Source organism: Pan troglodytes, chromosome 12 (genome assembly GCF_028858775.2).
Source record: "Pan troglodytes isolate AG18354 chromosome 12, NHGRI_mPanTro3-v2.0_pri, whole genome shotgun sequence".
Lineage (NCBI taxonomy): Eukaryota > Metazoa > Chordata > Mammalia > Primates > Hominidae > Pan > Pan troglodytes.
The window spans coordinates 66,633,678-66,705,766 of NC_072410.2; the positions used below are offsets into that span (position 1 = coordinate 66,633,678).

The 72,089-nt window shown below is 37.5% G+C and overlaps 1 long non-coding RNA gene and 3 other non-coding genes across 4 annotated transcripts; all 4 read left to right on the forward strand.

The window, feature by feature from the left end:
- The first annotated feature begins 3,825 nt into the window (after positions 1-3,825).
- Positions 3,826-57,207, forward strand: LOC129143127 (uncharacterized). The gene is made up of 3 exons (XR_008546243.1): positions 3,826-4,012; positions 4,356-4,458; positions 53,832-57,207. It is a non-coding gene; the product is annotated as an uncharacterized LOC129143127 (long non-coding RNA).
- Positions 16,799-16,879, forward strand: MIR216B (microRNA mir-216b). Its single transcript, NR_035715.1, has one exon. It is a non-coding gene; the product is annotated as a microRNA mir-216b (primary transcript).
- On the forward strand, positions 28,531-28,640 carry MIR216A (microRNA mir-216a). Its single transcript, NR_032045.2, is given in 1 exon segment — positions 28,531-28,640. It is a non-coding gene; the product is annotated as a microRNA mir-216a (primary transcript).
- MIR217 (microRNA mir-217) lies at positions 34,539-34,647 on the forward strand. The gene has a single exon (NR_035716.1). It is a non-coding gene; the product is annotated as a microRNA mir-217 (primary transcript).
- Positions 57,208-72,089: the final 14,882 nt, after the last annotated feature.

The window sequence follows — 72,089 nt, forward strand, 5'->3', positions numbered from 1 at the left end:
CTCTATTATTCCAGGTGGCTGCTTTCCACTTCCTCCCACATCTCAGGAAAAGGGACATTCCTAGGTTCAGAGGATCTCTAGCAACAAAGAGGAAACAGATCACATAATACTTCCTCCACAAACAGGTCACAATATTCGTATATTCCTGCATAATAGACACCACTTTGGGAGCATCTGGCTGACTACTATTAATCCCCATCCTTTATCCACTGATTAAAATTGCTCTGTGATTAAGGGTGCTCTGTACCATGGGGACAGTCATCCATGCAACTCAACAACCACTGATACTCAGGGTGGCTGCTTCTAAAAGCACGGTCCCTGGACCAGCATCATCATCAGGATTACTTGGGAGCTTTTTAAAAATGTAACATCTCAGGCCCACCCCAAACCTATTGAAACAGAATTTAAAGAGATCCAGAATGTAACAAGATCATGTCTAAGAAGCTCTATGCTACAGCTTCTTAGAGCAACTCAGTGCTCAGGATTCAGAGAGTGAGACAATGCCCTTCTCCAGTGCAGATTTACACTGTTTCAAGAGCACTTTGGTGCATTCTTTAAACCTCAGACTCTCCAGGAAATATGGGCAAGAATCAATGAATCTATGTTATAGTTCATTATTAGTGGTAGCAGGACTTGAACTCAGAACTCCCAACTCCCAACTCCTAGACTTCTGCAGTTTCTGCTCCCTCAGCAAAGGAATGCAGAGGAATGGGTGATTCCTCCACATCTTAACGTTGGGAAGTTTTTCCCGTTCGCATTATTATTATGGTGTAGTAAAAAGAGGGCTTCAAGTCTTGGGTCTGCCATTACTCATCCCTATGACTTTGAAAACAATTGCATCTTTAAAAAAACAGATTAGAAGCCCAAAGACATTAGGCCAGACACTGTAACTCATGCCTATAATCCCAACACTTTGGGAGGCTGAGGCGGGAGAATTGCCTGAGGCCAAGAGTTTGAGACCACCCTGGTCTATATAGCCAGATCCTGTAACTACAAAATAATAATAATTTTTTAAAGGACATTTATAAAATAAGGTTAATTAAACAAAAATAGAAAAGTGGGGCCATGATTTAGCAGTAAGTAGCAAATACTACAAAAATATACAAGTTCTAATCTAATTTGTAATCTAATGTCTGAAAATGTAACCTAAAAAAACACGCCCAAAGAAGAAAATGTTATATGTACTAAAATGGCCACCAGAATATTATTTATAACAGAAAAACTGAAAGCAACCAACAAACTCCGTCATCAGGATATGGCTAATTAAATTATGGAACATTTAATCATTTAAAATGATATTTACCAAGAATTGGTAGCCACATGAAAAATTCTGGTACGATGTCAAAAGGAAAAGCAGGGTATAAAATTGTAGTACATTATGATTCCAACTATGTAAACAAAGGTACATATCTAGAAAAAAAGAAAAATATTTGCAAAATGCATCATATTTTATCAAGATAAGTAGAATATAGGTAATTGTTTTATAAATTTTCAGTAGTTGTTAATTGTTTCTATTAGCTCCTTACAAGAAAAAATTTATGAACAGGAAATGAAAACAAATTAGTAACCATGAGACCTAATACAGTTACTATAAATTGTCACTAAATCTGGCTCTGAACTCCATGGATGATGATAACAAAAATGAACAATTATTGACCACTTGCTCTATGCTCAGGACTTGTACTAAAGGCTTCAACATTGCTCATTAAATCCTCTGCTGTCTGTAATATTATCACCTGTATTTTACAGACAAAAAGGCGGGGCTTAAAAAAAAATCAGGATTTAGATAAACCACGGAGTAGGCTTATCTGGGTCTGTCTCTTCATCTCTGTAAGGAAGGGTTAGACTAACTGACCCTTAACATTACCCCAACTCTGAGATTCTGAGATTCTGAAAATCAAAAGCATAACAATGACAATCAAGAAAGTCTACACAGGCATTATGTAAAGCAAGGCTATGCATGGACACTTCAAGCAGCCCTCCTTAGGTAGAACCTTAAGGAAGACCAACTTTGCCTCCCTGTCTTCGCCCCTTCTCCATCTGGAGGTGCCTCCCCTCCTGCTCTCCTTTGCTTCTCTTTGCTTTCAGAATAACTGTCAGCAAGATTAATTTAGATCCACGTGTTCCCTCTCCCTGGGGCATTTGCCTTTCTTTGAATCTTCTCTCAATGCAGTGAAAGTTGTGTCCTGCCCCCTTAAGAAAGGATTTCAGGCATAAGCACACTGGTGGAAGAAGTGTTTACCAATCAGGGACCCTGTCTGCCAGCAAAGGCAGCTTCCTTCCTCAGCCGCTCCTGGGCTGAAGGGCAGATGAGGAAAACTAGGAGAAGGAGCAAAGCCCCAACTCAAACAGTACCTACTGAGACCTCTTTCAGATGCATTCATGCATATATACAGCTGAAGTTGTCTTGCAAAACTGATGGACAAAATTCAACCTTGTGATATTAGAAACTGTTACTTATGAGTTAGCTAGTTTTCACATTGCAAATAAATCACCACCTGGTCACTTTAAATAGCAAAATCACCTTCTGGACGTGCGATTTATAAAAACTATTTCACATAAAGCATTTCAGGTGTTTATACACAAGGTCTCTCAAATCCCTGCAAAATCTGCACACATGGAACATTCAGCAAAATGTAAAAAAAAGTACACACTCGTATGAATACAGTAATTAATAATACTTCTTCACAGTGTCTTCTTGACAATGTAATTAACTACTAAACGATTAACAATTACTTGCTATAATATAGTATATCTAGTACATACATATAGTATTATTCTCATGAAGCAATATTTTATAACTATTTTCAGCATTTGGGAGAATTGGGAAAAAGAAACATTACTATTTCAAGTAGAATAACTAAACATTAAAATTAGGAATAATTCTGCTAAAAAGATCTCAGCTTTTTTCAGCATTTTAATTCTAAGCTACTTTTTAAAATTTGTGTTTATGGAAATGTTCTCTACATTTTTTAAGGAACTGTGTGCTAAAAATGGTATTCCAAATTAATGATTTTTAAATTGTATCTAAATTTTTTCATTAAATATATGTAACTTTTAAATGCAAGCAAAATAAATTTGTACTTTAAAAAATATGTAGCATTTTGGTAGTGGAAAGGAATGCCTTTGTGAGCTCCTTTGTGTTTCAATTGATATACTGTCTTCTACACAAGTGCCGCATGAGCTATACTACACTTGATTTAATTGACTTTATTATTATCAGGCCTGTTAATGTTTTAGAATTGCTTATGCCAGGGAGAAAGGGAAAGAGTGTTTGTTCTGAATGAGATTTATTTTATAAAGCACAAGTTCAACTCATCAAAATCTCTATTTTTTAGAAAGAAATTAATTTGTTGTTCTTGCACATGTTTAATTAAACTACCTTAAGAAAAAAAAAAAAGGCCTTAGAGTTGAGAACTTTCCAAACCATTTATTTTAGCTACAGAATTGGCAAAAACATACAAGATGATGTGCAATTTCCTTATTTTGGAGGATTAGTTGTTTGGAGTGTGGTTACGGAGTTTCTCAACCCACACTTTTTCAACGTTGGTAACCATTAAGAAAAGACATAGAATACTCAATTCTGTTCACTCAAATTTGGTAGATTCTGGGAGTGAGTTTCTTACCCCAACATTAGTGTTACAATGCACACGAGTTTAACTGTAGTTAGCTACTTTCATTCAGGGCTCTTGTTAGCATCTTATAGTAAAGGCGTGGATGAGGAGGGGGGAAAATAAAGCTTTGACAGATGGTACTCAGCGTTTGACTCCTGCTGAGCTCAGCAGGACCTGTGGTTTCCAAGGTTAGGGCTGTCAAAATGGCTCTGTCTATCAAGTGAATAACAAAGTGTAGACTGCCTGTCTGTTTCCTATACAAAACTTAGATTTCATTTGCCATTATTGTCGGCCTTTCTGCTGATTTAATAACTTCTAAGGAGAAGAACTAGGGGTTCTGATGCAGCCTCACTATTTAAGAAACTACTTGGAAAGGGAATTCTCAAGGGCTGAAAGAGGTAGGCCGCGATCTGATCTCTTTCTCTTTGGTTTCTCTCTAAGGCTTCAAGACTTAAAAAGGATTCAAAAGACACCAAAGGTTCACTTTTGGCTAAAAGCTAAATGTGAACCTTTCAAAATGAACTCATTGCTGTCTTCCTCTCAAAAGGGTAAAATTTTTTTTATTAAGAATCCTTGGGATAGTGGATAATTATTCAACTAGAAATATTGAGAATGAAAATGGAACTGTTTCTATTATGAAATACATGGATCTGTTTAGATGTGTTTGTCAGGGCCTGTTTTTCACCTTTCATAGCTCTTAATATTAAAAACTCTCCCATTTTTTTTTACCTATTTCTAAAGCCTTCAGATGGTCAGATAAAGTACCTGATGCTGAAAAACAGGAAATTGAATCATGTCTCCAAAATTTGCCTTTTGTCATGCACTGTTACAGCTATATTTCTTGGTAAGTCTGATGTTCTCCTTTATGCATATTTTGTGATTACAAGATTGTTATTGACCTCTTGGGATTTTAATAAAAAGCTTGTGGATTCATAAACCCAGGCTTTCTATTAAGATATGCTGAAATTAGGATTGGGGTTTTGCTTCTGAATAAACTAATTATACTTCAATATTTATATGAAATATTAATACACTTAAATTTAAAACACTTAAAGTGAAACACCTGATTGTTATTTCAAAAATGTGGCATTTAAAAAATGACAGACTTAGACTTTTGTCCTGTCCCAAAACTAAGAATTTTAGTTGTCATTTTTGAGAAGCTGATAAAGGGAAATCTCGTCTCTTTTCGATGCTGGCTTGAGCAAACATTTCCACTAGTGTAGTGATTATTCCCAACCAGCATATCTGAAAAGATGACATTCTCCCTACAATATAGATGAAGAAATTTCTTCCGCAAATATTTAGTTTATATAAATCCCATAATCATAAAGGGAATGTTATTTGGAAGAATGGCGATTTATTGTGATTTTTAGCACAGTTCAGTATTTTGAACATTAAACTTAAAAAAAAATTAGGCTTTAAAATATTTACCTTCTTTTAAAACTTATTTTAAAAACCCTAACCCAGTGTTTTTTCTGAGACACAGGGCCTATACTACATATTAGATATTCAGTAAATGTTATTGACTTGAAATAAAAAGGATAATGACTATTGAGTAAAAGATGAAAGGAATTCTTGAATTGAAATAAAAGGGAGACAACTTTTACGTCAGATTATTGTAAGAAATTATCAAATGCCAATTTAGCATAAATCCTTTTCCATTTGTGCTTGGGTTTTATCCTGGAAATGTTTGATGCTTTTAATCATCTCTGTAGATAATAATGATAATTAAACAGAAATTTCAAAAAAAATTCTAAACTAAAAAGCAGTTTTCTTCTCCCATTTTATCTCTCTGCCTTTAGCTTGCTTTGTTCAATAGGGCAGTTTCTAGGCTTCTTTCTAACAGCCTATACTATCACTACACCATCCCTGCCCCAAAGGAGGTTTTGTTAATGGTAAACTTGCTGAATCAAATTTGCTTTTTATGTGTTTGCATTTTTTGAAGAGTCTCTGAGGGGTTTCTTCATGTGTCTATGGGGAAAATGTGCTTCTGTATTTTCATCCAAGTTCATAAACTATAAGGCTCTGGAAATGAAGTCCATCTCTGGCAGGAAATCAGCAATCCTGGAGGAAGGAAACAGAACTAAAACAGATACAATGTTTGAGCACTATGATCACATACCATACTTAGTCTCCAACCAAATCCTTTCTGGTTCTAACCCACAGCACTGGCCCAGAGCTCTGGGACCAAGAAGTCAAAATATCCACTACTAACTAATATAAGTAATATGTTCTAAGTGCACTAAGCCCTTCAATCATTTTGTCGTTGTTTTTAACTGTAGTAAAATACACATAACATAAAATTTATCATCTTAATCATTTTTAAATGTACAGTTCAGTAGTGTTAAGTACATTCACATTATTGTGCAGCTAATCTCCAGAACTGTTTTGATCTTACAAAACGAAAACTCTGTACTCATAAACAACACTCCCCCATTCCCCTCTCTTCCAGGCCCTTGGGAAACACCATTCTACTTTCTGTCTTTATGAATTTGAGTAGTCTAGGTACCTTACATATAAATGGAATCATTACAGTAACTGTCTTTTTGTGCTGGCTTATTTCACTTAGCATAATGTTTTCAAAGTTCGTTAATGTAGCATGTGTCAGAATTTCCTTCCTTTTTAAGGCTGAGTAATATTCCATTGTATGTATATGCACCACATTCAGCTTATCCATTCATCTGTCATTTGACACTTGGATTGCGTCTACCTTTTGGCTGCTGTCAATAAGGCTGCTATGCACATGGGTGTACAACCTTCAGTCGTTTCAGAATGTGATTACTACATGCTGCAGAGTAAATTAAGACATACCGGAGAAAATACTTGAGAAAAGTAGGCAGAAAATTACAATAATAAAAATAATAGATAACACTTATTGAGAGCTTTCTATGTACCAGGCACTGTGCCACACACAGCACTGATCTTAACTTTCTGAGATATGCACTATTATTACCCTCATTTTGTAGAAGTGAAAACAAGCACAGAGAGGTTGGTTAACGAGTCCAAAGTCACTCACCAAGTAAGTCACTGGAATGCAAATCCGGGAAATGGGGCCAGAGTTTGTTCATTTGGAGGAGGAAAGAAATTACAGAATCCGTATTCATGGAGCCACAGCCAAGTACCCTTAGGGAAGATCTCCTTGACCACTGCACAGAGCATGACCTGAGCAAAAGGGCACTTTTGAATAAGAGCCAGAGAAAACAGCTTTGTCACCTGCTAGCTGCAGGACCCTGAACAAGACAACTGCCCTTCTGGGCTTAATGTTTCGTCTGTGAAAGGAGAGACTGAATTGAGTGTTCTATGGCCTGCGATGTTCAGCATCCCTCATTCCACGTGAATTGTTATCTAATACTTTATGACTTGGTTATTTTACCTATATGAAGATAAGAAAATAATTTAAAATTTTCAAATATATGCTTAAGTCTACAAATTTTGATAATGACTAATTTTCTGATTCTCATTTCATTGTATTCAAATTATTCCTTGATATAAAAAAATATCGTTTTTGCTCCTCTAATGAATCTAAAAAGAAAGAATACAATGACATGGTACCAACAGGAGTGTGTGAGGTAAAATGTTTCTCCTTCAGAGGGCCCTGAGCTATGCCTGCCTCAACAAAAGCGAAGTAGAGAGTTGCAAACAGTGCTCTTTAATATATATTCAAATAATTAGGGTTATGTGACCCCCTCCCCTTTCACCCTGCCCCTGAGAGAAACAAGAAGGGTGAGCCTGAATTAATGTTTTCCTCTTCACAGTAAAAATGCATCACTTCATTGTATCTCTAGAAGCATGGACTGTACATAAGTATCCTTATTATAAATAATTTTACTAGCTCTTTTGGTTCTATGGTTATGAGTTTAGGTTATGATTTTTTTGTGTTCACTTTCAGAGCATAACCCTAATTCTGGGTGTAGTGATTGAATTGGATCCAAGGAAACAAAGGAAAAATATTTTTTAAATAAATGTTTTAAATTTTTTTTTTAAATTCTGAGTTCCTGGAGAAGAGTATTTGAACGCCACTGATCTAATTTATAAGTAGGTGCATGTTTGCAAACCCATGAAGAATGCTTACCAGAAAGAACCTTGCAAATCAGGCTCAAGAGAAGACTTGAGTTGCACTTTTGTTGTAATGCTGTACAAATCAAGTGGCAAATGCTTATTTGACCAAAGTCCAAGTGTTTCAAGTAGAGTACAGTCAAGTGACTGATCAGGTCTGCATTTTTTCAGGGATGTCTGCAGATAAAGTTCAATATTAACTTAAGGGAATGTTTTCATTTTCTTTTAGCCAGCATTTATGGCAAGATAGACAATTTTATTTTAAACCAAATTATTACAATGGAAGCGCTTTCCATATTCCAATACATGAATTTGTTATTCTTCATATAGTAACTACATTCAGCCTCCAGCCAAGATAAAGAATTATGTGATACATACTTCATCTTCCATCACTGCTTTCAAAAGATGTGAATTCTGCAAACCAGACAGAAGAGGGAGCTATCCATCTGGAAATTAACCAATCCTTTCAAAAACATGTCAAATAAATATAGAAGAAAATTCTAATATAATCAAGTCTTATTTAGTCTTGTATTTTATAAAAATACTATAATTTTTCTGGTGCATTAAAAATGACAAAGAAAACGACCAGTAAAGGCAAAAACGTTGAGTTAATTAATGAAAAGGCAAAATATACAAACGATTAAAAGGCCAATTAAAAATACACTCACATTTTACGGTTTGATCTCACATTTTATGGCAAAATGTAAAACCAGAACACACCTCCAAAAAGGGCAAAATAATACTCTGCTGCTCTACATATTACTAATATCACCTTCCTATAGATCCTGTTCTTAAAATGGAATGCTGACTTTAAAATTGATAACATCTGGAAATAATGGCAAAAAGGAAAAACTGTTGGGCTGCATCTGTCTTGAAAATGCTATGTAATAAGATTTACTTAATATATTTGAAAAAGGAAAAATGTTTTGTTCCCCAATTTGTTGCAACATCTGAAAGTTCACGAGGTTATGACCCCTCTTTAAGAAAGCATCTCCCACCACCTGCAAATACCCCAGGAAAAGCAGTTGGAAACAATAAAACACGTGCTAGTTAACTGTTACCAGGGAAACGGTTCTGGTTCACCAATCAGAGCGCCTGTGCTTCCCAGTGGCTTTGTCCGGGGGAGACATGCGCCAGCTGTTAGTGAATAACCATTGTTATAGATCATCAGGAAATCACAGTCAGCAGGCAACCCAGCCCCACTGGAAGTTTATTTCTCATATTTGTTCATCACCAGGGCAATTCTCCACCTTTAAAACATCCTCTTAGGCTGGGTTAACTAAATAACACCCTACATGGGTAAGGTCATTTAAAAAAGGCAAGTTGCAAAATGGTCTTTTTGCCAGCAAACAGATTTCTAACTTTGATTCCAAATGCATCACCCTCCTGTCCCCTTCACTTTCCAGTGGCAATTTTAAGACTGATATCTAAAGTCTGTGCTCCTTTGAGTGCTGTTCCTCCTTCACCTAATTGGCACTCCAGGCACCAAGAGCTTTCACACCATACCCTCCAAGACCTGTCAGAGATCATTTGGCAGTTCCCATGCTGTTAAGACCAGTGTGATTTGCAAACGGAGAGTTCTGAAGAGGCTGTTTGGGCTGTCATGAGGAAAGGGGCTGAGAGGACAAAACTCTGGTTCCCTCCCTCGCTAACACACACAATTCAACCAGAATAGCCCCACTTTATCAATTTTATTATTTTTATAAATTTATAAATTCATATATTTTTTGAAATAAGATGGCATTACTTTTTAAAGTTTAAAAACCAGCTCTCAACCTATCCAATCATCAGACTCATCTTAAAAAGTAAAGTCATCAAGAGTTTTAGTTTCAGGTCCAGCATGTTAGGCTCTTAAGAAGTCACCACTCTAACAAGTAAAAAAGCCAAACAAACTGAAAAATCAACAACTCTTCTTAGATCTGTCAGAGAAGTGAGGTCACAGGACAAATCTCTGTCCCCCAAATTGGAGAGACAGACAGACAAATAGAATCACAACTTACTAGAGCAAAAGTCTATGAGCAGTCTCTTTCTCAGGAGTCAGTGCCAGGGTTAGAAAACCAGAACTGCAATTGCTAGAAGATCAGTGTGGACGAGTTTAAGAATTAAAACTCAGGAGGACCCAGACATAGTGGGTCCAACACACGTTACCAATAGAGAAGCAAAAATAAGAATTACACCTGACTGGTCCTCAGAACATGCAAGCAAGAAGAGAGTGGTGTAAAATATTTAAACTATTGAGATAGAAACTACCAGCCTAGAACTCTATAGGCTGTGAAATTATCCTTCAAAAGTAAAGAAGAAATAAAGGCTTTCTCAGGCAAAAATTGAAAGTATTTGTTGGCCAGTAGTCCTGCCTTGCAAGAAATTCTTCAAAGAAGTTCTTCAGAGCAAAAGAAAATTATATAGGTTAGAAACTCAGATCTACATAATGAAAGGAGCAATGGAGAATCAATCAGTGAAAGTGAAATAAAACTTTTATTTTTCTTATTCTTAAATGATTTAACACAAAACTGTTCAAAATAACAGCAATGATATATTCAATTATGTATACTTATATGTTTTATATATGTGCACACACATAAACATACATATGTATGCTAATGTATGCTTATATGTAAGTGAATGAATAATGGCAATGATACAAAAGAGAGAACAGAAGAGTTAGGAATATTTTGTTATTATAATGTACTTGCACTGCTCATAAAGCAGTATATTGTTAATTGGACTTGAATTCATTATAAATGTCTATTGCAAACTTTGGGGAAAAACTACTAAATTTTTTTTAATGTGACTTATGTCCTAAGAAAGAAGAGAAAATGAAATCATATAAAATGCTCAATTAAAACTACAAAAGCAGAACAAGTGTAGAAGACAAAATAGGAATGAAGAGCAAGAAGAACAAATAGAAAACAATAACAAATATGTTACATATTAATCCAGCTATAATAATAATCACTTTCACCTTTAATGGTCTATATATGCCTATTAACTGACAGAGATTGTCAGCCTGGATTAAAAAACAAGACCCAACTACATGTTGTATACAAGAAGCCCACTTTAAATATAAAGACACATAAAGATTAAAAGTAAGCCAGGCGCGGTGGCTCACACCTGTAATCCCAGCACTTTGGGAGGCTGAGGTGGGTGGATCGCCTGAGGTCAGGAGTTCGAGACCAGCCTGGCCAACGTGGTGAAACCCCATCTCTACTAAAAATACAAAAAATTAGCTGGGCATGGTGGTGGGCACCTGTAATCCCAGCTACTCGGGAGGCTAAGGCAGGAGAATTGCTTGAACGAGGGAGGGGGAGGTTGCAGTGAGCCGAGATCACGCCATTGCACTCCAGGCTGGGCAACAAGAGCAAAACTCCATCTCAAAAAAAAAAAAGTTTAAAAGTAAGGGTATGAAGAAAAAAATACCATGTAACATTAATCGAAAGAAAGCAGAAAATCTGTTTTTAAAAAAGCAGGAGTAGCTATATTAATTTCCGAGAGAGCCAACTTCAGAACAAGGAAAGTTAGGAGGGATAAAGAGAGCTATTCCATAATGATGGAGAGGTCAATCCTCTAAAACAACATAACAATTTTTAACGTGTATGCACCCAACAGAGCACCAAACTATGTGAAGCAAAAACTGATAGAAAGGCAAGGAGGAACAGATAAATCCACTATTATAATTGGAGACTTTACCACTATCAGAAATGGACAGATCCACTAGGCAGAAAATCAGTAAAGACATAGTTGAACTCAACAACACCATCAATCATTGGGATATAATTGACATCCACAGATTATTTCATCCAACAACATATTACACATCCATCTCAACCTCACATGCAGCATTTGCCAGGATAGAATACTTTCTGGGCCATAAAATACATCTTAAAATATTTAAAAGGATAGAAATCATACAATGTATGCTGTTAGAACGTAATGGAATTAAAGTAAATATCAATAACAGAATGACAACTGGAAAAGCTCAAAAAACTTAGAGACTAACAAACTTTTAAATAACATATGGGTCAAAGAATAAATCTCAAGAGAAATTGAAAATATACAGTTTATCAAAATTTGTGGAATGCAATGAAAGCAACATTTAGAGGGAAGCTTATAGCATTGAATGCATATATTATGAAATAAGAAAGATCTGAAATAAATAACCTAAGCTTCCACTTTAGGGAACTAGGGAAAAAAATTAAATCCAAGGAAAGCAGAAAAAAATAAAAATTAAAGCAGAAATCAATGAAATTGAAAACAGGAAATCAATAGAAACATGCAACAAAACCAAATGCTGGTTCTCTGAAAAGATAATAAAAGTGATAAATCTCTAGCCAGGTTAAATAAGAAAAAAAGATAAGACTAATATCTCAATGATAAGCACTAATATCAGAAATGAAGTAGAGGACATCATACATATACCATGGGCATTAAAATGATAATAAAGGAATATTACGGACAACTCTATGCCCACAGATTTGATAATCTGGATTAAATGGACCAATTCCTAGACACAGCTTGCCAAAAGTCACACAAACAGAAATGGACAATGTGAATGGCCTATATCTATTAGTTAAATTAGATCAATAATTAATAACCTTCCAACACAGAAAGCACAAGCCCAGATAAGCTTGCCCATGAATTCTACCAAACATTTAAAGAACAAATTATATTAGTTTTCTACAATCTCTTTTAGAAAATAAAAACAGAGGGAATACTTCCTCACTCATTCCATGAGGCCAGCATTACCCTAATACCAAAGTCAGACAAAGGCTTTACAAAAAAAGACTTCAGACCAATGCCTCTCATGAACAGAGATGCAGAAATCCTCTACAAAATATTAGCAAGTCAAATTCAACAATGTATAAAAAGAATTATACACCATGACTAAATGTGATTTATCCCAGGTATGCGAGGATGGTTCAACATTTGAAAATTAATTAATGTAATCTAGCATATCAGAAAACTAAAGAAGAAAAATCACATTATCATATCAATGGATGCAGAAAAAGTATTTGACAAAAGCAATGCCTATTTATGGTAAAAAAAAAAAATCTCAGCAAACTAGGAATAGAAAGGAACTTCCTCAACTTATAAAGAATATCTACCAAAAAAACTACAGCAAACATCATACTTAATGGTGAGAAACTCAAAGCTTTCCCACTAAGATCAAGAATAAGACAAGAATGTCTCTTCTCTCCACTGATTTTTAACACCATACTGGCAGTTACAGCTAATGCAATAGAACAAGAAAAGAAAATAGAAAATATACAGATTGGGAAAGAAGAAATAAAACTGTCTTTGTTCGCAAATGACATGACCATATATATAGAAAGCCCAAAATAATCAACAAAAAAACTCCTGGAAATAAGCAATTATAGCACGGTTGCAAGATATAAGGTTAATATATAAAAGTCAATCACTTTCCTATATACCAGCAATGAACAATGAAATTTGAAATTAACAACACATTGCCATTTATATTAACACCCCAAAAATGAAATACTTAACTATAAATCTAACAAAAGATGTACAAGATCTATATGAAAAACTACAAAACCCTGATGAAAGATATGGAGGAAGAACTAAATAAATAGAGAGATAGCCCATGTTCCTGAGTAAGAAAACTATATTGTCAAGATGTCAGTTCTTCTTAATTTGAACTATAGATTCAAAGAAGTCCCAATCAAAATCCCAGAAAGTGATTTTGTGTATATTGACAAACCAATTCTAATGTTTATGTGTAGAGGTAAAAGATCCAGAATACCAACTCATTATTCAAGGAGAATAAAATTGGAGGACTGACACAACCTGACTTCAAGACTTACTGTATCACTACGGCCGTCAAGCCAGTGTAGTATTGATGAAAGAATAGGTGAATAGATTAATGGAACATAATAGAAGGCCTAGATATAGACCCACACAAGCATGGTTAGCTGATCTTTGACAAAGGAGCAAAGGCAATACAATGGAGCAAAGAGTCTTTTCAAGAAATAGTGCTGGAGCAACTGGACATCCACATGCAAAAAATAATAATAATAATCTAGACACAAATCTTATATCCTTCACAAAAATTACTCATAGTGGTTCATAGGCCTAAATACAAAATGCAAAACTATAAAACTCCTAGAAGATAACACAAAAGAAAACTTAGATGACCTTCGGCATGACATTGACTTTTTAGATATAACCCCAAAGGCACGACCTATGAAAGAAATAATTGATAAGGTGGGCTTCATTAAAATGTAAAACTTCTGCTCTGCAAAAGATTATGTTAAGAGATAGTGAGTAGATAAGCCACAGACTGGGAGAAAATATTTGCAAAAAAAAATCCGATAAAGAATTGTTATCTAAAATACACAAAGAACACTTAAAACTGAACAATAATAAAATGAACCCAATTTAAAAATGGGCAATATACCTGAATAGACATATCACCAAAGAAGATATAATAAGTAGCATATGAAAGATTTTTGATATTGTATGTCATTAGGGAACTGAAAATTAAAATGAGGTACCACTAAACACCTAAGAGAGTGGCTAAAATCCAGAACACTGACAGCACCAAATGCTGATGAGGATGTGGAACAACAGGAACTCTCAGTCATTGCTGAAGGGAATGTAAAATGGTACAGCCACTTTGGAAGACCGTTCATCAGTTTCTTTAAAAACTAAACATACTTTTACCTTACAATCCAGCAATCACGCTCCCAGGTATTTACCCAAAGGAGCTGAAAACTTACGTCCTCACAAAAACCTGCACATGGATGTTTACAGCAGCTTAATTCATAATTGCCAACACTTGGAAGAAACCAAAATGTCTTTCAGTAGGTGAATGGATAAACTGTGATACATCCAGACAAAGGAATATTATTCAGCACTAAAAAGAAATAAGCCAGCAAGCCATGAAAAGACATGGAGGAAATGTAAATGTATATTACCAAGTTAAGAAGTCAATCTGGAAAGGCTAAATGCTGTATGATTCCAACAATATGATATTCAGGAGAAGGCAAAAACTATGGAAACAGTAAAAACCTCAGTGGGTGGCATGAGTTAGAGGGGAGGAAGAGATGAATAGGCAGAGGATTTTTAGGGCACTGAAGCTATTCTGCATGATACTACAGTGGTAGATACATATCGTTAGAAATAATCTTATAAATTCATCTGTACTAAAGTTGATGGCAGATAATGCTTAGATATTAAAAATTTGCACTTATAGAAGGGTCTTTTTCTACCTAAGTACTTAAACTAACAAGAGCCCTATATTATAGGCTGGCAGCCTCTAAACAGCCTACTCATAGAGGCAACTAAAATGAGGATTCTGTCTCAAAGCTCTGTTCCATCCATGCCTTCCCATGGAGCAAAGGAACAAACAAGATATCAACAATTGCAGAAATGGCAACTATAATTCCATCATTCACAACTTCAGTTTTCCTTCAAGAGAACAAGTGACACTGTTAATCAGGCCCTGCAAGCACAAATAAACAAAAATAATAATTTGAGAAAAGAAAATGAATGATGGCCTAAGAAGTCTAGTGTTTCTTCCACAACCAAGGTATAGTAGTCTCATCCTTTGGAGCTTTAGATGAACAGACTGAGGATCATAGAGTTTCTAACACAAGCCCCTTCTTTCTATGCAACCCAGAATGATGTAGTTCTCTATTTTTAAAAGCAGCAAAAAGGATGGAAGTGTTCTCCCTTGAAGCCCAGATGTTTTCTATCTTTCTAAGCTGCAATTATTTCAACACATTATTTTAGCTACACTTACATCAGATCAGAGCCACCTGTTATATCCTCTGCACACTTATGAGAGATTTACTGTTAAGTTTCTATTTATGGTTTATTTAGGAAAGTCAGAATGCAATTGAGAGGACGCTTTTAAAGTCATCTTGAGGTCCAAGGATGTGTGTATAGCAGATTAACAGATAATCAAGACACTGTGTTGTGTAGTGTAAACATAATCAACCCTAATTTTGTGATTCATTATTACATAAATTTGGACGTAACCCAGGACTAAAAAACTCATCATCTGAAATTCAACTACATGCCTGAAAAACATAACATTGTTATACTTTAAGGAAGTTATTAATCTACTCCTAAACCAAGTATTACAAAAAATTGTATTATAATGCATTTTATTGTAGGAGGATTCTTTATTACCAAGATTTACATATTTAAATATTCTCTCATTTTATCTTGTCTGAAATTAAATGTCACTGTAATATCAATAAAATATGTGAATATATATATATATTTCCTTTCTAATGGTAAACAAGCATTTGCAAAAAACATCCTAAGTAATAGCCAATCATTAATAAATGTTTACTGAGCACCTACTATAGGCCAGGAATTATTCCATGTGCTGGGATATAGAAGAGAACAAAATATATGAAGTCCCTGTTCTAGGAAAATGTTGGAAAAAATTTATAGTTGACATTGACCCAAAACCCGACATTGTAGTGTTAATAATATCACAATATTCACAAGTTAGATTTTTGAGCTCTAAAGTAAATATTGCATATCATGCATTATTCCAGCCCTTTAAAGATTAGCAGCAGGTGATGGTATTATCATAAGACCATTATTAGGCAGAAGAAAGATGGAGAGAATAAAAGTAAAAAGCACATCTCCTCATTCTACTCATCTAATCTTGTTATTACTTAGGCATAACTAAATTACAAAAGACTAAGAAACTCAACTGCAAAGTCTAACATTAGATAAAATTGCTTGAAATGCAAGGATATTTACCTGGATTGACCATAAGGCTTTTGGTGTGACTAACACACTGGTAAAATAAGCACATATGAAACAAACAGCATAATTTGAGAAAAAAAAATGAATGATGGCATAAGAAGCCTAGTCTTTCTTCCATGACCAAGGTATACTAGTCTCATCCACTGGCTGTGGCTTGGGAAACTTCACTTTTCATCTTTTCCTTCATTCTCTATGGAGATGTGTGGCAAAATTAGAGAGTATCCATTCTCATTTATGCACCTATCTGAATCCCAGCTATAACTCCTACTTCCCATCCAATTTTAATCTTGAATAAATATAGTTTTAAAATTTAGCAAGACCAGAAAGATCACTGTAGAATGACGACAACTTTTTTCTATCTTAAGTACAACTTCAAAGTGGCAGACTGGAAAATCTCTGCAGGCAAATGTGATGTCACTGAGGAAATCACACACTTACCCGTAGAGATTCTACAGTCTGACATCTTCAAGCATCGAACCATTTCATCAACTATGCTTTTGTTATAAGCAGTTCTTTGGCCTGGAATAAATCTAGCATGGCCAAAAAGCCAAGCTATAGCCCACTTACTGAACTTTAACTTCTTCTAAACCAAGGTGACTACATGCCTCGTGATGGTTGAATCCCACTAAATTAAATTTTAAAATAAGAAGGTTGTTTGTAACATGGCTTAAAGCAGTTGTCAAAGTTTGATTCCCAGACTAGCATCAGCAGCGTCACCTAGGAACCTGTTAGAAATGCAAATTCTTGCACCCTACTAGAGGCCTCCTGAATCAGAAACTCAGAATGGGCCCAGCAATCTGTGTTTCAACAAGCTTTCCAGGTAATTCCGATTCATGCTCAAGTTTGAGAACCACTGGCTTAGAGAAAGCAAAAGATTATAACTGGAACACTAAAATAATCAGACAAAATAATATGTATTCATAAAAATATTGTCTAGAATACATTTCTAAAGTAGTGGTCTTAATAAGTATAAGCATTAATAATAATGGAAAGAAACATTTTCATTTAACTCTTACTTTGCCAATAGAATTGCTCAGATGTACTTATTTCCTTAGAAATAAGGAGTTAAGAAATCTTATTTAAGAGGAGAAAACGTTTTCATGTTTGGGAGGATTAAAAGGGTACTGACATCATTCAAGTCATGAGCCATAATTCTTATTAGATTTTATTGCTACATTCTTCACACAGCTTTGGAAAGTTATTCCTAAGAGCACAAAATATGCACTTAGACTGCACACAGAGAAGGAAAATGCTCTCACAATGAAATTATTTTAGCCTGGCCCAGTAATATTTGAAAGACTCAAGACTTGTTCTCTCTGAAACATATCCTGTCAAAATAAGAGATGTTTGTTTAAATTTATATTTTTCAACATCCTTTATAATTTTCCCTCTTAACAGTTTAATTTGTCTGTAAGCAATCCAATTTCTATATACTAAAAAAATTATTTTCCCTTCTCCTCTAATATAATAAAAATGTCATGACTAAAAGGTAAAACAAAAAATAAAAAGTATTAAAAATTATTATTGAAATTGGCCTTCAATGACAATGAATAAAAGCCATAATTTGATTTTTATATATTCATAATAATGTTATGTATCTGTTAGTATCTGAAACATTGGTATGCCTGTTAATCAATAACTTCTGGTAGCATGTTAAAAATTCATCTTCAGTTTCATTCTTAGTGAATTCATTTGGATTATTTCTGGACCACACCAATTTCCCATGATGTGATGGAAAAAATTGTAACATTCAAAAATTGAATTAGATCACACACAAAATGTCAACTCACTCAGATTATAATAATAAGGTTTGGCTTGTTCATTGAAAAGTGGAGCCCAACTATGTCTAGAGTCTGTAAACTCAGTGCTGGAGATCAACAAGATGTTTTAGACACTTCACCACTTCAGGTGACCTGAAAGAAATACATTTCCTTAGATGAGGATAAGAAGGCTCTCCAAATATCAGGTTTCTTTGCTTTCATTGGATTTAATTCAACTCAATATTGATGCAATTGCTAATCAGAAGCTCCAACTAACAGTCTAAAATGCCTTTGATAGTAACAAAAGAAAAAAATTATTAACCATATATGCAATTTGTTACATAAAATATTTCAAAACATGAGGTTTCATTAAAGGAAACAATAAAAACATTGCTAGGAATTTAGCATCCTCCCAGGCAGTAGGAGTGTTTTCACTATTTGATAACAATGACCAATAGTCACTATTGCATGAAGCACTCTATACATATTATTTAACTTAGTTTTCTCACAAACCCAGTGAAGAAGGTATTATTGGCACTCCTATTTTATAGTCCTTTTTTTCTCCTAACAAAGAAATTGAAGTTCAAAAAGACATAAATTGGAAGGAAATAAATTACCTAAATGTGCATAATTCTACATCTCAGACAAAATAGCACAGAGGAACAAGCATGGAACTACAAGTCAGGAAACTTAGGTTTTATGTTGTTTGTTTTTGTTTTTTCAAATTTTTATTTTGAAAAAAGTATAGACTTACGAGCAGTTAAAAAATAATAATACAGGGGTTCTATGTACCTTCACTCAATTTCCCCCAATGGAACATCTTACATAACTATAGTAAAATATCTAAACCAGGAAATTGACATTCATACAACCCATAGATCTTATTCAGATTTCACCAGTGTACAAGCACTCATGTGTGTACATGTGTATAGTTCTATGCAACTTGCCACATGTAGATTTGTGTAACAACTGCCATAGTCAAGATACACAATTATTTCATCACCACAAATATCCCGGTGTTACCCCTCTCTAGTTACACCTATCTCTTTACCCTCTTGATGCCCCATCCCTAACTCCTGGCAACCACTAATCTGTTTACTATCTCTATAATTTTGTCATTTTTAGAATGTTTATAAATTTAATCATATAGTAGGTAACCTTTTGAGATTGAATTTTTTTACTCAGCTTAATTCTTTTGACATCCATCCAAGCTGTTGCATGTATCAATAGTTTGTTCCTTTTTACTGTTGAGTAGTATTTCATGATATGGATGCAGCATAGTTTGTTTAATGATTCACCCATTGAAGGACACTTAGTTTGTGTCTGTGTCTTGGTATTACAAACAAAACTACTACAAACAATATAGTCTAAGATTATTGTGTGAGCATAAATTTTCATTTTTCTGGGATAAATGTCAAGAGATGTGATTGTTGGGTCATATGATAAATGCATGTTTACTTTTTGATTGTTATTACTTTTTTAAAAAATTATTTTAGATTCAGCGGTACATGTCCAGGTTTGTTACATGGATATATTGTGTAATGCTGAGGTTTGGGGCTTCTGTTGACCCTATCACCCAAATAGTGAACATAGTACCCAATAGGTAGTTTTTCAACTCTTGCCTCCCCACTCCTTTTGGGGTCCCCAGTGTCTACTGAGGAAATGTAGGTTTTCAGTATCTAATTCCCCTACTTAAATTAAGCCTCTCTGATTTTCCTGATCTTTACAACAGGCAAATTATTCACTTTCCTGCTTACTTCTCATGGCTGGTAAAATATTTGTTAATAATAAAGAACTGGAAAGATGTAGGACGTAGTCATTATGCTTAGAGTGAATGGGCAAGCTTTGAGGATAGCCTAGACTCCTGCTGCTGTTTCTCACCACCACAGTCTTCTCCCATTGCTGTGGAAACTGCAAGAGAGAGGATGCTGGTGGGAGGACTATTTTGCCTCCTAATCGGCCCCTCCTAAGGACACTGGCCATGTATCTTTGATCATTTTCCTTCCTGGGCGCAGCCATGCCTCTTTGCCCTAGCCTTAGTGATACTAAAGACACAACCCTTAATTAAGGCAAGCAAACAGCTTCTCTTGAAGGACTGTGCTAGATGACTCCACATGGTCTTTCTTCCTCTGATGGGGTAACAGGGTTCCCTCTCTTTTCTTTCAAAGGATGTCAGGGTTTTCAATAAATGTGTAACAAAAATACACCAATGCCCAATGGCCTATGCAGAAGTAAAGCTTGGCTACAATGTGCCATCTCTCAAGGACCTGAAATTCCTTTCTGGATACAATCTTGACAGACATTTCAGAAGCTCCACCATTCACAGAAATCAAATCTTTGGATTTGGAAAGGAAAATAGTGGCCACTTATTCCAGCACTCTTATATATTGAGCACTGACTGTATACTGGGCATTTGACATACACAGTCCCATTTAGTCCCCATAACAATGTTATATGAAGTGAGACTATTACTGGTCTCAATTTGCAGATGAAAAAAAGCTGAAACTCCTAGAGGCTTAATAAGGGCCTTGAACCAGGTCTGCTTGACTCCAAAGCCCACAATTTTAACCACTAGCTGATTTTGAGGCCCAAAAATTAAGTGGCTCCAGGACATATAGCTGGTTAGTGGTAAACCTGAAACTACAGTCCAATTTACTTTCTACCACATGACACTTATCCCTAAATAATTAACTTGAATAGTCTACATTCTAATAAAAGTTCCTGAAAGAGTTACTCAATTTTTCATGTAAGCCAAATGGTTGACTCAAAATCAAAGCTACTAAATTATAACCCATTGGCTAAAGTAGACGCCAAGGAAGAAAGATTTATATAAATTTGACATCTATTTATACTTTAACCTCAATGGGTAAATGCTAAATGCTGTTGCTGAGAACACAAAAACAACATAAAATGCACATAGTCCTATGAAATAGATGCTTCATCTCTTCCTAATTGTTACTGCCAACCTAAAAATCAAGGCAGAACAAGTAATTAATATATTATTAGCATAACAGGGATCATTTGGGGAGTTCCTAAGACCGAGCTTGAGTTTGCATTCACAAACAGGTAAATGTTACCATATTCATTATTCATCATCAAATGTACATATCATGTCAACTCTGTATCCTGTGAAGTTTCAACTAAAGAATCCATTAAGGACATTATAGTCTATAAAAGTCAGATAACTGTCCTATTTAGCAAATGTCTTTTTACTTTCTTCTTATCATCACCCACCACGGTGGCTGCCATGGAGAACCTTCTTCAGTTCACAAATGACTATCCACTAAAGTACAAGTATGCACATAATGGAATCTGATCTAATATAAGGTATGGTTAATTGCTATACTAAGTTGTAATATTGACTCCTTGAAGCAAAGGGTGTGGTTTTAACTCACAATTTGTTTTCCTCTGTGATACTTCTGTTCATCTTCTTTCCTCTTTTGAGACAGGGTCTTGCTGTTGACCAAGCTGGACTGCAGTGATTGATCGTAGCTCACTACAGCCTCAAAAATCCTGAGCTCAAGCAATCCTCCTGCCTCCTAAGTAGCTGGGACTACAAGCGTGTGCCACCACACCCAGCTAACTTGTTAAATTTTTTGTAGAGATGAGGTCTTGCTATGTTGCCCAAGCTTGTCTACAACTCCAGGCCTCAAGTTATCCTCCCATCTTGGCCTCCCAAAGTGCTAGGATTACAGATGTGAGCAACTTACACCCAGCTTTGCTGCTTATTTTCTTTCCTTATTGATATCTGCAAAACCCAGAGCCTGTGTTTGGTTGTGGAGAAGGATAGAGGTAAAGGGCAAATAATTTTAATCCGTGTATAAAACACACCACTAATACACAAAGAATATTGTCTCTCCTGAGGCTCCAAGCAACAACTGCAGAGAACTAAAAGTCATATATCTTTGCACAGATTTTTGCTTTAGGGGGCCAAAGATCACCACGTACTATATAAAAAAGGTAACATCACCATTGTCATTAGAAAGAAATATTTGCTAAGCACACAATGTGCTTGGGACAGTGCCAAAAGCTGTAATTTCTTGAAGGCTTTAAGCAGCATAGTGCTTTTAAAACAAAAAATGATAAAACAGGGATTCCTCCTTGAACCTCAATTTTTCAGTACCCTGTTGGATTTGGAAGGTGTATTAAATTGTCCCTTATTTCAGGTTTTAGTTATAATTTATGCAGATTTCAATAGATTGCTTTTATAGAATTGGATGGATTTCAAGTGTTTTCTCCAACTCATTTTTCAAACAAGCCACTTTTCTCACTTTATGCATAAAACATCCTAACTGGCCACATTTTACTTTAAATGTCTATGTTAGAAAGACACAAATTTATGTAAGAAACTAAGCATGTGAAAACTCTGAGTAGTAAATATTTATAAAGATGGTAATGTTCCCTTTCTTGACCTGGGTGGTAGTTACGTGGGTGTGTTTACCTTGTGATAATTCATCAAATTGCACACTTATGATTTGAGCATTTTTCTCTAAGTGTATTTACCTCAATATAGTAACTTAAAAGTAAGTATTTATGAAGACTCCTGGCATTCGCTCCCCAAACATATGCAAGCCAATCAGAATAGTTGAGTATGTATTGTCCCTGCCTGAGGGACGTGCATTCTTCAATCTCCATCCTAAAAGATTGTTTTTAGGACCTCAGGCCTTAGGCATCAGGTATTATCCCCTTGGCCTTTTCCCCCTATGGGCTTTCTTCCCTAAACTGAGCCCCTGTCTTCTCTAATTGGTCCTGAATTTCCCTTACTATCTCCAAAGCAGTTGAGAAAATGTTTCATTCATCTTTTTCCTCACAGTACTATGTCTAGCCACCCTTGCTGTTGCCCTATAAAGATCCAGGTGTCCTTTTACAGGTGCTTCCTAGGTGACTTTCTTAGGGTCCTCTTCAAAAGGAGCTCTTAAAATTAGAGAATGACGCTGCCTCCTGGTATCTGTCTCTTTCAGTCTCCTTTTCTCACTATATTGCTGGAACTCATATTTATGAAAAATGAGTTCCATGTTGCTTTGTAACTCCATGGAAAGGTATTGCTATTGGTTATTCTCCCATTTTCAGTTTGATTTCTGTAACAGCCTTCCTGATAGGGTTATTGTCAAGATTAAATGAGATAATCTACATAAAATGCTTAGTAGAGGGCTAAGAACATGGTCATCCCTAATTAAATAGCAGCTTTTGACACTGTTATTAGTACTGTATGGTTCCAGCTCAGGCATTGTTAGGCATTTTATGTAAATATTTTTATTTAAACTCCCAGCAAGCCTGTGAGATAGATACTGGGATCCTAATTTTTAGTGAGAAAACTGAGATTTTGTAGGGGTTATGCCTTTTTCCTGGGTCACTAGCCAGTTAAATTGACAATGGGGATGCATTTGCTTCTAGAATAAACACCTTCTTACAGGATGTGAATCCTGCCAGATTGTGGCATGGCACTCAACTCCTCAAAGAAGCCATTGAGTTCCAGTCAAGCACTGCGAGAATTGCAGAAGAAATCTCAAACTTGGCCCCTGCCTCCAAGAAGCTGACAATGGGTAAGTCTACCCTTTTGCACTCTTGCCCAACATTCTGTCGTGGAGACTTACAGGCTTACAGGCTGCAAGTATCTAATCATCTTCCATGCTTTCATGTTTGTTGCCTTTAGCATCACTTCCATCTTCCCAAACCAAGTATCCTCTTAGAAAACTCTGACAAACAGCCAGGCGTGGTGGCTCACACCTGTAATCCTAGCACTTTGGGAGGCTGAGGCAGGTGGATTGCCTGAGCTCAGGAGTTCGAAACCAGTCTGGGCAACACGGTGAAACCCTGTCTCTACTAAAAATACAAAAAAATAAGCCAGGCATGGTGGTGGGTGCCTGTAGTCCCAGCTACTCAGGAGGCTGAAGCAGGAGAATTGCTTGAACTCGGGAGGCGGAGGTTGCAGTGAGCCGAGATCGTGCCACTGCACTCCAGACTGGGTGACAGAGCGAGACTCCATCTCCAGAAAAAAAGAAAAAAGAAAACTCTGACAAACTTAGACTGACATTTCTTCTCTGTTGCAAGAATCTTCAGAGATCTGGATTCTAAACACTGTCTCCTAAATATTTCCAGGAAAAACTTTTCTCCTTCTTTTACTGTGGATGTACTCTACCAGAGAAGGTAGGTCCAAGCTGATTCAGCCATTACAACTTCAATTCCATGGAGCAGATCAGTGGCTCATGTCACTGAAGTTAATTATTATTATGTCTCTGGTCTGCAGAAAGAGCACCTCCAAAATTTTCTTTTTTTATGAAAGAGAAGTTGGCATAAGTTTAGTCTTAAGGGTTGCAACCCAATTACATATAGGCAGCCCCCAATGACTATTCTAACAGAAACTACTTTATTTCTCTCCAATTACTCATACTATTATCATTATCCAACCTACTAATAATGGCTTTCTCTGAGGACATTACTTATCCGCTTGGGTCACAGGGATGTAGAATGCACCATATCTCTTGAAGTGGAGCTGGCTTCTTTTTAAGGCTTTGCAGAAGCTTGAACTAGAGAAGGATAAAGCCTTTTTATGGGAACCATCCTTTGTATCAGTAATACTTATGTTCTGTTGTTAATTGTGACTACCTATTCAAGAATGTCTCCACCATTCAGAATGTGGAAAACATGCCAGTGGGAAGCTCAGCTCAATGGCAGTTCCGGCTTTGGCTTTGGACTCGACACCCACTTATGCACACTATGACTCAAATTCCCTTCTCGTAATGCCTTATCTCTAGACACCACTCTCCATGAATCCCTTTCCCTGTTCGTAATCACTTCTAATCCTCATGTTCCTGTGTCTGACCTTCTTTTCCCACAAAAATCCAGAAAGTATGCACTTAATAAACAAACAAATCCATTGACAAAGATAGATGTATTCAGGGCAGCTTTACCAAAATTCAAACTGGTATTTAACACAATTCCAGCCAAAATGCTCATTTGTAACTCCAGCCAACTATTTTATTGAAATCAATTTGAAGCCAAACATTTTCCAAATGCCTACAAGGCTGCAAAAATAATAAATAATGTTTGGCTATTTTTCAAACCTTGGAGGATACAGAGTCCCAGTCCCAGAAATAACAAAAAGACAAGGTGAAAGGAAGCAGACTTGAAAAGAGTTATTGCTTGGATAGTGACTCTCAACCAGAAATCAAAGAGCAGAAGTTCACTTAGGGAAACTTCAGGTAGTTATCATAACTGCTAGGAAATTAGGATACAGAAGAGAGTAACATTGAGTGGATTCTCATGGGTCCTCTCATCTACCAGCACTTTTTCAGTTGATTTATATAGATTTTCTACCTTTGTTTTGAGTTAATTTCCAAAAAGTAGGATGCAAAAGATACTCAAATATAACAAAATTAATACTACTTCAGCACTAGCTTGAGTTTGAGTATCCAAAGACCTGAGATGTTTCAGAATTCAAGGCTGAAGTTTGAGGGAGGACATGTCTCAGATGATGGAGAGAAAGAAGAGAAAACTGAATTGCAAATACAGCTTGTATCAACTCTAGATACCATAAGGTTCAGAGGAATCAATAACATCATGTAAACTCAGAAGCCCTTCAACTTAGAGATTGAGACATCTCTTGACCTATATACTAACTACCCTAGTACATTGATAATAAATCAGTAATTCAAGCAAGATACAGAAATGGATATGAAAAAATTCTAGGAAGGAGGAAAATAACAAAAAAGACACAAGCATAAAAAATGAGTGGGATTTGGATAACGTTTGTAAACTCTAGAGGTGGAAGATTTGTAAAACTAACAGAAAAAGTAATTGAGTTAACCAAAGGACATAGGAGTAAAATTAAAACAAAATAAAATTAGCATTTATGGAGAATCTGTGTATCAGATTCTGTACTAGTTAGACATTTTCACAAACACCACATTTAGTTCTTAATCTCATGCACAAGTATTACCAACACAGAAACTGAGGCTCCAAGAAATAAAACAATTTGCCTTAAAGCCCACAGGTAGTTAAGTATTAGAACCAGCAGTCACACCAAGGTCCACTTCACTCCAAAGCTCATGTGCTTCCCGACACCCCACACACCATTCCACAGCCAAGATAGCTGCAGGAAGGGGTAGTCCTCCAGGTTTTCAGAAGATATCCAAATAATTACAGCTTTGAATAAATAACACTAGTCTTCAGGGAAATAGGAAAATTGCCACCGTCTGAACAGACCCAATAACCAAACTGAAATTTGTTACTCTCAAATACAAATCTATAGAGAGTCTCTAATAGAACTAAGATCACAAATGCATACATTGCGGTGCACCCAAAAGATGCATATAGAGACATCTTAGATAATATCCTCAGAATACTTGAACAGAATGTACAGATAGTGTTAGAAACAGCTTACTCCTTGATACTTTGCTACTGTATTTCAGTTTATCTGGCCTGTGGACTATCTATCCACATTAATATAGCTTTGTTGCCAAAACAACTTTGTATCAGTTTCTTCCTTTTTCTTTTTTAAATGCCCATCACAGCAACCCAGTAAGGTAGGCAAGGCAGAAACGTATATGTCTTTGCTTCCATTGAGAGCCTACCTCCCTGTGCAGTTGTGGACATGACAACTTAAGATTAATACAAAGCTGTCTCATCTTCCACATCAGCATATGATGTTTCCATTTATGATCTTTTCTTAATGTTTTCTAGCAGAGGGAAGAAGAACTACATACTCCTGTCACTTCTCTATAGTAACTTTTCACTATTAAACTTTCTAGAGAGAAAGGAAAATCAAATATAAGATTAAGAGAAAAGAAAAAACTGAACGTCATTCATGTTGCTCTGAGAAGCCCTTGTTTTTTGATTAAGATAAAATCTGCTTATTTTTAATCCTGAGCAATTTGACTCCAGAAAATAAACTTAGAACAATATTTAAAAAGTTAAATCCTAATGATGAGACATTCTTATTTTACAAAAGTAGCTTTGTACTTAGGAGTCCATATGAGGCACAAGATTATATTCAATTGTTCTTTCTCAATTGTTTTGTAACTTTATATTTACCTGACTTTTAAAACGAAAAGCCACTTTTCTAACTCTGTAAATTACCACTCTCTTAATTGTGTCAAGTCTCAATTATTAAAGGACAAGTTATGAGCTGAAATCCATAATTCTTTGCTTCAACAAACATTTGATTTAGTTTGACAAAATTTTTTTGAGCACTTATTAAACATCAGATGCTAAACTGAGAATAGTAGAGTTGAGGATATAGAGATAAATAAGCACGGTGCCAACACTTGGAAGTTTGCAGTCAATGAAGGAGAAAGCATGTGAGTGAGAAAACACCATTGTGTATTACAGGTGCCAAAAAAGGGAGACTGGGGAGAGAAGGAAGTGTGTGATAGTTTTCAATGTGTGACTGTCACACAAGGGTGTGTGTATGTGTGTGTGTGTGTGTGAAAGAGAGAGAGAGGAGGGAGAGAGAAAGAAGAAATAATTCCAAGTATGGGCAAACACAGCTCATTGGATTCTCAGAACTTGTTAGAGCTGGAGTCTACAATGTAGAGGAAGAAATGGTCTAGTATGAAGTGAAGCTGGAGAAAGGCAGTGGAAAATCTCCACCGAAGTGCAAATCGCAGCCACCAAAACCAGACCTACTGAATCAAAATCTAGAGGTAGGTCCTGGGGATCTACATTTGTAACAAGTTTCCTATGTGCTTCTTACACTCACTCAAGTTGAGATGCCATCCACGGCAGATGGTGGGGAAACTCTGAAGGCGTTTCCTCTTCCTTCCGTTCTTAATCATTATTCTTACCATTGATTAGCCCCACCCAGTGGACTGAGGGGCTTAGATCATGGCTCAGTCTCACTTAGCCATGACAGTGATGTGGGCAAGAGGGGAGGACATGAACACCACCATCTATGAAAGGTAACAGCCACCGCTATTGACACATCTGCCCATTTGGTGAGTATACGGTCATTACTTTTTCAATGTAATTGCTGGTTTTCTTGTCTGAGGACAAATTTTAGAGTGTTTGGCTTTGATGTTTCCAAGTTCTCTATAAAGCTTGTTTAAAAAATCATTTTTAGTGATTGGTTTTACATTCACCTGTACTCCTACTTGGCTGTTTCTTACTATATATGGATTAGAGTAAATCCTTTCTAAATGCAAAGATTATACTTTTATGACATTACATGCAATATAGCATATGCCAGAAATCTGTGAATTCAGCAAGAGGAGTAGCTTGATAATGTCTCATCAAGAAAAATGCAGAGGGGTACATCAGGGCTTCTGCTGGTGCACTCGATGTATGAAGATGTGCTTCCACCTGAGGCAGCCACGTGCCTCTGCTCATACACTTTCTCTTGCAGGTCTAACACGGATGGCTGTGAGTTGGCTTAATCTCAGCTGGCAACTGTGAGATGTTCATACAATCCCTCACAGTGGTCTCTGGGATTATGCTAAACAGAGCAATTTCCTAGCCCTCACGAATCAAAAGACTTGCATGGCAACCAAAATTAAATACCAAATTTCTATTTCATGACCAAGGCGGGGGGAAAAGTTTCGATGGTTACTGTTTCATGCTCAACCGCTTTTAATCTTAGTAAAGTCTTTTTCTAAAGTGCTGTTGTGCTGGAAAGGAAACCAGCCTTGGGAATTAATTTGCCTTTATTGGATTCGCTTGCTACTTACTGCGCTCCTTCAGTGCTACTTGGTTTTTTAAAAAATTGCAGCCAAGGGAGTTTGGGTGTTAGAAGCTGAACCCAAAATGTTTTCCCTCTGAAAGCTCCTCCCACTCTCTTTGTGGGTGCTACTCCATCAAATTCCAAACAGTCTAAAAGAGGACGATCTCCTGCCAGGCCCTCCTCAAACTTCAACTCCCCAGATTATCACATTTAATCGCCCTTCCTCATTCCTTCTGTAAGTGTTACACATTCATCTGCCCTAAATAATATTGAAATTTAGAATCAACTGTGGCTTAGGCTGAGGTTGCCATGAAACTTTTGAGCTGTACCCAACTCTAATTCTCGGTGATCCCTGGAAACAGATAATCCTTTTCCACAAAAAGAATAAGAACAAATGTAATTCTTCAGGGTGAAAAATGAAGGCCAGTTATCTTCCTCATTCACCCAGTAACACAAAACAAATCAGATGAACCAAATTTATAATTAAATGTGGGATAACTTTAACAACAAAAATTATTAAAATGCTATTTCCAAGGTCTTGACTGGCACATATCCCCTCAGGTATCCTCAGAAAGAGAAGTCTGTATATCTCAGTTTGATTAAATTACATTTCTGGGCTGGGCACAGTGGCTCACGCCTATAATCCCAGCACTTTGGGAGGCTGAGGCAGGCGGATTATGAGGTCAGGGGATCGAGACCATCGTGGCTAACACGGTGAAACCCTGTCTCTACTAAAAATACAAAAAATTAGCTGGACATGGTGGCGGGCGCCTGTAGTCCCAGCTACTCAGGAGGCTGAGGCAGGAGAATGGAGTGAACTCAGGAGGCGGAGGTTGCAGTGAGCCGAGATTGCACCACTGCACTCCAACCTGGGCGACAGAGCGAGACTCTGTCTCAAAAAAAAAACAAAAAAAAAGAATTACATTTCTGTATCAAGGCACATTAGTATGACCTATTAGATTTCCTTGGCAGAAATTGATGTTGAGCAGTAGGAGGTAAGTTTGAGAACTAGTTATTCACACACTAACAGCACAAATACTGAACCATAAGCCAGGAAATAACTTACCTCTGGTAAGGAGACGGCTTCGTATTAATTTTCAGGACTCATTAAGGGCTCTTTTAAGCTGCTGCTGAAACTTTCTAAATGTTGTCTGTATCCTCCTGCTAGTTGAAATAATCATTTTTTCAAACATGAAAAAATTCCCAATTCCAATTTTTGGTGACCATTTTTCAAAAAGGGAAGAAGATAAATGTAATTAAACAGAGTAGGAAATATTTTTTGAAGAGCTGAGTACATATGATGCATCAGGAACCATGCTTGTTGCCTTGCTTGTGTGTACACTCAGTGCACTCTTGCAGTCTCCAGATGTTCCCAGCGCTCTCTGCACATAGAGGCACAGGGAGCTTTTGAAAATGTCAATATCAAGGGCTGTGCCACTGATAAATCAGAATGCCTGGGATGGGATCTGGGCATCACTGTTTAAGAGGCACCCAGGGGATTGTAATGTGCAGCCAAAGGTGAGAATCACTGTATTTGAGCTCAACAGGGAAGCTGTGGTTGGAGTGCAGTGAGAAAAACTGGAAGGAGAGGATTAGCGGGTATAGCTAGGTAGACTATGGTAAGAATTTGGGGTTTTAGTGTGAGGGACTCCACAAGCAATTGGAGAGTTTTAATTAAAGAAGTGGCATGACTTATTTACCAGTAACACAGTTTAATAGACTTTTCTTAGAATCTAACCATGTATAAACTTTAAAGAAAAATAGTTATTGTGGACTGCAAATAACTTCCTTGTCATTTAACTTTAGGAATGTAAGACCACAGGATAGGCAGATTCCAACCAAGAGGAAAGCTAGTATGAAAGAACAAAAAGGAAACTAGCTCAGAAATCAGGAGCCCCAACTCCTTTATGCAACAGCTTGAGTCACTGTTTCAAGAAAAAAAGAAAATCACTTATCCTTTCAACACACAGACTCTGACTTTTCTTTTAAAGCTTAATAATTTTAGAATTACATCCTGGTAGTAATTAGCATCAAAATAAGTGAAGGATTTGGCATCTCTGTCAATGAGACATTCAAAATATCATTTGTTAGACTGGGTTTATGCCAGTCTTCAGTAAAAATAGAGTACAGCAGGATTCCCACCCTTTTAGTAAAGAGGCTCTGTCTTGCTGATGACCGAAGACCTTGTTAGGGCTCCTGGGAACTAAGTCCTCAGCATTCCTAGCTCATCATCTCATTCACCAGCACCTAGAGCGTGGCACTTATTATCCCTTTTCCACCTATACCATGAAGACTATGAAAGTCAAGGTGCAAGCAGCCGGCCTCTTAATCAGAGCAAACAAGCAGAACCTACTGCCAGTCCGCAGGACTAGACCTTAGATGTCTGCTGAATCTGTGATCCTGAGCTTTTGTTGAAAACCTGAATTATATTTGTGCCTGGTAAAGATGGCCCCAGGCTCCAAATGTTTGTCTTCTGTGGAAATCCAGATTAGAGTTTTCTGTGGCCCTCCCCCATGCTGTACCACTAAATGATGAACAGTTATTGAACGCCCAGAAAGTCCCACTTTTCCCTCCTTTGGCAGCCTGCCCTCAGCCCAACCAAAACAATAGCAAAACAAAATAAACAAAAATGGCTTGTGTTTTTAATGATCACTGCAAGATTCACCATGAAACTCCTAAAGATGAGTCTCTATAACCGTCTTATCCAAGCCAGAGCTGTCTATCATTAAGGTAGAGCAGGACAGAAAGAGCTTTTCTGGTTACAAACTTAATTCTGTATCAGATAAGCCCCCTCAGGATCCGTAACCCTGCAAGGTACCCAATTTGGGCTCGTCACCTGGCATGGACATACCAGGAGGATCTCTCTGGAAAAACTCTTGAAATACCCTGGAAAGGGTGATCCTCTGCTTTTTAGTTCTATTATACACACCTCAATTACTGGGAAATACTCTTCAGCATATACAATGCTCTAAAGATTGCTCAAAACTGTGACCTGAATTTTAGGATTCTGTTTTATAGTGGCCATTCTCAGTTGTATTGCTTACTATCATTTTGCATTGTCTACAGGCATGTTAGTTATATTTCCAAACTCAAGTAGTGATTAGTTGGCCAGAGAAAAGCAGAGATTCTGTTCTGTGATTTCTCTGCGGTGAAAGGAAATGAAAACAGGAAGTTACAAATGTACTCCTTAAAGACCTATAATAATATAGTGACATTCAACAAGCAACATTCTTGAACTACAATAATTACTAGGACTTGAACTTCTATAGGTGCTCAATTCTGGCCTTTTTCCTTCTAGATCATCACATTCACTTACCAAGGCCCTGTTTAAGATCACCTGTTTCCAATAACTCAAATAGTCTCTGCCTAAGGTAGGGCACTGGTTCTAAAATTATGGCCCCTGGACCATATCACTAGAGAACTTGTTAAAAATGCCAATTCTTGGGCCCCATCCCAGATTTACTAAATCAGAGACTCTAGGTGTGGGTCTCAGCAATCTATATTTTAACAAGCCTCTGGATTATTGCTCAACTTTGAGAACCACTGGCCTAGAGGACCTTTTCACCCACTGTGATGAATCTCTCCTTCCCCATCTGATTCCCTGCAGTAGTTTGTAATGAAAGATGACATTTTAATATCCAGTCATCCCAGCCAACTGTATCCCAGTCCTTGGGACTTTTAAAACTTGCAGTCTTATGCTGGACACTCCAGATAATAGCCAAAAGAAGCCTAAAATTATGACAAGGCTCCTGCCCTGTTATTTTTAATTAATGACACTACCTGAGGAAGATCACATAGAGCATATTTGCAACAATCAAATCTTAAGAAAGCCTATTCTTCACCTACTTTCACTTTCTTATCACAATTCATCCCAGCACACAAATGACACAATACAAACTGGTTTCCCAACCACCACAAGAGTTGTTAACCCAAGTCCCTAATCTGTCAAATCTTGCTGCAAAACTCAGAAACTATAACTACAGAGAGACAATACTAACTAGAGGGGAACATCATGATGAATTGGCTTCTCAGGTGCTCCTCCTGGGGTTCCTTCTCCAGTAAGGAGTCTTTAGGTTTTCTAAGACCACTCTGCTTACAAGTCTTTGGCTTCATTTGAATACCCTTTACAAAAGATATACAGATTTTAGGGAAATGTCTGGTAAACAATTGAGATACTGTATTTGATCACATATAAGACCTCTAGAGAGAGAAACAATAAGCTAGAAATTATGTCCCTAAGATACTTTAATGTACTCCAAATTTTCAGTATCTGTAAAATGAAAATATGATTAACCTTAACTCTCAAGCCTATTTGGAATCCAGATAAATGAGACAGAAAGCCAAAAGTGGATTCTTCAGTCTCCATTTATATGATCTTCATCTCTCAGCTCCACCTCTATTCTACTTCTGAATCCCCTACCCAATTATTTCCTACCCCTTATGTCCAAAATAGCCCATGTAAACTGGAAGTCCCACTGGACAGAATGATGAATTTGCTAAGTAATATTAGAGTCCTTCATTCATTCTATATTTGGAGGCATTCTAGAGGATCAACTAGAATTTTCTAATGAGAGGTTCTCCAAAAGATGACCAGCAAAATTATTAATAAGGTAGAAAACCAGTAACTCTCTCAGAATTATAGGTTTGGCCACCACATTCTTCAAGTTGTTACGTGCCTCCCATATGTACTAATTCTAAATCTAACTTTATCATTTCAGTGAGCTAGAATTCTAGTGTGCTTAAAGTAATATAATAAACAAGAAAACTTTTGGAAGTGATGCATATGTTTATTACCTTGATTGTGATAATGCTAATATCAGTGTGTGTATATATATATATATATATATATACATACACATACATATATATGTCCAAACTTACCAGATTATATACATGAAGATTCTGTATACCAATTATACCTCAATAAAGCTGGCAGGGAGGAAAACATAATAAACTTATCTTGAAAATGAAATACAGTTTATCCTAATCAATGAATCTAAAATTAAACAATTCATCAGAATTTTCTCATTCAAATCCACTTGAGGGCTTTAATATTTTTTAAATTATCATTTAAAAACAGGACTGAGTGGCTTAAGAAAAGCTATTTTTAGGCTCGGCACAGTGGCTCACTCCTGTAATCCCCACACTTTGGGAGGCCAAGGTGGGTGGATCACTTGAGGTCAGGAGTTCAAGACCAGCCTGGCCAACATGGTGAAACCCCATCTCTACTAAAAATACAAAAATTAGCTGGGCATGGTGGCAGGCGCCTGTAATCCCAGCTACGTGGAAGGCTGAGGCAGGAGAATTACTTGAACCCAGGAGGCAGAGGTTGCAGTGAGCAGAGATCGTGCCATTGCATTCCAGCCTGGGCAACACAGCAAGACTCCATCTCAAAAAAAAAAAAGCTAAGGTGGCTTGACTTGTAGGTTAGATAGAGAATTTTAAAAAGCTATTTTTAAAAAACCCTTTATAAATGCTTATTCACACTAGCACAATAGTTTGCCATGAAATAAATGTCTGTGCTAAGTTAGTCATACACGTTATATTGTAATATATCTCTCTTGGTAAATTGAGAAAATTATTTGTTAGTATGACTTTGGATTGCTTTATTAAGTGACATTAAAAAGAGTTTTTTAAATTGCAAATTTCATATGAAGGAACAAAAGAGAATAAAGTTGTTGCATTTGGAAATAAATGATATTTAGTATAATTATTACATAGTTTTTGATGTCGCAGATACTGCATCAGGAACTGATTGGATAAGAATCAGTCACCATCAGTTCCTAATGCATTGCCTTCAGCATCTAAACAAGCACCAGTAAATACCTCAAGTTAGATTTGCTGTGATGTGTTCATGGTCATCCAATAAAATACACAGTCTTAATGTAACCCTGAAGAGAAATGTTTCTTCAAGAGAGGTGATCCCAAGATGCTAAAACGCCTATCATTTACCACTGTTCTTGTGGATTTATCAATGAAACCAGAAGTACAAATCTAGTTGCGTGTTTATGCCTATGATACATTCGTACCTTCCTTGCTAAATACATTACTAAGTAAAACAACCTAAAGTTGCTGATCATTTTTCTGTTTTGGGAGGAAAATGAATACTTTTTTGTTGGTTTATCTTTGCTATTTTTTTAACTTAAGTGTTTATAGAGATTAAATAGGTATTGCTATTGGAATAAGGATTATTTCCCACTTGTAGCACTAAAATAAATGTTACTATAAGAAAAAGTGCTACAAAGTAATTACTATTAAAAAATACCATAGTAGCTGGGCATGGTGGCTTACTCCTGTAATCCTAGGACTTTAGAAGGCCAAGGCAGGAGGATTGCTTGAGCCCAGAAGTTTGAGACCAGACCAGCCTGGGCAACATAGCAAGACTCATCTCTAAAAACATAATAATAACCAGGAATGGTGGTGCATGCCTATAGTCCCAGCTACTTGGGAGGCTGAGGTGGGAGGATTGCTTAAGCCCAGGAGTTAGAGGTGTCAGTGAGCTATGATCATGCCGCTGCACTCCAGCCTCGGCAACAGAGTGAGACCCTGTTTCTAAAAAATAATAATAATAACATGTTAAATTCTACTTTCAATGAGTCTAAATTCACATATATTTCCAGAGTTTTCTGGTTGGAAGGTCAAGGTGGCTTGACTAGTAGGTTCATTATACTTCACTCACTAATTCATTTATCGAAAATTTATTGAACACCTATTATGTGCTAGGTACTATTCTAAGCACTTGCGATAAGGCAGTGAGCAAAACAAAACAGGCACAGTGGCTCACATCTGTAATCCCAGCACTTTTGGGAGGCCGAGGCGGGCAGATCACCTGAGGTTGGGATTTTGAGACCACCCTGGCCAACATGGTGAAACCCCGTCTCTACTAAAAATATAAAAATTAGCCAGGCATGGTGGTGCACGCCTGTAATCTCAGCTACTTGGAAGGCTGAGGCACAAGAATTGCTTGAACCCAGGAAGTAGAGTTTGCAGTGAGCTGAGATCATGCCACTACACTCCAACCTGGGCAACAGAGTGAGACTCTGTCTCAAAAAGAAAACAAACCAAAGTCACTTCCTAAGGAATTTTACACACTAATAAAGGAAGTAAACAACTAAAAACTTAATTTATATTATTCTTCATAAAATCAAGAGTTTTCAGAGGAGCAACAGTCTTGAAATAAATATGCTTTGACATGGATTGAACATTATTGGATACAAGTAATTATATAAATTGTGTGGATACTTACTGTATAGTATTGTTTACCTACATAACAGGAGGGCTCTCTGAAAGAAAATGATATTTATTCAGAAATAGAGCATTGCAATGGAAATACATGTGCCATTGTAAACTATGTGCATATTCAGGGAGGTAAAGGAAGACAAAGGTTTGTAAAGGAAAATTGAGGAGGATTAGATAATTGTTTTAAGATAATTATCCTTGGCTACAAGGATCAATAATAATGGTGGCACTAGTCCAAGGTTGGGTAGGCACTTATTCAGCAAATGTCTTTAAAGAATTATTTTTTTGTGCAAGGTTCTGGTTTTTGCAAAGTCTTTCACGATAGTTTTTGTTATTAGGCATTTATGAATGAGAATCTTCTCCTCATTATTTTTTTCCCAGCTCTATTTGTCAGGGTAGTTTTTAAAACATGAGTCACTCTATTTTTATTCTGACAACTTTTACATTTCCCCCTTTTTGATCAATATCTTTCTCCAAAAACATCACTGATCAATTATCCTATATTTAGATTTTGATATCCCTCAGTGCCTGGCCTGGCTGGATCTGGCGCAGGTTGCTGGTCTGATCTCGTATAGGAGGGTGTGAATGGCAGCTGGGAATCAGCGTTAAAGCCCTTTTAAAGCCACTTTTGAGCAACAAAGAAGGTTTGAAGGGAGAGGCTCTCAGGCTAAGTCTACCAGGAGTCCATTATTAAGTTCAATTTTGTCTGTTTTGTAGCCTTTGGCTGTCACTTCAAAGTGCTGGGACAGCATTATTCTGTTAGAAGTTGTATTTCTGAAAAAATGTAATGAGTAACAGATACAAAATTCGAGAAAGGGAAATTCAAAGTAAGATTAATAGTAATATGACAATCCCAGTTTGCACGTAGTTTAAAGCCATGAAACCTATGCTTACAGGCAACCAATTGAGTAAATCAAATGACCATTATCCTGCCGAAAGAAAAAGGTAGACATTAAGAGGGGTAAGAGTCTCATCATGATATGGAATCTTGTTCTGACATCTTCGGAAAAGCTCTCTATGGTGTAAAAACTTCAACCTCTTGTCCTGGTTTTCAGTTTAAATATCTCCGTTTAAGGAATTGGAGAGTTTGGTGAACTTTTTCTGGGACCCTTACATCAGGCATGAGACTTGTTTCTTAAAATTCATCTAGTTTCAGCTTATGAAGCTTCAGGAACAGAGGTTCAGTTTTTAATAATTTCAAGGGAAAAAAAGTTGAATTGGAGGGATCTGGAAGAATTCATGATCTAGTCTAGTTTATAGGTTGATAACAAGGACTTGAAATAATACACAGAGCTACAATCTAATAACAGGTGTATTATAACTCTCCTTTGGAAACATAACTTTTTCTTTCTAAATTGGTCACTTAGGAATCTCAGATTTAAAAACCTCTTGAGGCTAGGAAGCCAAGCCAAAGCAGACTTTAGATTTCATCTATAGTCTTAAGGTTCCTGGACCTGTCAGGAAGTGAAATTTTTAATCTATTCACTTTAATGCTGAAAACCCTTGAAGCCAGGCATTCTATGTGCATTTTCAAATATGATATTCCAGTCAAAGCCTTGGTAATATAACTAACGTTGCCAGCTATAAAGAGAAAGCAGATTTTCATTGGTTTAATTTATTTGGAAATTTTCATCCAGACATGTAATTTATGTCTATTAATTCCACATAAAATAACTTTAAAATCTCAAGTTATATGAAAATTTATTTATAAACATTTATCTCTTTCAAATTACCTAATTTATTTATTTTTAACAATTTTATGAAATTACTTATGAAAACTGAGATATTAGGAAAAGCTCTAGTCATCATTTCAAGTTATTTTCCTGTTAACCATTGTTTAGCCTGTGAATATCAGGTGCGCACCTAAATAAGAATCTTAAAGTTAAATATATGGATATTTTACTGATAAATACAGCTGTTTTTATTAAGCCAACAATATTAAATTAGTCTTATCAAGCAATTACACAAACAAAGATCATTCTGTTTTAGGCTGGGTTTAGTCTTATAACCTTTGTGTCAAACCTTGACACCTTAAAACATCTAGCAGAGACAAATATGAAACTGTCTGACCAGTAGACCCTGGGAAAAATGTATACAGACAATTTTGAAGACATTTTTATTTTTATTTTACCAATGATTTTAAAACTAGCTTATTTAAAGATTTGCTTAAGTCACATGAACTAAAAGGCATTTGGGTTAATTACCATATATTTTATATGAGTGCTCCATTTATCTAAGCCAATCTGAATAGAATTTCCTAAGGGATTTCTGTCTGACGATACTAGATTTTAAAATATAGACACAACATATAACATGATATATACACATATGCATAAACATACCTAAACACATATATACACAAAGATCTTATAGCTTTCGTTTTAGAATTTTAGTCACAAGACAGTGAAACATACAAAGTCACTGGTTTATAAAAGACAATTGGATCTATATTACATTCCTGACAAAACGTAACCCATTTATGTAGCTAAAACTATTATTTCTCCTGATAAGTAATCTAATGAAGTATGGACCAAAATTTTGGGTAAAGCAGTTTCTGTAGTAGTTTGATTTATTAAAAAAATTTTTTATCTCTTTTTTAGTTTCAAATAAGTTTAGGGTTAAATTTTCAATGTTTACATTTTAGCTAGAACTGGCTGAATTGTACGAGAAAAATGGATCTCCAGGTGGCCTTGAATTTTTAGTAACAAATCGCTCTTTTCATTTGCTCTCCTTGTTTGCTTGACTAGTTAATGTGGGTGGAGAAGCATTTTAGCAAGGTTTTTTTTTTTTTTTGGCTTTTTCTTTTTCGCCCCTGCATGTCAGGCAACGAAATATTTATGCCAGACAGAGACACCTTATTTTATTCCTCTGAGCTCGAGATTTTGACCTGTTTGATCTGAGAGCCTAAGTTTTATATACATTTATGTAGTTACAGACTATCAATCCTTCAATTAACCGCTCCACTGCCCTAAGCAATTGTTAGTCAGACACACCTAAATGTACATTAAAAGGGATTGCTCTTAGGTTTAGATTGTTGGTTACCACGAAGCTGTTGTAATTTTTAAAGTCATTAATTTGAAAGCCCTCTAAGGTTTTTTTTTTTTAATGTTGTCTAGAATGCCACAATCACTAAGTTTTATTTCAGCACCTGTAGAAAAGTCAGCATATTCAAAATAGGCAGAAAAAAAATAGAGAAAGATAACTTGGAAAGCTCTACGTGTTAACCATATAGTTCTAGAGGTTTTTAGACAGTTTGAACAATGACCATTTGGGCTCTGAATCTTCCCTGATGTAATTTGCTCATCAGTTTAGAAATGTGCACAAGTATAGGCCATTTAGAAACATGCGTTAAATATGGGCCATAATATAGCTGGCTGGGGTTCCAGAAGACCTCGTATACCTTAATGTTTGAGGATCCCATTCTGTTTCTTATCAATCTCTGATGAGTAAAGAACATCCTATAAATCCTGTTATAGGATTGGACTGATGTTTTAGATGGTGGCAACTGCACTAGGGGCTTTTAATTAGCCATCCAGCACACACCATTTAAGATGTTTATTTTTGCTCTTGGAAGATTTTTAGAAGCAAGCAAGGGAAAGGAGTGAAATAATTTACAGATGCACATAACCAAGCTAAAATGAAATTAAGATAAAAGTATTCACAAAAATGTTAACCCAGGTGTGCAGATGGAACAAAATATTCAATTAGGCATACAGAAAGAACCAAAAGTAAATTCACTGGGTAAGATGTGCCTCAAAGACAGAATGTAAACTCCACAGAAACAAGATTACTCAAAACAAAAGGACACTTGCCTTTTATACCAAAAATGACTTGTCAGAAATACATATATATATATATATATCGTAGGAGGCATGTAAGGTCTTTTATGTAAGGTGGTCTTGTAACCAAACCAAATCCTGAATAAAATCAAGAGTTTCTACCAAAAAGAGGGAAGCTCAGCCTGAGAAAAGACTTACCAGGGCAGAAGTGAGCCATGGAAGCAGAAAGCTCAAAGGTCTCAAATGAGAACTGCATACCAGCCCCAGAAATCACCTGTTCCTTCTGATAGTGATCCTTTCTCAGGTCCCACTTCTGGATGCCATTTATATCAACTTAAATGGCAATCAGGGAGAAGCTTTCTTAAAAATATGATATGAATTTGGGAATAAGTAATTGCATTCCAATGGGAATACATGTGCCATAGTAAACTATTGCATATTCAGAAGGTAAAGGAAAACAAAGATTTTTAAAGAAAAAATGAGGATTACCTAATTGTTTTGAGATAATATCTTTGGCTACAAGGATTACTAACAAGAGTGACACCAGTCCAAGGTTGGACAGGCAGCTGCTGAGCAGAGGTCCTAGCAGAAGCTTGTGCAAGGTTGCAGTTTTTGCAGTCTTTTGTGATAGTTTTTGTTTTCTGGCATTTATGAATGAGAATCCTCTCTTCATGTCCTTCCCCAGCTCAGTTTGGCAGAGGGGTTTTTTTTTGGCACAGCAACTCCATTTTGATTCTGACAACTATCACACTATATACTGTACAGATGTTATGTATATCTATTTTATGGACTTAGCTGAATATGTTCCCTGAAGGGAGAAAAGGCTACTATGCAAGATATCTGTATTCACTTTCCTGCAGGTAATGTGAAACATAAATTTAATGTTTCTTAAATATAACTCAAATATAAACCATATGGCCCACTTTCAGTGGAGTGTTGCATTAAAAAGAAATACAGGCCAATGGCCATAAGTCATTCAAAAAATTGTTTCCACTTCTATTTATATCTGAAAAAGAGCAGAAGCAAAAAACAATTTATAACCTTCAGCACTACTTCTAGGAATCTCTTCTGGTTCTTAATGCCCCCATAGTTGCTCAATGTCTATTTTCTAACCCTTAAAAGCCCCAGCCCATTTGGCTTATCTATACCTCTTTTCTTCCTCCTTTCCTCCCACCTCTCTAGTTTCCTCTCTCTGTCACTCTCTTTTTTCTCTCCCTACCCACCCTTACAGATCAGACCCTTAGCTTTTCATTCTATCGGTTCCTTCCATTCTTCCTTGCCTGCCATACCCAACTCTGTTTCATTCTCTAGACATTTACATAGCTAGCTCTTACTTTGTCTCCACACTTTTTAAGAAACACCTTCTCCAACTGCCCTATTTAAAATATCCCCTCCAATCCATCACTTTCTATCCCCTTATCTGGCTTTTTCTTCATAGTATCTATCACTACTTGACATTTGGTTACATATTTGTTTGTTAGGAGTTTTTTATTGTCTGTCATTTCTACCAGAATAGAGGTACCTTAGAGCTGGAACTATGTAGTGTTCACTATGTTATCCCTAGTACCTAGACCATTTCCTGGCACAGAGTGGGCTCTAGAAATTATTTGGATAGTAAGTGGATTAGTGAGAAACGAGTGGTTTGTATTGAAAATCATCATTTTAATTCTCCTTTCCAGAGAAATAGTATATATCTGAATATGAAAGTTTAGAAACCCTTCTAGTTAGGTCTTCAGGCCTTTTCTCCATCTACAGTCTCTTCTGAGGGAAAGTAGGGATTGGGTATTTAGTTTCATATCTTTAAATACTATCCATATGTTAATGAATCACAAATTTATATCTCTAGCCTGACTATTCCTTGTGCTCCAGACCAGTAGGGATTGGGTATTTAGTTTCATATCTTTAAATACTATCTATATGTTAATGAATCACAAATTTATATCTCTAGCCTGACTATTCCTTGTGCTCCAGACCAATATATGCAATTCTTGGATTGGACTGATTGAGAAGGAAGGGGATCCTGAATGTTACAATAGCCATAAGTAAGAAAACAGTGATAAAGCTGGGGACATTAAGCCTCTAAGTTTTGGTGAGTTTTTGTCCTCTCCACTCTTATCTGAGGAGATTAACCCTGCAGTGCCTGAGAAAAGTATAATGACCTCCCCTGAGGCAGTTGCCATGCAAGACAATGCTGAGTCTTCTCACCACTCACCCCCCACCCTCCTCTTCCCACCCCTCCACCCCCCCGACCCCAACTCCTCTTTGCTTCTAGACCTATAATTAAACTCAAGTCCCAGCAGGCATCTAAAGATGAGGTACAAAGTGTGGCCCATGACAAGGTGTGCTGTACTTCAAAAGAACTACAGTACTTAGGTTTTCTAACTTACACAGACAGAAATCCATGGAACATGTGTGGAAAGGAATATTAAGGGTATGGAATAATGGTGGAAGGAACATGAAATAAGATCAGGTCAAATTTGTTGATATGGGCTCACTAACCAGAGATTCTGTGTTTAATGTTTCAGCTTGGGGACTTAGAAAGGGCTATAATTGTTTGACTGGTTGGTTGGTTGACTGGTTGGCTGAAACATGGATCAAAAGATAGCCCACCATTAGCAAATTTGAAATGCCCCATATCCCTCAGTTTAATGTAGAGGAAGGGGTTGAAAGGCTTAGGAAAATTGGAATGTTGGAGTGGATTTTTCATTTAAGACCTACTAACCCATCCTAGAATGGTCCAGTAAACATATCTTTCATCACAATTAAAAGAAATAAATTTGTGAACGGAGCCCCAGCATCCTTGAAGAGCTCTGTGATTGCTCTTTTCCATAGGCCAGATTTCACAATGGGAACTGCAGTTACTGAACTGGGAAACCTAAATGCAATGGGAATAATTCGATTCTGGGATGGGAGGGGCCAAGTGGCAGCATTCAACCCCCAAAGGCATGGTAGGCATGATTACCAGAATGAACAGCAGAGTCGAAGCAGCAGTTAAAATAACATGGCTTACACAGACCTATGGCATTGGCTATTTGATCATGGTGTTTATAGAAGTGAAATAGTTAGGATGCCTACTAAGTTCTTACTTGATCTGTATAAGCAGAAAAGTTCTACGTCAATTGAATAAAAGTCAAACTTGAACCATAAAAAGAGTCACAGCCACTCAATTGATTCCCAGACTTAACTGGTTTACAGACCCAGAACCCCTTGAATGAAGGGGAAGCCAGGTACTCTTGAAGAAAGACCTCGATACACTGCCAAAAATTAATAATATTTCTCTCAGCCTACCCCAAAGGGATCCATGGCCTTTTACCAAGGGAACTGTGAATTTGGGAAAAGGAAATAATCAGATCTTTTGGGAATTACCAGACATAGGCTCTGAACTGACATTAATTCCAGGAGATCCAAAAGTCACTGTAACCCACTAGTCAGGCTAGGGGCTTAGGAGAAATCAGTTTAATTCAGGCCTATCTCACAGTGTGTCCAGTGGGTGCCCAAAGCCATCCTGTGGTTTTTTTCTCCATTTTGGAATGCGTATTTGGAATAGACACACTCAGCAACTGGCAGAATCCCCACATTAGTTCCCTGAACTCTGGAGTAAGGGCTATTATGGTGGAAAAGGCCAAACAGAAGCCACTAGAACTACCCATACCTAGGAAAGTAGTAAGCCAAAAGCAATACCACATCCCTAGAGGGATTTCAGAGATTAGCACCACCATTAAGGACTTGAAAGATGCGGAGGTGATGACTCCTACCACATCCCCATTCATTTTTCCTATTTGTCCTGTACAGAAGACAGATGGATCCTGGAGAATGACAGTGGATAATCATAAACTTGAGCAAGTGATGACTCTAACTGCAGCTGTTGTACTAGGTATGGTTTTATTGCTTGAGCAAGGTAACACATTCCCTGGTATTTCTCATGCAGCTATTGATCTGTCAAACAGATTTTTCTCAATGCCTATTAGTGAAGACCCCCAGAAGCAGTTTGCTTTCAACTGGCAAGGATAGCAATACACCTTCACTGTTCTACCTCAAAGGTAAATATCACAGTAGTTCATTACATTATACCATTATGCTGATTGGACCTAGCGAGCAAGAAGTAGCAACTACTCTACCACTTATTGATAAGACATTTGCATATAAGAGGGCAGAAAATAAATCTGACAAAAATTCAGGGGCCTTCTACCTCAGTGAAATTTCTAGGGGTCCAGTGTTGTGGGGCATGTTGTGATATCCCTTCCAAGGTGCATCTGACCTCACCTACAACCAAGAAAGAGGCATAATGCCTGTTGGGCCTCTTTGGATTTTGGAGGCAATGTATTTCTTATTTGGGTGTGTTATTCTCACTATTTACTGAGTGCCTTTTTGTAAGATATCCCTGAAGGACAGTAGTGAAGGGAAATCTGCCCAGTAAGAAGAATACCTGGTTGTGCACTTTGCTTAGCAAGAAACATGGCCAGATGTACAACTATGTACAATGTGAATGGCTGTAGCTAATGGTTTATCTGGATGCTCAAGAGCTTAAGAGGAACATGATTGGAAAATTGGTAACAAATTTGGGGAGAGGTATATGAATAGATCTCTCTCAATGGGCAAAAATGTGTAAAAATATTTGTGTCTCATATGAATGCTCATCAAAGGGTGACCTCAGCAGAAGAGGATTTTGATAATCAAGTGGATAAGATGACCTGTTCTACAGATACCAGTCAGCCTCTTTCCCCAAACACCCCTGTCATCACCCCGTGGGCTCATGAACAAAGTGACCATGATGGCAGTATGGGGGTATGCATGGGCCCAGCAACAAGGGTTTCTACTTCCCAAGGGCAAGCCAACCATGGTCACTACTAAGTGCCCAATCTGCCAGCAGAGACCAACACCGATTCCCCGATATGACACCTTTCCCCGAGTAATCAGCCGGCTACCTGGTAGGAGGTTGGTTACACTGGACCTCTTTCTTCATGGAATGAGCAGTGTTTGGTCCTTACTGCAGTTATCACTTACTCTGGATCTGGATTTTCCTCCTCTGCCTGCATTGCTTCCATCAAAACTACCATCTTACAGAATGCCTTATCCACCCTCATGGTATCCCACATAGCACTGCTTCTCATCAAAGAAATCTCTTCACAGCAAATGAAGTTAGTCACCACCGGTGCCTTTCATATGAAGTAGCAGAAAAAGGGAAGGAAAGAAAACAGTTAATATCCAAACATTGTTCTGTTCAATTGGAAGCTGAGACTCCTTGGGGCTCCTAATACCACTAGCAGGCAAGGTGTACTGGGCAAGGCCATTGACCTCAGTTACCAAGGGTAAATCAGGTTGCTGCAGCACATAGTAGGGGCAAGGAAGACTGTGTCTGGGAGCCAGGGATTTCATGGTACACAGTTCAGTAGTCCTATGCCCAAAAATACTGATCAGTGGGAAATTATGGTAACTGAATAAAGATAAGATCACTAAGAATTTGTATCCCATAGGCATAAGGTTCGATTAACCCCACCAAGTAAAAAATTCTGACCAGCCAAAGTTCTGGCAGAGGGCAAGGGAACATGGAATAGGTGGAACACAGAATTAACGTAATGATTATCAACATAGGACTTATGACCAGCTACAGAAGCAGGGACTACAGCAGCCCCCAATTTAACAGAATTGTGACGTATGTTCCCTGGTAGAAGTCGTCCTCTCTTAGACACCAGGATCTCCAAACCCACCCAGCCCAAGGTTTTAAGGAGAGGGAATGGCTAATTAATTGTTTATTATTATTATTAGGTATTTATTGTTATGATGATTCTTAGGTATAATACTGAAAGAGGCAATTTCTACCTCCACCCCTCAAACATGAAAACTGCCTGTATTGCCTGATGGATAAACAGCCTCCTCCTCTATAATGTTCTTTCCTCAATCTTTGCATTGGTTTGTTTCTGGACTCAGCTCAAATGTGATCTCTTCAAAGTAGCCTTCCACGACCACCTGTCATCTAAAACAATGCACTGTCTCCATCCCTACAATCATTATCTTGCTGCATATTTTATTTCTTTCCCAGTATTTCACAGGCTCTGAAATTATCTTTTTATTTCCTTGTCTATCCCCTTTCTTCCCCCACTCCACAAAGCCTGTGACTTTGTCTTATTTCTTCAGTACTTAGAGCAGTTCCTGGTACATAGAAGAAGCTCACAAAATATTTCTCAATAACATAAGGACTTCCGGCCTCCAAGAATATAAGGCAAGAGAAAACCATGTACCAAAGTTCAAGTATGAGCCCTTCAAGTATGATTCCTGCAGAGGGGACAATTCTTTTGCTACAAGGAGAAACTCAAGAGGATAGGTGTAGAACTGACAACTATTCTAAAATATTCTGTAATTATCTGTACTTTCTATCTTAAAGTGACAATGATGGAATAGGATTCAGAAGGGAAATATTTAAGCGTGCTGCTTTGACTTAATTATAGGCACAAAATGAAAATTTGGATTTTTGAGAGAAAGAACACTAGAAGCGGCCCATACTGACTCTAGTATAGCCCCTCTTTGAAAGAGGCAAAATGAAATTTGGAATGTGTAGTTTTGGGGTGCTGTGTTGGAAGGACTGTAAAGAAATTTGTGAGGGCTGTGAGGACAACTGTGTCTTATTCTCTATATCATGCCATCACTCAGCAAAGCTCACAGCATTAAGGATGAGAGGTGGAAGCATTTGAGGAACTTTATAAAATGCGTTTGCATCCACATCGCAGAAGTGAAGCTGGGCTACACCCAGCAACTAATTTCCACAGTGGAAAATGCACCATCTGAGGTGCCTTTCATTTCCTGGGAGGCAAATGACAAACGACAATGTAATTTCTCACACATTTGACCGAAGAATCCCAATCCTGTTGTGTTTATCTGGACCAGAGGCACAGGATGGGCATGTCTGTTCCCCATTACTGCCTCACTGAACTAGATGGAGGAACAACTTGGGAATGGGGACCATGGCCCATGTCATGTCAATTACAGATAGCAAACCACCCACACAAGTACCCTAGTTTATAAATAATAGGCCCTCTGAGAACCCACATGACATCCTAAGTGCTGGATGGTACATCTGAAAGCACTGAGAGAGCTGAAAATCACAGACAGCCAAGTAAGTCCCTGCTGAATACATATCTAAGGAGGTTTGCATGCATTGTTTATTCCAGCAACTTTATGGAATAAATTACGTACAACAAATTAGTTTCAGATGGTAGGATATGAAGAGCTGATGTGCTGTATAAAGGAAGGTGAACTCCCACTTTTGACCCAACCACTTCCCATCTCGGGCATCTCAGACCCAGAATTCAGATGCAATTCATTTCTGAAATGCAGTGGAGATCAGAAAGTTAATAAGTGATGAGGTTTAGAGATTTCAAAAAGAAATTTATGAGTATTGTTAACTCATTATATTATCCTATGATTTCTGGTTGTTATATGTGAAACCATAGGTAAAATTGAACCCATCCTTCCTTCATTCCTTCATTATGCACAGCAAGCAAAAATGAATGTCTTCCTGACATTTCCAACCTGCACAGAAATTCCATAATAGATTCAACTCAACACACATTTAAAACCTCACTGCCTACCATACTGGGATGTCATCAGATTCCTGAAAGAGACATAATGTCTTTCTCTATTCACCCTGAAGTCATAAATTATTTTTTAAATTAACACAGTAAAATTGACTTATTTTGGTGTATAGTTTTATGAATCTTACTACATGTATAGATTCATGGAACCAACACTGCAGTCAGGGTAATAATTCTAGCACCCCAAAAATTGTCTAACATTACTACTTTACAGTCCCTCTCCTACTTTAAGCACTAGCAAACCACTGGTCTGTCCTCTGTCACTATAGTTTTGTCAAGAATGTCACATAACTTTTGTCATGTAACTTTTCACTCAGCAAAATGCCTTTGAGATTCATCTAAGTTGTTCCATGTCTCAATAATCTGTTCCTTTTTATTGCTAGGTGATACTCTGTTATATGGATATACCACAGTTTGTTTATCCATTCACCCTTTGGAGGACATGTAGTTATTTTCAGTTTTTAACAATTACAAATAGAGCTGCTGTAAACATTTATGTATGAGTTATGTTGTGAACATAACTTTTCATTCTCTTGGGTAAATACCTAGAAGTGGGATTGCTGGGTCACATGCTACACGTATGTCTATAAGAAGTTGCCAGACTTTTTACAGAGTGGCTATACATAATGTCTTCTTGATAAGTAAAAATATAAAAACTATTAAAATGACCCCCGACAGCTTGTTTACTTGTGTTGAGGGGATTCCAGTAGTTATTCAACATGATAAAATATTGTTCTTAAAATAATCAGGGGCATTTGACTTCATTTCTTTCTTTTTACTTTTAAAGCTTCAATTAAATCTTTCATATTTTAATGTGATTTTTAAAACAAAATTAGGTGCTTAACATCATAGAAGCATAAGGCCTTGAGGAAGCTACTTATACATGAAGAGATTTTAGTCAGAGAGAACTAGGAGAAAATTTCATCATAGCTAGTTTAAGCAATATAACCCAGTGTCACATGTATCAAGTCCAATTTTCAATTCATAAATAAGCCTCCCCCTCCCTTCCTCCAAAAACGTCCACCCCAAGCTAATTACAGAAGAAAAAGGAACATGAACACCAGCCAGAAAAGATTCACAGTTGCCACTCTTTAGTTGCTACTTTAATGGGAAACACATGTGCAAGATACCACCCAGGAGACAACTGACCAATGTGCTCTGAAAAATGGAATGTCACAAAAATGAGCCACACAAGATGGCTTACTCTATTGAATAGGCTGAACACATAAAAATGTTTGATACCATTTTGTTCTTATATAAATATGGAGAGGTCCTGAGGTGAGATGCTGAGACAGAAATTAATTTGTAGCAACAAAGTTGAAAGGCAATGATTTAAATTAGCCCTCGCTTCTTATCTCATCCACATGCCCCACAATAGTTGACCATCATATTTGGAAAGTACTTAGCAAAGTTTACATGAGGAGAAATCCTGCAAAGAAATTGGAAGAAACGACAGAGTGGCGATTGTTCTTATTAAATAACAACACTAACACTCATTAGCTACCATCACTACAAGTAGCCAGTTCTGTTCTGAGTGCTGTATGCACAGCATCTCATTATATCCATAATTTACAGGGTAGAATTATCTCCACTGTATTAGTCAGCTAGAATTGCCATAAAAAAATACCATAGACTGAGAGGCTTAAACAACAGAAATTTATTTCTCATGGTTTTGGAAGCCAGAAAGTATGAGATCAAGGTGCCAGCTGATTTGGTTCCTGGTAAGGGTTCTCTTCCCGGCTTGCAAACGACCACCTCCTCGCTGTGTCCTCACATGGTGGAGGGGTGGGGGTGGTACGGAGAGACATAGGGTGAAAGGGAGAGTGACAGAGCTCTCAGGTGTTTCTTCTGATAAGGGCACTAATCCCATCATGAGATCCCCATCCTCATGACTTCATTTAACCCCAATTATCTCCTAAAGGCCTCATTTCAAAATACCAATACAGTAGGCTTTAGGGCTTCCACTCATGAATTGTCAGGGAGAGTCAGGGAGGAACAGTTAAGTTAATAGCATCCACTTTACAAATAAATGATGTTTCAAGAGAACAAGGAGTTCACAACAGCTCACTCAGTTGGCAATCAGCAGAGTTTGAACTTGAACCCAAGAGTATCAGACTCTAAGAGAAAAATATCTACTATTTATTGACTGCCCACTAAGTGTCAGGTGTGTCTATACAACATCTCTAGTCTCTACAGGAAATCAAGTTTTTCCCATTATTCTTCCGAGTTGTAGATATGGAAACTCTAGCCCCAAATACTTAACCAGCTATTCACAACCTACCATCTAAGCGTAACATACTGCATAAAATTTATCCTAGTGCTTATCAAAGTGAGGCCCCCATCATTACCTGGGAGCTAATTAGAAATGCACATTTTGGGACCAAACAGCAGACCTACCTAATCAGGAACTCTATGGTGGTGTCCACAATCTGTGTGTTAACATACCTTCTAGGTAAATCTGATCCATGATAAATTTTGAGAACCACTCGTTTGTTCTATAAATTTATTAAAATAACTAATACTTTCAAAACTCGATAATAAGTGGTATATCCAGAATTCATATACAGGTCTGTTTGGTTCTAAAGTCTGTGGCTTTCTGCTATACTATACTTCTTCCATCCCAACTTTACAAAGGGAAGATCTGTGATTGCAGAGCCCAGTTCTGAATTCTGCTTTGCTGCTGTAATTCCGATCAGTTCTCCTACCTATAAAAATGTGATACAGGGAAATGTCAAAGGATAATCCCTGAGAATTCATAACACTGCTTAATACTAACCAAGAAACACCTTTGGTTCAAACTAGAAACCAAGCTTTGTGAAATTTTTATTTGGGCCTGACAATTTTGTGTTCCATTTAGTGTAAATGAGAAACAATCCAGTATATGGAAACAGTAAGTATGGAACAAAGTTACCTCTTTTAAAAAGAAAAAAAATAATTTTATCCCTCTTTGACTGTTTTTAATCATGTTTAACCCATCTAATTGATCATTGCTTTATCTACATGTTTTCGCTGTATAATTACACCATTTTCTCCCTCCAAGGAACAAGACCATATTATATCCCTTTATACAATCTTGATAATTTACACAAAGGAATAAAAATCTGCTTATAATAGAAATGGAGATTTCTATTTCTAATTTTTGGAGTGGTAAATGAAGGTATCTGATCTCACACCAAGTGCCTTTTAAAATCATTCGCAAAATAAAAGCACTTTGAAAAGGGTTATTTCCAGTGCAAATATAGTCACCTGCTCTTGTGATCAATACACCTCTAAAACATTATACTAATATTTACAATATTAATGAACATGTGCCAGTCACTGCACAAAGCCTTTTTACACATGGTAAAACTCATTTAATCATCACACACATGTGAGGTAGCTTTTGGGATTATTCCCATTTCACAGATGAGGAAATTGAGAATCAGGGAGGGTAAGTAACTTGCCAGAGCTCCTTCAGCCAGGAAGTACAGGACTCTAGATATTAAGCTTATTAAAGAGCTCTTGCTGAACATTGATTCAGACACTGACACTTGGCTCTGGATGGATGGGCTCAGTGTTGCTCTGCATCTGGATTACTTCCAAAGGTCCATCTGTGAGCCTGCCTGACCCCCGGGATGGGGCGGCGCAGCCTTTGCAGCCTTGGCACTCCATCTGGAGAGACTGAAAGGGAACAGCAAGGTGGTGACTCAGTGGCCTTGACTGTCCCTCAGTCTCCTGGGAGACAGAGAGCAAAGTGATAAAGGGACAGAGTGGGAACTGTAGTTCTCGTTTCTCTATTTGTTTTCCACTTGATTCTTAAAAACAGACCTATTAATCATTTAGTTCATGACTGGTAATTCCACTGACTCCCAACACATTTGAGTCAATGAAGCAAAAACTAGAAAGTTGTGTGTTCAAACTTCTCAGATGGGAGAAGAATTAAAATCCTTTGAAAACATTTCACCGGCCAGCAGAAAGACTCACATGTTTTTCTGCTTCAGAGTTGTAGATGGATGTGACTTAAGCCCTAACTGGGAAAAACTTTGTGTGATTTATAACAGCAGATAGATATTCTGAGTAAGCTTCTCATACTCTTTTATTCCACCTACCAAAAACAAAAGCTGTTTTCAGCAGAGCCCAATGAGGTGAAAAGGGCTTTCCAAGGAAACTGTTGCGTGTGCTTCTTGATTCTGTCCTGATTTGGGAAGTTCATCTAAGCTGAAATTACTTTGTGGAGCTGACAGGAAGTTTGTCCAATGACTTTTGCCTTTCACAGCCCTGCTCTCCTTATCTCTACAGACACGCTTCCCACTTTCTTTCTTTTCTGGCTCCCTTCCTCCTTCCCTTCACACACACCTTCACACCTCCCATCTACTCTGATTGTATTAATTGATACCATAAAGAACACTGTTATAAAGGGAGGCACAAGTGTTGTAATATTTGAGGGGCTTTTAGTGCAGGAATTAAAGGCTAATACTTGGCCTGGCCAGACCTGTCATTGCATGCTATGTCCAGACTCTCCAAAACTGTGAGAGCCTACTTTGAGTCCCTCTTTCATATCTTTGTAGCATTTGAGTTCACTGAATATGTTGGGAGCTTCAGATAGAAAAAGACCCTATCCCTCCCCTCAGGGAGCTGATGCTTGCCCAGCAGGGACAGTAGGTTAATGAGGAGCAAAGCTCTCCATAGTTAATCTGGCTCCAAGTGTAGTGTGATGGGTCCCCTACCAGGTTACTTAAGGGTATATGTCCACTGCCTGAACCTTAAAGGCCAGGTGGTGAGCTAAGGCTGTCGTGCCCAGCTGAGGAGCAGGTGTCTCTGAGAACACAAACATACCAAGGAAAACAGTCCCATCACACAGGCACAGTAGGCAAAGAGCCAAATAATTAGCTTAAATGAGAGATGGGAAGTGGGATGAATCTCTAGAGCTGTCCTGCTGCTGCCCAGGAGTGCTCTGTAAGTAAGTCTTAATAAACCCATCTACTCACCAAGCTGGACTTGTCCAAAACATTTTGGTCTCCTGATACCTTCCCAGTTTGGGGGGTGGGGGGTGGGGAGGAAACATTACAGTCCTAAGTTTTTCTCATAACACCAAGTGGATTCATTTAGAAGGCAATTTCCTAGCAAACATCAAATTCACAGCTCTCCCTGGATCAAGAGTGGTAAGCTTTCTAGTAAAATGATCTGTTTGGAATCAGATCTACTTAAGTCTAAATCCCTTTTCTGCCTTGGACAAGTCACTGAATCTCATTGAGCCTCAGTTCTCTCTACTATAAAATGCAAATGACATCTAACTCAAGACTCTACATGAGGATTAAATGAGGAAATGTTATACAAAGCACATGGCGTAATTCCTGGCAAACAGGAGATACTCAATAAAGGGTAGTTTCCCTTCTTCTTCCTTCTCTCTTCCCAGGCCTCACAAGAAGAGGAGTGTGGCCTCTTAGTGAGATGATATAAAAGAGACTCAAACAATATTAAACACTTCAGTAGCACCTACTACATCCCAGGCACTATTCTAAGCACATCTGTATTTCAGCTCATATAAGTCTTCCCTAAAACCCAATAAGATAAGAGCTATTATCATCTCTACTTCATAAATGAGATAGCAGGTAACTTTCTGAAGTCACACAGTTAGTATGTATGTGATGGGGCTATGATTTGATCCCAGTTTATCTAGCTCTTAACTATCACATTATTAGGAAACAGATAGTGAGAGAGGTGCTAACTGTATCAGGAACTCAAGTACACAAAACAAGCAGTCCTCAGACAATGAGCTCTGTTTGATTTGCACAGTGTTTTAAAAATCAAGTCTATATTTCTGACTGCTCTCAAAAACGTTGGAAGATCTGGCACTAGGCAGCTCACATACTGATGTGGCAACAAGCCTTTGACTGGTGGCTGCTGTCTGGACTGAGGTCCCCAGTTCACCAGTCTCCAGTACTCACAGTCGTACTATAGGGCCGGCTTCACTTTTGACCTGCACATACATTTGAGCTTGTCGTCCAGAATTAGGTAATGATGCTAAACCGTAAAGACACAAGAATCGTGTTCAATAATGTGCACCCAATGGTTAAAATGTTTGAATTAAATGAAGGAAAAAAATGAACGTAGGAAAGAGGTCTGCGTGAAAAGCAATCAACAACCAGGTTGAAACACAACCACGCAGAAAATGCCTGGATAAGCCTTTGAGCCCTATGTGCAGAAATTGTAAACTCCTGCTGTTCTCCATATCTCCACACCTAAATAAAAACCTGAAAATGCAAGTTTCCTTACAGTCCATGGAGCGAAGACTCTTTTGCCTTCAATGTTAAATGTGTTCCTCTTTGGCATAGCTAAAAGAGGGAGTTTAAATTTTCATGTACTACTTAACCCAAACAATATTTTTTTCTCTCTCTTTTTTTTTTTAGCTCTTTAGGCCTTAATGATTGACATGATCTTGGAAAACAGGTATGTAGCAAAACTCTCCTAGAAACCTGAAAGATGTGGCAAGAAGAAAACATGGAGCCTTTTCTGAACAAGCCTATGAGAGAAGAAGAATCACTTCAATTTATTAAGTGTGGATTCTGGGGCTAAAGAACTTACCTACGACCACACAGCCAGCAAATTACTGACCCAGCATATTCTGAACCCAGGTCTTTATTCTTTCCAAGACTTCACAGCACCTTCCTCAGAGCATCTCTACATGAAAATCTGTATAAAGAAGTGATCTGTGGTGTCGCCATTTGTATCAAAATGGTATCACAAACTTATTTAAAAGGCTTCATCTAAAAGTCTTCAGATAGAGTTTTGGCCAGGGAAGAGCTCTAATATCACACATTAATAACCTTACCTTTGTAACATGTAAATTGTTTTTTGTTTTAACATCTCAGTTTCATTAAACTGAGACCAGAAAGAGCCATCATCTTTTTACCAATTTGTAATCATTTTATTGTGTTACGGACCTGCAGCAATGCTGACTATATTTACAAATCTGTGAGTGAAATTTTAAAACCATTTTCCTCTTCTAATCTCTCCCATCCTGCCTTCTTAGAAGCACACAAAGCATCTCAACCACTCCCAAATTCCCTGTTGGAATACCCTTAATGATTCTGAAATATTTTGTTATTCCCCAAACACCTCCCTAAGACGAATCACTGGACTCCAGGCTCTTCACATTGCCAAGTTGAATCGAGTTCAAATGTTCTATCTAACCAAACTCTAACTTACAACAAAGCCACATATAGTAGATGATGTGTAAGATATTCCGAAAATACCAAGGCAACAGGGAAAAAAAATCTGTGTCATCAAGAGGTCCTCCCAGAACTTCTTGTAATCTAGAATAATCATTTTTGTCAAGCTCCTGTAACCTAATCATAGCACACATGTGTATATATGTATAACTAATAACATAAATCAACTTTCATTTTAATAATGTATAGCTTAACTTTTCTCACATCCAAAACAATTAGTGTTGCCAAATTTAAGATTATTTCTCTACTTTAGACATCAGAACATGCACAAGGACTTGAGGAATAAACAAATCCAAGAAAACAATCTTAGCCTGATAAAGTAAAAATTTTGAATAAATTCATAAATCATTTAAAACACAATCTTATTAAATTAGCTATTTCATAGTATGTTATGAATGTAAAAGCAGAACACAGAAAAGGCATTTTCCAAAAAGATATAGGACTTAGTAGGATTTCCTTTTATGTTAAAAAATGGCCCATGGAAGAGCAGTTTTCAGAATGACCAGGGCATAGTCAGACACCTCTTTCATTGGAAGCTTCACCAAAGGGCACACTTCTCCTGAACTCAGAGTTTTGAGTCCAGACCCAGCTCTTGCCAAAGTTCACTGGGAGTTTTGCTAAGCTTCAAGATGATCCCACCTGAAAGCTCTTTGGAGACAAAGTTAAGGTAAGTTCCCCTTAATATTTCCAGAACCATATGAACATATAAGCAAACTGTGTAAGGCTACGTAGAAATGATTGAATTTTAATTTTTTCAAACTACAAACACTTTAAAGACAAGGATTCTCCTCTATACTTATTTTGTAGTACTAGCACCAAGAATAATGCATAGTACATAGTTGATACTTAATAAATTCAATACTTGTATGAATAAACTGAAAAATTCTCACAAGACCATTGGGGGCAGTTCTACTAATCTCCCTGTAGCCCTGCAATTTTCAAAGGCTTCATCACGCAATTCCCCTCACAACTTTTTGGTTCACTAATCATAAAGCCACACGGACAGAAAGGAAAGAAATCCCAGAGACCAAAAAGCCGTTTGTTTTGTCCATCTGGTTACATATTTATAGCGTTTCAGAGCTAAAAGTGGTATTAGAAGTTGCCTTTGAACAGTCCCATTTTACATGTGAGAAAACTAAAGTCTAAGCTCTTGGGTGAAGTGACTGAGCCTTGATCACCCAGCTGACAAGCACCAAAGCACTTCCCGATATTATTTCCTCCATATTCCTCTGCAGTTAGCCCCCACCAACTCCACCAGAAAGTATTTGTAGACTTAGGTATTTCCTTTAAAAGCCTCAGATGACTTTACTTGGGGTGTGGTGGAAGGGACCACAATTTTATTATAATTTACCAATAGCCAGGAGTTTTGTTCCACTAAAACATATGTATTGACTGATCTGCTGAATCTTGCTTTGCGGGGAAGGTGTTTTTTTTTGAGCCCATCTGAAAATGTTAAATGTTTCATTACTCTTAGATTATTAAATGAATAACTCCAGGGGAAAAATGTATCATTGTTTCTTATGAGTATTAAGACAAAGAGGCAAAACTTTCAATTTGACCACAAGAGGGCAGCTACAACATTTCCTGCTAGGTCTTTGGGGTTCTGAACTACGATAAACTGGGCATTTGGGGACTCAGCTTGCCATCGACTCCCTAATAATACCTTTCAACTGAATTCCCAATATGTCACAAAACATTCTCTCATGGTGTTTCCTGGGACGGTTTTTGTTTTGTTTTTAAAGAAATTATTTTCCAACTTCTTTCCAGATCTACAGAGTCCTCTGCTTTAGAACTCTGTGCCAAAGTTACCATCTACAAAGATCTTTGGAGACCAATAAATTGTTAGGCTAATTAGAAAACCCACAGAAAATGTTTTATTTTAATTAAGTTTGACCCCAGATAAAAATAAAAACAGTAATGATTATCTGATTCCACCACACTTAATAAAGCTTGCTCTAAGTGCTTCACGGGATTTGCCAAATATTTGCCTCATCTCAGCCTTCATTCGTCATTCCCATTTTCATGATATCCTAAAATCTTTCAAGTCAAAATTTATTGTGGAATTTTATCACTGAGCTAAACGGTGGGAGGTCTGCAAATAAAAAAGCAGAGATTAGTAATAGCTACATTCCATATTCTTATAGTTGCACAAAAACATAAATTCAAACTTAGTTCATCTGTTAGGTGCATAAAGAGTGGGGAGTTAATTTGAAAAGTAAGTGCTAGATTTTATATGTATATATGTGCATGCATCTGTGTGTAGGTGTGGCTGTGTGTATATACTCATTAATTTTTTTTGTTTTTTCACTAGTAATTATATATAAGTAGTTTGGAAATTTACTATTGATGTTTGTAGATTTTGAAGATGTACATAGCGATGTATTTCCTTCACATTTACCGTGAAGCCTTTCCCTTAACCATCTTATTTAAAATTGCAACCCCTGTCCCCCCCACCCCCACATATCCTGTCCTCATTCCCTGTTGTATTTTTTCTCTTATCAACATTTGACATACTTTATATTTTACTTGGTTTTTGTTAGTCTCCTTCACAAATAACCCCTCCCCAACTAGAATAAAAGCCCTATGACGAAGACAGAATTTTTTCTATTTTGTTTATTGCCATGTCTTCAAATCTTACAATAGTGCCTGACACATCAGAGGAGCTCAATAATGCAGCAAAATGGTAAATTCACAAAAATTGAAGCATTTTTACTAGAAACTGATATTTTAAAATCTCTAGCATTGCTAATTTACTTCAGTACATTTAAGGAGACCTCCTAAAAAGAGATAATAGCCCACTATCAGAACTGAAGCATATTTCCTAAAGCAAGTATCTGAAACAATACGTGGGCTCATGATTATGGCTGAGTGTATACTCTTGAATGCTTAGACTCAGCAGGTCCGGTTTCCCAGAAGTCAATCAGACCTGGACTGAATTCTCAGCAAAAGTGGCCTCCAAAAGTTGTCACAGCATCACACAAGCAAAGCAGTGGGATAAAGGAAAGAGTAGTGACCTATCAATAAGGAGCCCATGGTTCTAGTTCTGCCTCTGCCACTAGCTAACCAGGAGTTAAACCATCCATTTAAATTGTTAGTGCTTTGATGTCCTCTAAAAAATAATGGATATAACACCCTGTTTATATCAAAGAACTTTGGAATCCAGTGAAATGTGAAAGTATTTTGGTAAGTATGGACTATTTTTCAAGTAGAAGATGTTATTAAAATCAATATTGCCTGTACTGTGCTATGTAATGCCACCATTTGGTGTGGCCAGTCAACAATTTAATGGTTTAATGAACAATTCTAGGCTGGATCCAGTTCTATCAGTCAAGTGATGGCTTGTCAGGCCCTTCTTGGTACTCTAACCCCTAGGCCTTCTTCTTGCCGCTGTTGGGTTTATTTGACCCCAGGAGCTCTGCCCCATCCTGCCTCTAGGATGAATCCTAAGTGGAAACAAAAGACACTAAGGGAGCTCTATCGCCGTAACGAGGAATTCACATCATCTCACCGTACTTAGTTAGTCCAGCCCTGATCATATGCCTCAATGCTGGTAACTGGGCATCTTCTTTCTTCTCCTTCTGATAATCAGATCAAGAATTCGCCTCCTCTTGAAAGCATTTTCACAGTAGGTATAAATATTTGCTAAATTAATGACAAAAAGACTTTACACCAGTGTCCCTCTTGGTTTAGAGCTCTGCCAGGTCCTTGTCAGTACGTCCTTTAATCCCTTACCTCTTCACTCCTGGCAGTCTTCCCTGATGCTGGCTGACCATCAGTAGTCTACACCTGAGAGCATCAGAAGTACAAGATATCTTCCCCGATTCCTACTGCTACATTCATCCACCTTTAGGACTTCTCACTTATTCCATTAGACTCTGTAAAGCCCCCTGCTTTTCTGATCCATGCTTGGTTGTCATACCCAGTGGATACCACCTTCTATTTGCCAACTGTTCTCTCTCAGGGTCTAAAACAGGTCTATATCCTCAGGGCCTGCCTCACTTGGTTCCTGTTCCAGCTCGTGGCTTAGCCATACCACAGGACCCTCACTGGGTTAACTGGAAAGATGCTGTTTAGTCATGGCTACCATGGCAGAACCCTGACAGCACACAAAGCAGTGCAAGTAATATTCAACTTCAAAAAATGTTATCTTTCAAAAATATACTTGCAAATAGATTCTCTAGCACTTGGGAATGCATGTCTCTACACTAACAACTCATACACTTCAGTAGTCATTCCTTCAAACACATTCACTGAGTATCTTCTTACTTTGCACGGTTCTTGGCACAGGAGAAGAGAAAGTGAGATACAATCTTGTTCCTCCAGAAGTTCACAGAAGAACAAAGGAGACAGTGATAGAAATGATACATATGGAAGGCAGCATGTGGAAAAATAGAGGACTATCTGCAGTACGGTGAGAACAAGAAAAAAGAGGTGAGCCCTCTGCCTGGGCGGATCAGGAAGGTTCCACAAAGAGACATTCCACTGAGGCCTAAAGAATGAGGAAGCATGCACCAGGCAGATGAGTGGAGAAGGGTGTTCCTGGTATGTGGTTGTCAGGTTGCCAGACCAACACCCAAGTGTCAATTTAACCCCAACTGTAGCTCCGCCAGTGCTGCAGGCTTATGTCAGAAACAGAAATGTGATAGGTTTTTGTAGGCCAGCCTGGGAATACTTGTTTCTGTTGGGAGATTAGCTCTAAAACCCTCAAGAAAAGAGAGTTGGCCCTGGGCTTATGCCAACACATATGTACCCACTGCCACTACCACCACTCATCACCTTGGGCAAACAAGAAAAGCAGTTCAGTGTCAGGAGGAACAATTCTTGCACTTTCACTTTCTTTCACTAACTGATCTTGTGAATGCAAGGTCATGAGTAAGGCCTTTTGGGGACTGCACATACAAGACAGGTCCACACTCCAAGGAGCTTAACAACAGGCTATGCTAGGCCAGCTGCAGTGGCTCACACTTGTAATCCCAGCACTTTGGGAGGCCGAAGCGGGTGGATCACGAGTTCAGGAGTTCGAGACCAGCTTGGCCAACATAGTGAAACCCCATCTCTACTAAAAATCCAAAAATTAGCCAGATATGGTGGCACACACCTGTAGGCCCAGCTACTCAGGAGGCTGAGGTGGGAGAACCACTTGAACCCAGGAGGCAGAGGTTGCAGAGAGCTGAGATCATGCCATTGCACTCCAGCTTGGGTGACAGAGTGAGACTCTTTTTAAAACAAACAAACAAAACAAAAAAAAAAAAAACAGGCAACAGGCTATGCAGGCAAGACCCGTGCATATAAAATAACTGAGAGTCCAAAGCAGTAGCTGCCAAAATAATGACACATTCTATAAGCACTACAGTCCTAGCCATCACTGCTTTCTGGAGAGAATAATTCAATTTAGTTGAACAAGTGTTTTACATTAAATGCCCACTAAAGGTCTGTTGATTATGTAAGACTGCATTCTGAATTTCACAAGGCAGGATCCACCAAGTTCCATAAATGTAAATAAGTTTTCCTCCCAAAAGTAACAGGTTAAGTCAACTCTGGAAAGACTATGGGGAGTTTAATTAATAGGAATTCTGGTTTACTCAATACAAGAAACACATCAAACTGAATAGGTATGAAAAAGCATTTCCCACCAGTTGAAGCTGTCTGAATTAAAATGAACCGCCTTGGGAGGTAATACGTTTCCCGTCAAGCTAGATAATTACTTGGCAGTGATTTGGTAGGGGTGATGCAAGCATTCAATGACCAGTAGGCTCCCTTCCAGTCCTGTGATTGTGTGAATTTCTGCAGCTCCCCCTTGATAACACAATAAACAAACCTGGGAAGCCACACTGCAAGGTTATCAATGTTGAAGATTAGCCGTGGGTTAGGCTTATTCAGGGTACCAGAGCCCATTCTGAATGGTGGTGAGGAAACAGAGAATGGGAAGGTCAAACTTCTACCAAGAACCTGACCAAACTCCCAGGGTGCTAGTCAGTATCTGGGGAGAGCTTCAGAATGCCAAAACTCATTAGTGCTCAAAAAAGGTCATAGTTATTAGACAAGGGCACTCCATTATGAAGTCCTAACTAAAGAACTAAAAAAAAAAAGCCCCTTGAAGACAAGATGTGTAGGATTCTAGAGTATTTTGAAAGGCTCTTCCAATGCTGACCCCTGAGGGGCCCTCATGAATGTTAGCACATCTAGATTCTTGGGAAACTCCAAGCAAAGCTGTTGTCAAAGATGTGCCCAAGAAGAGTACCTCCAAAAGTAAACAAGCAGGAGGTAGACAAGACAGTTATACAGGTCTCCTGAGTAAAGTATACAGGACTGAGATGGTGAATGCAGAAGAGGAGTAACAGCCTGAGGGGTCCTGGACAACCAAGAAACTGGTTGTTTAAAATCCTGGCATCTTGTAAATTTGTTTGAGTTCATTGTAGATTCTGGATATTAGCCCTTTGTCAGATGAGTAGATCACAAAAATTTTCTCCCATTCTGTAGGTTGCCTGTTCACTCTGATGGTAGTTTCTTTTGCTGTGCAGAAGCTCTTTAGTTTAATTAGATCCTATTTGTCAATTTTGGCTTTTGTTGCCATTGCTTTTGGTGTTTTAGACATGAAGTCCTTACCCATGCCTATGTCCTGAAAGGTATTGCCTAGAAAAAAACAAACAACCCCATCAAAAAGTGGGCGAAGGATATGAACAGACATTTCTCAAAAGAAGACATTTATGCAGCCAAAAGACACATGAAAAAATGCTCATCATCACTGGCCATTAGAGAAATGCAAATCAAAACCACAATGAGATACCATCTCACACCAGTTAGAATGGTGATCATTAAAAAATCAGGAAACCACAGGTGCTGGAGAGGATGTGGAGAAATAGGAACACTTTTACACTGTTGGTGGGACTGTAAACTAGTTCAACCATTGTGGAAGTCAGTGTGGCAATTCCTCAGGGATCTAGAACTAGAAATACCATTTGACCCAGCCATCCCATTACTGGGTATATACCCAAAGGATTATAAATCATGCTGCTATAAAGACACATGCACACGTATGTTTATTGCGGCACTATTCACAATAGCAAAGACTTGGAACCAACCCAAATGTCCAAAAATGATAGACTGGATTAAGAAAATGTGACACATATACACCATGGAATATTATGCAGCCATAAAAAAGGATGAGTTCATGTCCTTTGTAGGGACATGGATGAAGCTGGAAACCATCATTCTCAGCAAACTATCGCAAGGACAAAAAATGGTCTTACTCATAGGTGGGAACTGAACCATGAGAACACATGGACACAGGAAGGGGAACATCACACACCAGGGCCTGTTGTGGAATGGGGGGAGGGGGGAGGGATAGCATTGGGAGACATACCTAATGTTAAATGACGAGTTAATGGGTGCAGCACACCAACATGGCACATGTATACATATGTAACAAACCTGCACATTGTGCACAAGTACCCTAAAACTTAAAGTATACTGAAAAAAAAAAATCCCAGCATCACGCAGTACCTCAAAGCAAATTGCAAACAATGTCATTCGCTGAGCTCCGGGTATCCTGTCTCTGAAACGATGCCACTGTGTAAGAAAAACAGCCCATGTTTGGATCCCTATTAAACCAATTCTGGGCTCTGTAACTGATACAGGTTTTAAACTCCCATGGGCTTCAAAAATCAGGGGACTGAATTAAAAAGTTTTCACAAAGTCCCTATAAGTCCCTTATAGATCCAACTCTAGGATCTATAATCCCCATACACAAAAGAGAACATGTTATAGGAGAAGAAAACAGTTACCAGCAGGTCATTCCAAGACACGCTGGAAGAAACTAAATAAAGCAAAAAATCTTGATTTTTGATTTTGTTTCTATGACTTCTCATTTTTTTCCATTTTGGGACTAAACTGTGGTTTAAGTAGTTAAGCCAAATGAATAGAAGCGAAACCAATATACTACACACCAGCAGCATTCTTATTTTTGTGGAGAAAGAAAACAAATATGTGCTATTTGATCGTGTAAGAAAGATAAATCTACCAAGCTTCCACAGACAAAGCCCATTAAATCAATAGGGGTCTGCCCAGTGCCCAGGGAAACCCATCAAGAGGAGTCAAATTATTTCGTTTTTTTTAAAAAAAAGCTATCAACTTAACATTACAAATCATTTGCTGTTCTCAAGAGAATTGCCTAGTATTGCAAAACTTGATAATTACTGATTCATGACTGATTTAGGAAAAACATCGGCTTAAGTAATCAGGCCAGAGCACTGCTGCTGACCGCAAGGCTGGCAGGAAACCTAGCTTTTCTTTCATGAATGTTTAACATTTTACAAAATTTAGCTTTTAGCATATCACCAGTGGTTTGATTTTTCAAAAACCTGGGAATACAGAACATACCAGTTATGTATTATCAAGCACCTATCTTTTCTCTAACTTTTCTTCAAGTATCACTAACCAGAAACGCAGTGAATTATGAGAAAGTGATTCAGAAATCAGACTTGACATGGACTGTTTGCTATAAAATGGTAGATCTTAGACTCTTTGAAAGAACTCTACAGACACTATAAACTGACAGTACATTCTGTATAAAATAGCAGGAAGAATTTAATTAATGTTCTGAGCCAATCCTACATACCACAGGCTACACATGCCTACATTAGGGCAATACACAAATCTCTCATGTAAGCTTTGCTAAAGAGTCACTTCATGTGGCCGGCAGATAACAAGTATATCAGAAAATGTTCATCTGTACATGCCCTTGGGAAGATATTTTCCATAAGGATACGTGAATATCGTATCTCCATAAAGAAAACTATTCTCTCTCTGTTGGAATTGTTTTTCTGCTTAAAATTAAGCAATTAAGAATGTTTTCTTATTCTGCAGAGGAATCACAGAGAAATGCTATCCTACAGATTCAGAAACTGCCTCTAATACCATAATAAATTTTCTTTTCAGATCTTTTCTTTTTTCTTTAAGATTCTGCTTTCAAGTAAACACGCTTTTGTTAGTAAAAGCCAGATTCTTGTCAACTCAGTTTCTAACAGAAACTCTCTCTCTCTCTCTCTCTATATATATATATATAATAATTTTATGTATTTTGTAATATATATAGAGATATATATTATAAAAATATCCAAATTGTAGGTCTCGTCACTAAGAACACCTACATCATCAATGTTCTTGCAGGAAAAAAGTCAAGTATTTAAAGAACAGAAAATTAAAGTAAGCATTTAAGGGCAGTGGTAAAAGAAGTACTTACAAACTGCTGATGTACAATTTGGTATAGAACCCCATATAAGCAAATTGACAATATATATTAAGATGTAAAATGGTTATACCCCAGATCCAAAAATTCCACTTTGAAGGAGATATTATTTTAAATACAATTACAATAGGAAAAATTTTGTGCACAGAGATATTTACTGCAGCATTATTTGTAATAGAAAAACAGAGAAACAGCATATATGTTGAACAGCAGGAAAATGATTAAGGAAAAAATTATATAATCTCTCAACAGATTACTATGTAGCCATGAGAAATACCTATGAACATTGGTAATAACATAAAAATGCTTATAATATTAAAAAACAGAAAATAAGCCAATATTATAGATACACATACATATATAAAAATGCTTGCTTATAAAAATAAAAGAAAACCCTTCATGTAAAAAAAAAAGATGAAAGGAAATATTGGATGCTTTTTTCTCTTCTCTCTTTTTCTGTATTTTCTAAATTTTCTTCAATAAGCTCCTTAAGGAAACATTTTGAATAAAACAAGAGGAATTCTAAACAGACATGGATTAGAACTGATGCTTAATATTCCTAACCAAAATTATATTAGGTCTGAGAGAGGGCAAATGTGAAGAAATTTTTGTGGCATTACTGTTTACTGAATTAATTCATAATTAATTCATTCAATGAATAGTTATATAAATTGTCTGAGGGAGAGAGGGAGGGAATCATAGAAGTCATTGCTAACCCAAGAAAATCATCTAGTCCACATTATGCAGCAGCAGGAAGAATGAACCCTAGGGGGACTGAAATGTAATTTAAGAATTGAAATAATATAGCAGCAGAGAAGTCATATGAAGAGAAACTTCGGACAAGGCAGAGAAGATCAGAAATATTAGTACTGCAGAGATGCACTGAGGTCAAGGAAAACAAGGAGAAACAAAAAGGCACAGGAGTTAACAAGTTAAAGACTACTTGGGAAACTAAAGCTAGAAATCAAGTCCTGGAGGGTGAGTGGTGAGGAATTGGAGGCAGTGGGTGCAGATTAGACCCAGGGTCATTTGCTTTGTCCTTTGCAGAATAGGGGAGACAGGCATGAGTTTGGAAGCAAGAGGAGGGAAGACACAGAAGATTGGAGATGTGGAAACAGCCCAGAACCATCCTGTCCCCTGCATGCCCCCGACCATCAGAGGCTGCCCATGTACCATATATGGCTGTTCCTGACACGGAAGTGCACCTCAGCTGGCTCTAAACATCTTTGAGACTTTATCTCTAAACCATGCCTCACCACAAGTCGTCTCTCCTAATCAAGCCATTCTTGTGTTACTCCCCTCATGCACTCACATGGCCTTCTCTACCTCTGGGAATGTTCCTTCTCTGCCCCTTTCTCACGTTCTCATTTCCTGCTACCCTTCACTGTCAGGTTCCAGGGCTCATCCATGGTCCTTGTATTAATCTTCTAGGGCTGCCATAACAAAATACCACAGCCTGGGTGGCTTAAAACAACAGACATATTCTCTCACAATTCTGGAGGCTAAAAGTCTAAAATCAAGGTGTTGGCAGAACCATGCTGACTCGGAAGGCCATAAGGAGGGTCCTTCCTTGTCTTCTCTTACCTTTTTGGAGGTCCTGGAAATCCTTTGTGTTCCTTAGTTTATACATGCATTACTCAAATCTCTGCTTCTGTCTTCCCATGGCTTTCTCCATTGTGTGTCTGTGTCTCTGTTTTCTCTTCTCACAAGGACACTAGGCATTGGATTAGGGCCCACCCTAATCCAATATGACCTGATTTTAACTTAACTAATTACAACTGCAGAGACCCAATTCCAAATAAGGTGACAGGATATGAGGGCGATATGGCTGCAACATCTGTCACCCCATTGATCACCAGGGTTGGTTCAGCTGATCTGGCTGGCTAGGCAGGTGTCCTCTTCCTCCCTCACTTCTCCATGTGCATCCCTCCAGAAGCTGCGCACTCGGGGGAAGAAGGTGACCATCTGGATAGAGGAGGACCAGTCTTTGGTCAAGGATATACAAGTAGCTGCACTCCCCTGCTAGAACCTCCAAACAATCCCAAATAAGGTAAGAATCTTAGGTTCTGGGTAGACATGAAATCCCGGGGCGGTGAAGGGAGGGGACTCTTCAACTCAGTACAGTCCTCATCCAGTCCCAGAGAGTGGCCATTCCACTGCGGTCTTATCTGCTCCCAGTCCATCTATTCTCTGCTTGTTACTATGAAATCTGTATCCCTGGCCTTAAGCTCAATGCCACTCTTTAGAGCTATGCTTCCCACTGCCTGCTGGACAAATCCACAGGCCCTTTAAACAAAACAGCCACTTCCAAAAGAGAGTCCAAATCCCATCATGGCTCCTGTGTTTTCTATTTTAATTCATAACAAATCTATCTGGCCTCCCAAGTTAAGAAGCATTAGCATTATCTTCAACTTTCTCTTCTTCCTAATCCCCTCCCACCACATCTGATCAGAAAAATAGTCCCTGTGGATTCTATCTCACAAACCTCACTCAAATTTGATTTCTTCTTTCTACTTCCATTGCTAAGGGCTTAGTTTGCTCTCAGCCTTTCCTTAGACTATATAGGCAACACAAAGGCTCAATTCAGTAAAATATAGCACACCTATGTGCTAGGTGCTGGGCATACCAAGAGGAATTCAACACAATCTTGCCCTTGTGTAGCCCTCAACCTCTTATCTGGTCTCCCTGCCACTAGGCTTAAATGCATTTTCTTGTCAGAAAACAAATCTTATAATGGCATGTTGTGGCTTCCAATTCTCTTTTCACTCTCTTTTTCCTAGAAGGTGAAATGCAAATCCTCCTGTAGTCATGGAAGATGTTTCACAGTCTGCTTCCCCCTGTGCCGCACCCTTCACATCCAGCACTTCATCTCTGCCATGGTGGGCTTCTCATTCTTTCCAGATTTATTCCTGGGAGCAATGTTTTCTTTTATCCAAAGAGCCTTTTCTCCCTTCTGTGCCCTGGGAAGCTCCTACCTACCTTTAAAGTGCCGCCCAAATGACCTGTCCTTTCTTACCTCTTATCAGAATCCAACAGGGTTCCTCCACACTCCGTGCCCCTACAAGACTTTGTTCAAATCCCTGTATAATCAATCACATTTGCCACATTGTTGAAATTTATCTTTTTCACTGTCTGTCTCCGTCACTAGACCAGGAGCTCACAGAGGACCAGTACCAGGCAGCACTCATGTATCTCAGTCTGAATGAATGAAATTATGAATGCACCCTGCTCTCTTTGTCTTAATCCTACCCAAGGTTCCAGGCCTGGCTCAGTCCCGAGCCCCTTCCCTGGACTTTCTCAGCCACTGACTCCAGGCTATGAGTGTCTCCCTTCTCTGAAATGACCACAGTACTTACTCTCTGTATCACCAACTTGGTGCTTATAACATGGTACTTTGTGCAATTGAATGTCCCAGTCTTCCCTTTTGATGCACTTCAAAGTTTCTTTTCCAAACTTAGTCCAATAATTTGCACCATAGTAGATGCTCTGTAAATATCTGCTAATTGTTTATTCAGTTTGGGCATGAGGGGGTGGAGTCCTAAAGAAAATGAGAAAGAGTGAGTTCCAGGACAGGTGGTAGTTTTGGCTATAGAATAGGTAGAGTATATTTTCTCCCATGAAACTAAAAGGAGGGGAAGAAAAATATAGGAAAATTATAGAGGAGAATACAAAAGTCCTAATTAGGACAGCCTTGGTCTTATTTTTTAAATAAGCATGGAAAAATAATATGCTGATTTAAGTATGCTACATGAATCTTAAATACAGCCAAATAAAAACAAATCAACATTTACCATCTACAGCTAGAGAAAGAGAAGGCAAGAGTGCAGGTAATTTATCTGAAATGGAACACATCATGTATACACTTCATGTAAACTTGCCTCTACATGATTATTGGAAAGGATGTGAGTAAAAGAACTGTAAAGTGTAGGCAGTTCTGCCCTCTATTCCACTGAAGGAGCATTCTCTCCCCATGTGCCCCTTGTAGTCTAAGCAGCTCCTGATGCTGATAAAGCCAAGCCCACTTCTTTAGTGATCTGTGTCTACAGCAAAGGAAACACTAACTGTACAGCACTTGCTGAGAGAGAGAGTGTTAGTATCTAATGTAGCACATATTTGTGATGGGATATACTAAAATTTATGAGCAGTTTAATAGGCTTTCAAGGATATTGAGTTTGCATAATTTTCATATTGTATATTGACTTTAGTACCAAACCCCTAAGTAAGATGTGACTCCACTGTGTAAGTCAACTGGCCTATACTGATAGGTAACCTGCATTAAGAACTCTTACAGTATTTGCTATTTATACTAGTCATTTTGGCATTTAGTTGTATGTTTAATTGCTGGAAGTTCAGGTGTAAATATGATTATGTTATCTAGACTGTAAGTTCATGTTATCTAGACTGTAAGTTGGTGACTGTAACCACATCTTAAGCTTTTATACCCCACAGTGTGTATGGCACAATGCCAAGGACCAAACAAAAGTTCTTAATTACTGAAAGGCCATTTTATCAATGTCACTTTCTCTCTAATCAAACTCTGAATCTAAAAAAATAACTAAACATGTCTTATATTCTCTGTTATGCTTTCTAGGGTCCATTTTTAAGGAAGAGGCCTTTGTTTAACTCAAAGTTGCTTCTTAAATATTAAATAATTGGCTGTTAACATATTCGATTAGGAAGGCATGAAGAGGTTCAGTACAAAGGGTAATTTAAAAAGTTATTGTCATCAGCATTTTTCTAGAAAGATAATAAAAATCACTTGGGAAACAAGCCTGCCTTTATTGGTGGCCTGGGAAGAAACATCAAATCAAGCTAAGACCCACCCACTGCTTTAGAGAAAATATAAAACAAGAGAGTAAAATCTCCATGGAATAATCAACAAAATACAGATATTTGAGAAGATGAATCAGGATTTCTTCAGGTTTAAATAAATTATCATGTATCATCTCTAATTTAAAAACAACATTTTTAAAGTAAAATGAGCCTTTCATTGCTGATTCCTAGCATATTATTTCCTTAAATCCTTTCATTTCATTAATATAGCTCAGTTCACAGTGCAGCAGGGACCAGATGAAGATTGAGCAATTACTGAATGTCATGGGATTATAAAGATAAGCTATTTGGATAATTTAAGCTAAAAAAATAACTCTTCTTTATCTCCAGGGTGGGTTTGGGAACTTTGGTTATTCACTGAATTTGGCCAGCCTACATTTTATATTACCAGAGAAAACATTCTAAATGTGCTTCCAACATTAGAAAATTATTTCTGTTTTCAACATGTTCTGTGATAAAGAGATGTTAGGTTAAATACCATCCCAGTTAAAAGTAAGTTTGTTGCCATTTTTACTATATTGGTCAGCTAGCTTTTTTTAACTCTTAAGTCAAAGTTTGGGGCATTAAAACAAATAAATTCACTGTTTTTTCAAGCATAAATGATATGCAATAAGCCTCAGAGAACAGAGGTTACTCACTGTGGTTATGTTTTACTTTCTTGCAAACACATACTCATGCTCAATTGAACTGCCTCCAAGTGATTTTTAAGTATTAAAGGTGAACACAGCCCTCATTTTTCAGGGATATTTTGGGCAGCTGTTGTAAAAAAAAAAAAAACAAACCTGATGTTAAATTAAAAAGTTAAAAGGCACTAATCAAGAAATTACCCAAAGTTTAAGCTCACATAAAAACAAACTAAAATGAATGATGTGTAACATTGAACAGGAAAAACATTTAGAACCCTTGACAACGGGTTCAAATTTCCTGACCTGCTGGACAAACTCCCCTTTCCACATCTTTCCTAGATTCCATCAGATCCTGTTTTTCTCTCTATAATAAACTGTCATTTATCTAGAATGCAATCAACCAGAAAGTTAAAATAAACAGGGTGGTGTTTTCCTATGCTCCCTTTTCCGTTAATTTGCAGGTGTTTATTGAATGCCTACTATGTTCCCAACACTGTGTTGGACACCCGGCATATGAAAGATGTTGCAACTGTTGCTTAGAATTCTAGAATTCTCAGAATTCTTAGAATTCTCTTTAATGAGGAAAGAATAACAAGCAAACAAGCTTTCAGAAACGTAGTCCATAAAGCAACTTCTAATATGTCTGTAAAAGCAATCCTGTTTCCATCCAACCTCTAACTGCCTTGTTCACCTATAATTACCAGGCTAAGCAATAACAGTCAAAGTTCTCTGACTGTAAGTGGAAAATACTATAAAATCCAGAAGTGCCAAAGAGGGTCAAGTCTCTTCCATACACTTTTAATTTCAAATGTATTTCTATTTTTTGACCTTTTTTATGAGATTAATCATTCATATGTTCTATTAATAAAACTAACCCGTTCTCCCACCTTATAAATATATGAGGATTGAAGTCTCTTCCCATTCAATGCAAGGCCCAGCATGGAGTTTCAAAGGATCAACAAATAATTGCTGAATGATAGAGATTATGCCCATAATGCAAAACCCATGTTATTCTTACATGGATCTGTGGCAATGTAAGCTACAAGTTTCAATTGGAAGTTAAATTTTACTTCTCACTACAGTGAATTTCTAGTTTGCATGGAAATAATTCCATGGGTAAAGGGAAACTTGACAAAAAAGCGCAAATTTAATCTATGAGGAAGGGCATAATAATATTCCATAGGGGGCCGGGCGCGGTGGCTCACGCCTGTAATCCCAGCACTTTGGGAGGCCGAGGCGGGCGGATCACGAGGTCAGGAGATCGAGACCATCCTGGCTAACACGGTGAAACCCCGTCTCTACTAAAAATACAAAAAAAAATTAGCCGGGCGTGGTAGCAGGCGCCTGTAGTCCCAGCTACTCGGGAGGCTGAGGCAGGAGAATGGCGTGAACCCGGGAGGCGGAGCTTGCAGTGAGCCGAGATCGCGCCACTGCACTCCAGCCTGGGCGACAGAGCGAGACTCCATCTCAAAAAAAAAAAAAAAAAAATAATAATAATAATAATAATAATAATATTCCATAGGGGTTATCCATATACCTCTGTCTCCATCTTCATAGCCGTCATTCCTGGGAAAATAAGAAAGTCCAATTTTCCCCATCCAAATTAATACATATCTGTTTCTAGTTCTCTACTAGATCATCAATAATTATGTCACAATGGGTAAATTCAATATATACAAGATTCTGATTTTAGAAAAACAAAAAACATGGAGTCAGCAAAAAATCTTTTGCTCTCCAGAGTCTCCTATTTTAATGCTCCATTTTATAGTATCCTGGACATTTTTTAGAAAAAAAATTTCTGTTAGAGAAACTGGTGAATAAACCAAGGAATTAAAAGTCCACCCTCTTTCAAAGAGTACAAAGGAAATCAACATACTTTTAAAAAACACAGAATTATTCATTTTCACAATTGGTTTTCCATATTACGCATCTAACAAGTATGTTTGTAACTTCGACTGAAACACAATCCTTTTCATTACTAGTTATACCTTTAGCCATTATTATTTTATATTTCTATTTTTTAACAAATTACCTAGAATGTTGGGACAACAAGTTAACTATCTGAGAAAATAAATAAAATTAGATTCCTACTTTTCATGTTTCATCGAGATTAACTCCAAATGAAATAAATATTTAAACATTTAAAACATAAAACCATGCAACTACAATAAGAAAATGTATTTGAACATTTGGATACTCTTGAACTGGAGCAGGACCTCCCAAGCTTAACACCGAAAACAAAATTTACGAAAGAAAATATTGATACACCTGACTACCTCAAAGTTTTAAACTTCTAGGTTTATAATTCCAACAATATGGTGCATCCCAAGGAATTTTTCTGTACAGGATACCTAAAAATTCTGAACAAAACATTTTTAAAAACCTTTTTAGAAGCATAGCTTAGATGGCAAGAAAATAAAGGAATTTTCAGAAGCAAAAATGATTTAAAAGCTAGAATCCAAAAAGGTAACCAAGCACTCAACAGCACAGTTGCCTGGAGGCATTTGCAGAAATTTGTGATTTCTTCCAGTTTGGAGATATTGATTTTAATGAGGAATAGGAGACAGGACCAACCTAAAACAGAAATTAAGATCAAGACATTTCCACAAAGCTGAAATAATGAAAGGAGATATTCTCAATGAAAAAGGTAAACTAAACAAACAAACGAAACAAAACTATCCCACTGACTCACGAAGCAAGGGTTCTGGATTCTGGTTTCTGCATAAGGAA